This window comes from Xyrauchen texanus, chromosome 22, assembly GCF_025860055.1.
Source record: "Xyrauchen texanus isolate HMW12.3.18 chromosome 22, RBS_HiC_50CHRs, whole genome shotgun sequence".
In the NCBI taxonomy this organism is placed as follows: Eukaryota; Metazoa; Chordata; class Actinopteri; order Cypriniformes; family Catostomidae; genus Xyrauchen; species Xyrauchen texanus.
Genome location: NC_068297.1, coordinates 15,754,499 through 15,824,108, shown reverse-complemented (window position 1 = coordinate 15,824,108; position 69,610 = coordinate 15,754,499). Strand labels below are relative to the sequence as shown.

The following is a 69,610-nucleotide window of genomic DNA, read 5'->3' as shown; positions in this document are numbered from 1 at the left end:
ATCGGTTGCTGAGTGCAACTCCTGCATCAATCCCGGGTCAGGACTACCCTCGTGCATTTCTTTGAATGCCTTGGCATGCAGGGCGGAGGCGGCCTGCCCAGCAGCACCGTAGTGTCAGTGACGACGTAAGCCTATAGGCCCTTGATAGGAGCCTCGGGTGGCTCCGTCAGTTGGCGGTGCTCTGCGGGTACAAGCGCACCGCAACTGCCTGATCCACCTGGTGAATCGCAGAGTATCCCCTGGCCACCCCACATTTGAGGGTATTGAGAGCGGAGGAGCCCAGGTAGTAAAAGCCACGATCGCTTGAGCTTATCATGCACCTCATCAAGCCGCAAGGGTTCAGGGGGAGCAGAGGATTCCGCTCCAGCCCGATGCTCGCAGCCGCCCAGGCAAGCATGGCTGCCAGCTCCACATCAGTCTGTGACTGGGCTACAGCACCCGAGGGTGGGAGCACAGGCTTGTCAAGGCGGGTTCACAATCTCATTCGGAGCTCACGAAAAGGATGAGAACAGGCACGTCCAGTCTGACATGGAGGACAGCCGAGTCCTCCGTGTCGGACTGGACGTGCCTGTTCTCCAATGCTGCTATCGACAACTCATCCAATTCGCGAGCTCCGAATGAGATTGTGAACCTGCCCTGAGACGAGCCTGTGGTCTCATCCCAGAACTCGACCAGGGCTCACGAACGTGCTGGGGAATGGGAGGTCCGTGGGAAGTTTCCCAGCGGAGAAGCTCCCATTCAGGTCCCCAAATAGCCCCCAGTGTTAACCGGCTCTGTCTCATACCCGTAGGTATAAGGACCGAGGCGGGGAGCCGCTTGGGTGGCTTTCCCTCTGACGAAAGATAGCCGCAACTGCAATGTTCCCATGGTCATGTTCTCGCAATGAGGAAACAAACCATCCACTAAATATGTCTCTGCATGGGAAGCACCCAATCACGTGAGACAGAGATCGTGGCCGTCAGAAGCGGAGATATAGCGCACTGCAACCAGGAATAATACACAAAGGCATCTTGAAAAAGTAAGTGCCACTCTTTTAGTAGGAAAATATACTCTTTGTGAGGAAAGAATATACTCTTTTAGCTGCTGAAGTGCCCAGGGGTGTTCTCTGCACAACGGCGGTGCAAGAGCTTCCAACAAAGAAAACCAACAGCTTCACTGGATATTAGAGGTGAATGGATCGGCAGAGTAATTCAGCTCGCTGAACACAACCACTCGGCTCCAAAGAGAAAATCTGAATGAGTTTTTGCAAGCCAGCTCCTTTTATACCCATATGTCATGGGGAGTGGCATGCACATCACCACCAATTCTCACCAATTCCCATTGGCCTTTTCTCAAAGATCAGAGGTGTTTGAGGCTCCCAAGGGCAAACGCTAGTGTCACTACATCGACACAACTTTGAGTGAGTGACAGATAGGGAACTGCGCAGAGAAGACAGCCAAAGTAATGGGGTCAGAAGGATCATCTACCAAAAGATTTAAATATTTTATGAAGACTTCATCAGTCGAGGGCACTTGGATATAGATATTAAAAGATAAAATCAACAGTTCATTTTGAAGCTGAATGACAGCAGTCCAGTTTTTGTGTTGAAATATTTTTTACATTCAGAATATACGGAACATAGGAGGCCTTTTGACAGTTAAAAAATACTGGGGGTTCAGGGGTGTCCCCTGAGAATTTCTCTGTTTTTTAATGAAAAATGTAAATCTAAATTGAATTTTTTTTATATTTTCCTTCAAGTGAGTTATTGAGTACCCCTGATATACAGTATGGCAGATCTGTTTACAGATATTTGTTTCTAATCATGGAGTAATGGACAAAATTGAGATGCATTTAAGAAATTGCACACACTTTCTTTGCATTTAAAACATTTATTGTTTCATGCTTCCACTAAATCAAAAAACTAAGGAATAAAACAAACAAACCCTCTTTAATAGCTGCTATTTTTGATTGACCTGAAGTTTCACTTACAATACTACAGTATTTTGTTAGTTAGGTTTAATCTCGCCTTTTTCGTGCACATTTTGAACTTGATGCAGGAATATTTAGGACCTCCATGGAAATATTTTGTGATCATCTTCGATTTGATCTTGAAAGCAGTCTTTAAACATTTTTTCCTGAGATACAAATTGATATTGCATAAAGCCTTTATTATCTGAGTGAGGAAGCAAAGAATATGATGGTTTTAATAAAGTGAACTTAAATTGTTGTAACAGATAGATTGAATATGCAGATTTTAATGGCACAGTTATTAAAATACACAAATATTATGCTGTATTTAGCAAAGATCAAAAATAAAAGACAGAATCAGAACTGAATTGAGTAAAAATTTACCTTGTCAAGTCGTGCATTTACCATGGTAAAATATTTGGTTATCATTTTTAAACATACACAACACTTTATGGTGATCCTCTAGGAAGAGAGATTAAAATTAGATAACAATTTCAAAACAGTAATAATGGCAAAATTGTAATATATTATTATTATCTCAGTAGATCTCAGGCTCTGTGTATAAATACAGATACTGTATATCCCAATACATTTTACCTTGGTGTGATTATAGCCACCTGCCAAGCTGTCATGGGACGTGACTGCCTGTTCATTCTCACACATGGGATTGGCCTCATATGGAGAATTATCAGCACCAGCTGCACAAAAATGTTACTTAATAACAATAAGCTTAATATTTTGATGAAATGTTGTCTAAGTTTACACTAAAATTACACTTAAAAAAATTATCTGATCAAAATTCAGAAAAACCCCATTTTACCAAAGCGAATCATCAGGAATCCGAAGAGACAGAGCAGATACATTGTTCTACAATTTCCTTGAGAATATTTCGTTTTTAGTTTGTTTTGTTAAGTGGTTTTGAAGTGACAGTGCCCTAACTCTGCAATCTCTTACTCTATATTTTGCTGATATGGATAAAGACAAAGCTGTTAAACCAAAGTGTGAAGCAAAGTCAGCTTAATCCTCCTCTAACCCTGGACCAGCACTTAATTTGTTCTAACACTAATATGTTCAACTGCTTATCCTTTTTCTGGCCATGATTATTATATAAGCCTGTTTATTATAAAATATTTGAATGGTGTTGATTTGTTATTGGCTGCATTTCTTTTTGTCCTTGATCAATCTTTAGATCACTGTGCTACACTGAGTCCATATATGGTAGATATGCAGATGTTTGTTTCTAGTTTACATTCTTTAGCCCTTCATCTATCTTTATAATCCTGTGAACGATTAGAGAGCTCAGCAACTCAATTAGTTTTGCATGGCTTCACTAATTGTGCTTTAGGTCCCATTACTCTCACCACATAGCATTTCTGAAATTAGTTCCATACATTTGGCTCTTCAGTGTTCAAAATGTGCATTGCATTTCCTTAAACATCCTCTTTTTTTATTTTATTTTTTTACCCCTTAATCATTATTGTCCAGAATTATTGTATAATTAGACCGTTTTACTTGTCAAAACACACTTTAGGAACAAAAATGTATTGTATGACTACTAACAAGAAATAGCAAGAATGAGAAAACTGCATTAGAATCATTTTATTTTTAAAGTGTTGTTCATACAAAACATAACACAATCATAGGCACTCCAAAAATCACAGTATGATTCACAGTACAAAAAAACATGCATTTATTTGAAAACATAATAACATGTAATCTCTTTAACTACATTTTTTGCACTTGATATTTTTGCGGTCACATAACCTCAGCACTCTGCAGGTGTCCATAGGGGTATGGCCTGGATAGAGTTCATGCATTATGGCGTTTATGTATCTGTTTGCCACTGACAAGCACAAACGGCGTAAGGCGATAAAGCTTCTGCATATTTGGTTGATTGCCTGAAAAGCATGCAAACCAGAGACCTTATTGCTGATATTAATCAAACATTCTAATTGTTCATTCATTTTTTCAAGCTTTTTGTCAAATAAAACAGTTTCTTGATAAACAAAATTAAAAAGCAAACAAAAATGACAGTCTATTGGTTACAACCAGAAATTAAATAGACTGTCAATTACAAAAAACAGGTTTAAAATGTATTTATAATTTATTTAAAAATGTATTGAAAATGATTCATTTAAGAGGTAAGTCAATGTAAACTTATCCATTTAACATCCAGTGTCACAATTTAATAATGTTACTAGCATAACTTTATCTTCAAACAAGTGACCCTTGGATTGCCACCAGGGAAGAGTTTTTGCATTAGCAAGTCCCGATATTTAATTGCACGCTGAATGCAGATCTTTCGAAAAGCCTCTATGAATTTGTAACAGACAAGGTTTATCTTCTGCAAAAGGAAAATGAAAATATGATAGCATTTTAAAACATTACGATTAAACAATTGAGAATTTCAAAACACAGTTCTGACTTGTCCAAACTTAACCTACAGTAAAACGTGCTTCTCATTTCATCATTTTCACTTCTTTTATCAATTTCTTTATGTTTATTCTTCTTCTTTTTGAAATCAATAAAATTGCATGCCCTATTGTGACTCTAGTTGTCCAATGAATAAACAACATAGATGTTATGTTGTATGTTACTTATGTTGCTTTGCTAGCTGGCTTTGGTTAATAGTAATGTGCCCTAGCACAAATCCATCTCATACACTATTCACACTGATGAATATTAATGAATATAAAACAAAATTGTCCTGGCTGCCAAATAAATTTGTAATTGTGTAAATGTCATTATGATGCTGCTGACAAATGTTATACCTTTTGGATCTCTTGATAGACTTTATCTTTCGTCCTTCTTACAGCCTCTTGACATACACAACAGGTGATAATGTTCGGCCAGACATCCTATTTGAGGGATGAAAATAGGATGTCTACTTTTGCAGAAATGAGAATTATGGTATTCCATTATATAACAGATCCGTACACCGAGTACCATGCCTGGTGGTTGTCTCACTGAAGTACTGGAGTAATTTGCAAGTATAAGTTAAACAATTTTGTACATACCAGTAAGTCATTTCCATACCAGTCCATCATTAACGTTTCAGAATGTGAAAGCATCTCGGAGTCTCGCCAAACAGAAATGGCATTGCTTTCACACTTTGCTAGGGCTTTAAAAGAACAAAATTATAAAATCAATGTTTTAATGATATACATTTTGATACAGTACTGTGATCCTCATAATATATCAAATTCAAATCTAAGATTTTGGGTTGATAAGCAAATATTGAAATTAACAATATTTAAATGTTGAAATTAACAGAGTTTTTTAACACTTCATTAAATGTTTTCAGGAATGTTGCTATAATCTAGATTTATCTCACCTGAGCAAAAGATCAGAAGAGAAAAATAAACTATTAGTATCATGGTATCAAATTACTCTAAAACTCTTGTTAATTTAATGTGTAGCATTAGGTGCTGATTGCCTGTTTCTCATGCTCTATTTTCTCTTACTTTACTTCATCATCTCTCTCTCTCTCTCTCTCTCACTCACTCACTCTCTTTCACACTCTCTCTCTCTCTGTCACCCACTGAGCAAAACCACTAAAGTGTCAAAGAACTAACTAAAACACCCTTATAAATTGTGAAATTACTGCATATGCAGCAGGCAATGAAAAGTACATGACAAAACATGCATGTGCCAGTTGCTCAACATTAGAAGATATTTCTTGCAGTTTCTTGGTAGCTAATGACTTCATAATATTCAGTATAATGTTTTTTGTTGTTGTTGTTGCTGTTGTTGTTTTGTGCAAGAATCACCCAAAATATGTGTTAGATGGAGAGTAAAAGTGCATGTCCTATTAAGGTGCTTACATGAAGTTTAGTAATACCACAACACAACACTGCTAAACGGGTGGGACAATTCGCTGCTCTGTCAGAGAGGTCTTGTCAGTGCCTTGTTTCTTAACTTTAAGAAAATCTAATATGTAAAGCTCACATTAAAAGCAAATTAACCCAGTATTGATAATGTTAAAGCGGTGTGCAAATTTGCAAAAACGATGTCAGACACTGTAATATGCTCTGGTCCCCTCCCTGCTCGTCGTGGTGATGAGGTTTATAGTAGATTAGTGTCACTGAATGGCTGGATGTCTGAGTGGTGTCTGCAGAATAAAATAGGATTTATAGACAATTGGAAATGTTTTTGGGGTAGACCTGACCTGCTAAAGAGAGATGGACTCCATCCCCCCCAGGTCAGGAAGCAGACAAACTGGTTAATCCGAACGTCTGCTAGCTGCCTTGAGACGTCACACAGGTCAGAGCGATGACATCTCGGATCATTACCTCGTCTCTTGCATGCTGCAATCAGCTAATGTTACTCAATCTACACCACGCTATCGTTCAGGTAGAACTATTCTTTCGACCACTAAAGATAGCTTCACTAATACTCTTCCAGATCTATCTCATATACTCAATAAACCCCAAAGCCCAGAAGAACTTGATGAAATAACAAAACATTTAAATGCAGTCTTCTCTAGCACCCTTGATGTTGTCACCCCACTTCGATTAAAGAAAATTAAAGAAATAAGCCCTGCACCATGGTACAATGATCACACTCATGCTCTCAAGAGAGCAGCTCGGAAAATGGAGCGCATGTGGAAAAATACAAAATTAGAAGTACTTCAGGGTGCATGGAAGGATAGTGTCTGTAGCTACAAACACGCACTCAAAGCTGCCAGGTTAGCATATTTTAGTAAACTCATAGAAAATAACCACAACAATCCTAGATGTTTATTCAGTACTGTGGCTAAATTGGTTAGGAATAAAGCCTCAACCGAACCAGATATTACGTCACAGCTCAAGAGTAATGACTTCATGAATTTCTTTACAGATAAAATTGAAATAATCAGAAATAAAATTGGAATTATGCAATCATCTGTCATAGCACCTCAGTGTCGAATAATTTCCCTCATGTGCATCTTCAATCCTTCGCTATCATAGGTCATGAAGAGCTAACAAAACTTATCGAAACATCAAAAGCCACAACTTGTTTGTTAGATCCTATACCAACTAAGCTCTTAAAAGAGGTATCTCCTGTAATATCAGAACCTCTTCTTAATATCATTAACTCCTCGCTATGCTTAGGACATGTCCCAAGAAACTTTAAAATGGCAATTATCAAACCGCTAATTAAGAAGCCACACCTTAATCCTGGAAAACTTGCTAATTATAGACCGATTTCAAATCTCCCGTTTATGTCAAAAATACTAGAAAAGGTAGTATCCTCCCAAATATGTTCATTTCTACAGAGAAATAGTATATATGAAGAATTTCAATCAGGATTTAGGCCTCATCACAGTACAGAGACTGCACTTATCAGAGTTACAAATGACTTGCTCTTATCATCTGATCGCGGCTGCATTTCTCTTCTAGTGCTTTTAGATCTTAGTGCTGCATTCGACATGATAGATCACGACATTCTCTTGAATAGGCTAGAGAATTATGTTGGAATTTGTGGAGTGGCATTAGCATGGTTTAGGTCATATATAGCAGACCGCTACCACTTTGTCTATGTAAATGAGGAATTGTCAAACCAAACAAAAGTAAAATATGGAGTGCCACAGGGATCAGTTTTAGGGCCTCTGCTTTTCTCCATGTATATGCTTCCCTGGGAGATATTATCAGGAATCGTGGAATAAGTTTCCACTGCTATGCTGACGATACACAACTTTATATTTCTTCAAAACCTGATGAGATTTCACAATTCTCAAAATTAGCAGAGTGTATTAATGAAATAAAAGTTTGGATGGCCAGAAATTTCCTTCTACTCAATTCTGACAAAACAGAGGTTCTAATTATTGGACCAAAAACTCTAAAAATAAGCCACTAAAATATAATTTGACTCTAGATGGATGTACTGTTACATCATCTTCAACAGCGAAGAACTTAGGTGTTATATTTGATACCAATCTGTCCTTTGAAAATCAAATTACAAATGTTTGTAGAACAGCATTCTTCCACCTAAGAAATATTGCTCAATTAAGGCATATGCTCTCGGTTGCTGATGCCGAAAAACTAATTCATGCGTTCATGACCTCAAGACTAGATTATTGTAATGCATTACTGGGAGGATGTCCAGCAAGATCAATAAATAAACTTCAATTGGTTCAAAATGCAGCAGCCAGAGTGCTGACGAGAACCAAGAAATATGATCATATTAGAGCCATTTTATCATCGTTACATTGGCTACCTGTTAAATTCCGTATTGATTTTAAAATTCTGTTAACTACGTACAAAGCTTTGAATGGTCTAGCTCCGCAGTACTTAAGTGATCTTCTACCACGCTATATTCCAACACGTTCATTAAGATCGCAAAATTCTGGCTTAGTAATAGTTCCTAGAATATCAAAATCCACTAAAGGAGGAAGATCCTTTTCATATTTGGCTCCTAAACTATGGAATAGTCTCCCAAACACTGTTCGAGATGCAGACACACTCTCTCAGTTTAAGTCTAGACTAAAGACTCATCTATTTAGCCAGGCATACACCTAATTTATCCTCCAACCCACAATTAGGCTGCTTTAGTTGGGTCTGCCGGAACCAGAAACCAGAAACATTGAGCATGATCTCTAACTCTGCAATAAATTAAATGGCATCTACGCTTACATCTTTTTATTTGTTTCCCTGTCTCGACCTCGGGACGCCTATCCTGAGGTCACCAGAACCGGCTGGATCCAGCACCATTCCTGCTTCATGTTGAACTCCACTGCTACATGTCGCAGAATGATGATGACTAAATGCAGCCGGTGCCAGCCAAACATCACTTCAATCTATTATGACGGACTTGAGAGGATGAAATGATGCCAACTCCAACCTGCATCACCTCTGTCTATTTATGGACTACGATCTTGAAATGAAATGCTTAGACTAATTATTGCCAACAAAAGCCTTCATCAGCCAATTAACAAGGACAATTGCATCTATGTGAACTTCTGCAATTAATCAAGATGGACTTCAAAGACTTTGGTGATTAATCTTAAGGTTCAAACACAATCGATGTTTAATCACTGACCCTTAACACTTAGTTTAATAATTTTAAACCATGATTTTACCTATACATAATTAATATTTACATTATATTCATAATGTTAGCCAGAGGGGAACTGGCCCCCACAGTGAGTCTGGTTTCTCCCAAGGTTATTTTTCTCCATTAATCTACATCTTATGGAGTTTTGTGTTCCTTGCCACAGTCGCCTACAGCTTGCTCACTGGGGTTATTAATACAATTATCATTTAATTATTTTTAAACACTATTAAAAATCGTATTTTATCTAAATTACACAATGATGATTAATCGACTTTATAGACATTACAGTTTTATCGTCTGTTAATGCTGATATTCTGTAAAGCTGCTTTGAAATGATGTGTGTTGTGAAAGGCGCTATACAAATAAAATTGACTTGACTTGACTTGACTATTGTTTTAAAACTTCACAAACGTTTGGGAGGAGTTAAAGGACCAGTGTTGCGTGTAATATAATTACACCCATTTACAAATTTACAAAAAAAATACTGTAATCTAATTACTAATGTAGAAATAGAATTATATGAATTAATTAATTATATTACATTAATTACAATTAATAGAATTACTTTTTAGTACAAAAAGTAATGTAGCATGTTACATTTCAGATCACAGTTAGCTTATACTGTCTTTCAAATTTATTTACTTCTAATTACTTGTGTTACACATATTTCTAAAATAATATTATATATGTAGAATCTAAAACATGAATTATGTTAATACGTTGGTACATTATAATCTATTTGCATTTCTGTGATAGCTGAAGGGTGTGCACCCCTTAACGAATCAATGAACAAGGAGGAAATAGACATTATTTTGAATGCGTTTAGTGTAAAAACAAATGCTTTTCTGTAAAAAGTGTTTTAGAAAGTAACCTAAAAGTCTACCTGGTGAGAGGTAGAATTTTCCAGGGGTGAGCAGCTGATTGAGATGGAAATGATCAACTAGTTCATAAACATTTGGACAGTGACACAATGTCTACTGTTTAAGTTTGTTACAGGTCCTTTTGGGGTCATTGTCCAACATGGTTTGAGACTTCAAAAGAGGTGTAACCCTCTTAACAACACTCCATCCCGGGTGTCACTGTATCCACTCCCCTCCGTTTTTGTGTCCATGCGCTCACGCTTTCTTTCAACACCAATGAATAAGGACATATGACATTGCAGGTTTAACCAATCAGTAGAAATGGGCATGTCACATCCATCCACTTGTGCAAATCAAATAATAAGATTGTAGGCCTACACTTACTTTAAGAGCTTGAATGAAAAATTAAAAGAGAAAGAAAAGGGGGGGGGGGGGGGGGAAATGTGTTTGTCAATTTTCTTTTTCTTTCTAGATGAAAAAGGAGTAAACTGCCAGTTTATTAGTTATTGTTTTGAAGACAAAAACAGAAAAACTAATTATCCGAAGGCACACTGACCCTAAATATAAGTGAATTGCTTTCTTTTTTTAGCTGTTTATTTATATCAACCTTCAGGAAGAATGGATTCAATGAAATTATTTGGATTTTCTAGCATTACACATTGAAAGATAGAGGACAGTTTGGTTGAGCACATTTTTGTTCTCCCTCAGCCATTGCTGCAGTGCGACAAATGTAGCGTTTTGTGACGTAACACAGTCCTTGCACAATATAGCTCATTACTGGAAAAGCTACACTGCAGTGAAAATAGCTGAACTTCTATCACGTTACTGAATATTGTAGTAAGTTAGTACCAACAGCTCGACTGCAAGTGATATTGATTTTGCACAAGTTAGCTTAAATATATTGAATAACTTATTTTTCAGACAAAAACTGGGTTGTTAGTTCCTGCATTTCTTCACCAGTCAAGATAGTTCCAAAAGCAGCAAAAACGTCAAGCACTAATTGCTTGAATGCTTTGATGCTTTTTAACTAGTGTTTAATTTAGTAAATTAATCTGTTTTTGAATGAGTATTTTAAGTGAAAGAATCATTCTCGTCCACTTACATTGTTTTGATCGTGAATGACTTCACTGTAGGTTGGACTCACTCATAACATGAAATACAAAATCTAAATGAACAAGGAATCAAAATCCCCACTGCCATTTGGAAAGCTGTTTACACAGATCCATGAACACTGATATTAAGACCGGGACTATATAGTATACATAATCAGAACTCTGAGATGATTTTGAAAAGCACTGGAGACTCCAGGGAACTGTAAATGAACATCAGGACAAAATAGTTGGTAGTGGATTTCCAGCAGACTACAGTAGAAAAGATGGAGAACAAGTTATGGTCTATTAACATGTGTAGTTCCATTAGCCTGTAATGGCCAGTGTGCTTTTTCTAGGAAAGAGTTTCATTGGATGAACAACACCAGCTCAGGCCTTTCCACTCATCTGATCAAACTATTTAAGAAGGCCAACTGATTCACTGGCACCAGAAGCCCACAGGGAAAAAGGAGATGGAAAAACTGTAGTCTGCATTCAAACTGCTCCACACGCATCCATCAAACATGAGAAGAGGGCATGATAGCAGGAGCATTATGCCATCTCATCAGCTTATGCACTCATACTGTGTATATATAGAGAACAATGTGTCTATTAAAATGTACTGTAGACTCACTTAAGAAACAAAAAGCACTGCACAATCAGATGAATAAATAAACTTTAATTCTATACATAAAGTATATACACAATATCATCATATTATCAATCAGCCAACCTCATTTTGCTCAAATTAAAATATTATCAAAAGACTAGACATGATGATGAGTTCAATAACAGAGAAATGGCTCAACAAGTCATCTTACCAAAAGACAGAGATTATGTATCATTTAGAATGGACAATATGTGATGCCTATACTTCCATGACTAGCCCAAAAATAAAAAAATTATTCAAATAAAAATCTTTACTGTAATGACTTTTATTATGTTCTTCATTCATATCTGCCTCATCAGTGCAGCAAATAATTATATCTGCCGCATTTCGTTTTTAACATTCAAAATGGTCTTGTTTTATCCCTCAAATAAATCGTCTCGGTTACTAATGTAACCTCTGTTCCCTCATGGAGGGAACGAGACGTTATGTCGATGAGTTGACACCAGGGGTCGCTCCTGCAGAGCCCAGACATCTCTGATCTTAAGAAAAGTGCCTGGCGTGTGGAATTTGCATGCCACTCCCCCGGACATATGGGTATAAAAGGAACGACGCTGCAAACACACATCAGGTATCACACTGAGGAGCCGAGCCAAAGACCCGGCCATTTCAGTGGTTGGTTCAGTGTTGTGGCAGGAGGGACACAATGTCTCAAACAAACACGGCAACCAAGGATAGAGGGCCCTCTGCCCAAGGATATGGCGGCTACATACACTTTCAAGGTGGAGGGGGACAGCCATCCCTCCAACTTTTCCTGCAGAAAGGAAAGCATGGTGGCCATCACCGCGGGTGGTAGGCCACCTAAGTCTTCCGCGTCCCGTCCAAGGGCCAGACATGGAGATTCCAGAGGTCTGGTCGCGGGTGCCAGATGGTGCCCTGTCCCTGAGAAAGAAGATCCTTACTCAGGGGCTGTCGCGAGGAGCATGAGGTCCGAGAACAAAATCCGGGAGGGCCAATAAGGGGCCACTAAGAGGACCTGCTCCCCATCCTCCCTGACTTTGCACAACGTCTGTGCAAGTAGGCTCACTGGGGAAATGCATACTTGCGCAGCCCCAGGGGCCAGCTGTGTGCCAAGGCATCTGTGCCGAGGGGAGCCTCGGTCAGGGAGTACCATAGTGGGCAATGGGAGGATTCTGGGGAAGCGAACAGGTCTACCTATGCTTGGCCGAATCAACTCCAGATCAGCTGGACTGCCTGAGGGTGGAGCCTCCACTCTCCCCTGGTCGTAACCTGCCGCAACAGTGCGTCCACTGTTCTGTTGAGGTACTTTTATTGGGGTACGATGAAGTAGGGACTGTAAAACCCCTTCTTCACCTCAGCTAGGGGGACAGGCTCTATCAAGCCCTTCCATAGAAGGGGGGGCGATCTCCACACACAAGGCAGGGAAGGCCCTGATCAACCAACACGACGTGTTGGGGAGCGCGAGCCACGTCCAAGCCACGCCAAGCTCTGTGCGAGGGGGACTACAGCGTTGGACGTACCAGCGGGCGGGGCCTCGCGACGGGGCGAGCCCGGGGTGCTGAGTCCAGAGACATCGAAGCACTTACCTGGCTCCATGTCACCGCTCCCGGAACAGCCTGGGACAGGGGAGGAAGACCGTTGGCTCGGGGGCGGGCTTGTGCCACGGCTGGGCATGTGGAAGCGGGAGGTCTGGTTCCAGGGCGCCGTACCTGCCAAAGAGAACCGGTGGCCGGCGGTCGTGATAACGATGGCCGGGGAGACCGGAAATAGAGCCCAGGGGCTGAGGAAACTGCTCTTTTTTTGAAAATGTGGGTACAATTTGTAAAGAAATAATGATTCTCCACCCGACCCTCTGGCAGGGGAGGTAGTGGTCTGCTTACCAGCTCCCATAGTGCAGTTTCCTGAGTCCTGGGGCTGCCCATCTCAGGGGCACTTTGAAGCCTCTTGGGGTTCTTGGCGGCCGGCCGTGAGGCGGGTGGCGTCGCAGTCCTGCGGGTAGCTCCACGTCGGGACGGGCTGTGGCGGGGCTGGTGTCGGTGTTGGCACCGCAGGAGGACACCCTGGGCAACAAGCAGACGGAGTGCGGGGTCTGTGGCTCCGCCTGGGCAGGATGTGCTGTATAGCCTCTGTCTGCTTCCTCACCGTTGAGAACTGCTGGGCAAAGTCTCCAACGGCTGCCCGAGAGCCCGCGCCGTGACCTTCGTTGCCCAGAGGGCGAAATCGGTCGCCGAGCGTAGCTCCTGCATTAGACCCAGGTCAGGACTATCCTCGTGTAGTTCTCTGAGTGCCTTGGCTTGGTGCCATGAGTGCCATGGCATGCAAGGTGGAGACGGCGTGTCCAGCGGCGCTGTAGACCTTAGCCGTCAGGGACGACGTCAGCCTACAGGCCCTGGATGGGTGCCTCGGACGGTTCCGCCAGGTGGAGGCGCTTTGCGGGCATAAGGGCACCGCAACTGCTTGATCCACCTGAGGAATCGCCAAGTAGCCCTTTGCCACCCCGACATCGAGGGTAGTGAGAGCGGAGGAGCTCACGGATCACGTGCGGGCAGTGAAAGGTGCCTGCCATGAGCGCGTGAGCTCATCATGCACCTCCGGGAAGAAAGGAACGGGGAGGAGCGTGGCCGTGAGTGGCGCTCTGGCCCCAGGAACTAATCGTCGAGCCGTGAGTGTCGGGCTGGAGTGAAATCCCCCCCCCACCCCGAACCATTCCGCTCCAGCCCGACACCTGCGGCTGCCCGGGCAAGCATAACCTGCTCTCCGATGCCACGATCGATAGCTTATCATCGTCAAGACTCCCCGTACGAGATCGCAGGTCTGCTATGAAACAAACTGGCAACCTCGCCCCAGCGCTCGGTTGGAGCATACAAGCGTGACGGGGAGTGGGAGGTCCGTGGGGAAATACCCGGCGGAGAGGCTCCCACTGAGGTCCCCATATTGCCCCCAGTGCTAACCGACCCCACCTCATACCCGTAGGTAGAAGTACCAAGTCAGGGAGCCGCTGGGGTGGCTTGCGCTCTTACAAGGGCTAGCCGCGACCCCAACGTAGCCATGGTCATGTCCTCGCAGTGAGGATATGAACCATCCACGAATGCTGACTCGGCGTGGGTGGCACCCAGACACGAATGGCAGCGATCATGGCCATCAGACAGGTAGAGACATCGACCGCAACCTGGAAATAAACACAAACGAAAAGGCATCTTGAAAAAGACGCTTTCTGTTTGCGCCACTCTTTCAGAGAAAATATAACTCTTCTTGTGTGTATATATATATATATTGGAGGACCGCTGGAAAGCGCCGTAGATCCAACAGCGTGTAGAGATGAATGGAGGCGGCAGAGGAATTCAGCTCTGTGACTTGCTCGGCTTCGAAGAAATCTGAAATCAAAGATATCTTATGTGTGTTTGCAGCGTCACTCCTTTTATACCCGTATGTCCGGGGGAGTGGCATGCAAATTCCACACGGCAATTTCCCTTGTCCTTTTCTCAAGATCAGAGTTGTCTGGGCTCCGCAGGAGTGACCCCTAGTATCCACTCATCGACACAACGTCGAGTGAGTGACAGATAGGGAATTGTGACAGATTGTGTTTACTTAATCATAAGAGATATTCAGTACAGATGATATGTAGCACATATATCGTTGGTTTGAGAAATAAGATAGCTGCGCACAATAGTACATTTAAAACACGAAGAGATCTTTCTTACAGATCCGACATGTTCTTTTATTCTCCTTAAATCATCATTGTTATTATACCCAAGGATGAGTTTGTTCAGAATGTTTTTCTCTGACATTTTTTTCATTAGAAAGCTTTTGTTCCCTTTTCATCACAGTCAGCTATACTTTCATAAAGCACAGGTGGATAACAGCGATTTGGAAGTGCAGATTAAACAACACAACTCTCAAATTTTAATAATGTGTGTTACTGACAGCAGCAAAAAATGAATACAAATTATCTTGCCATTGAAAAATAAAATGGCTAAACCAAACATATTATATGAAAAGCATTAGACATCTAATGAATGTTGAGGAAATACTCATAGCATAAAGCATGTTACTTTAAAGGTGAAGTGTGTAATGTTTTCGATGTTTAAATACTTTTTTCTATCCCTGTTTGAAAGGAGAGATAATTATAAATCAGAAAACGAGCAAAAAATATAACAACACATACATTCATCAGTTAATACAGAGACACACATCTGTCTTACTTTTGTCACTGATGAAGACAGGAGTGTTCTGATCCCTCCTGAGACTCCTTTATAGTGACTACTTACAATACACAGATGATCTCTGTACTTTCAGATGGCCTTATAGTTCATTCAAATAGTCACAGTCATATTTGTGTTTATTACCTAACCATCTCATCCACTTTTACAACTCACTTTTCTTCTTTCTGATCTTTTACTTCATATATATTCTCCAGGACATCACAGGGCACAAATCCTCTCTTTTTCCCACTGGCTACTCTGATGAAGCCATTGTGTTCATCCTCACTGCTGACACAAATCTGCAAATGTGTAATGCAACTCAGGATTATCAGATTGTTAAGTTTAATTGTGTGAATCAGAGTTGATACATATTATAACATGTAGTCACTACAGACTTGTATTGTAACTCTAACAACAGAAAAGGGTATCATTTTACTCACCTGGCCCTCTTTCAGGGTCATCTGCCCTTGCTCCTTACAGCCAATAAAAGTTCGATTACATCTGAACACCCTGTCGCCTGTCTTCACCTGATGCGCAAAGGAAGCTGGGAAAAAACCTATTCTATCTTCGATCACACCCTGGATATGTTAATAAGAAACAAAGGAACAAAAAATAACTCACAAAACAGATATTAAATTACACTGATTATATGGAGCAATGGATTTCTCTCTAACCTCTGGATTTCACTTCTGTGCTTTAAAGGAATAAATACATTCACCCAATAATGAACATTCACTCATCATTTACCCACCATCAAGGCTGGACTGGTAATCTGGCATACCGGGCATTTTCCCGGAGGGCCGACGCACTTTAGGGCCGATCAGGGGAGGACTGGCTATAAGGAGAACGGAGCGGCCTGGTGGGTTGGCCGCGAAATGGGCCGAATGTGCCACGATAAGCTAAAATAAGCACAAAACCACAGAGCAATATGCAGAAAAGGACAGTGAAGGACAACTTTTGGGACAGTTGCTATGTAAAATCCCAGGCCAATTTCTCTTCCCAGTCCAGCCCTGCCCACCATTATGCCATTTTAAACTCGTATTACTCTCTTTCTTCTGCAGAACACAAAGATGTTTTAAGAACGTATTATGTGTGTGTGTTTGTCTATACAATGCAAGTCAAGGGGAACCAAAATTGCTTTGCACATGCATTAAGCGCTAAGTGTAAGTGTAATCGAGCTTCTCTCATGATCACACCAAGGAGATTGCAGATGTCAAAATTTATAGAGAAAACAGTTATATGTAGTTTTTTCTCTCACACAAAACTGATAGTGTCACTTCAGAAGACATGGATTAAACCACTCGATTCATATTGATTACATTTATGATAGTTTTATGTCCTTTTTTTGGAGCTTGAAAGTGTTGGTCCCTATTGACTTGCATTGTATGGACAAACACGGAAATCATACATCCTTTTTTTTTTTTAAACCTTTTTTCTCCCCAATTTGGAATGCCCTATTCCCAATGTGCTCTAAGTCCTTGTGGTGGTGTAGTGACTCGCAATCAATCTGGGTGACGTAGGACGAATCTCAGTTACCTCCACGTCTGAAACAGTCAATTCGCACATCTTATCACGTTACCACAGAGACGTAGCAGGCGTGGAGGCTTCACGCTATTCTCTGCAGCATCCAGCACAACTCACCACATGCCACTGAGGGAGAGAGCCACATTATAGCGCGACCATGAGGAGGTTACACCAAGTGACTCTTCCATCCCTAGCAACCGGGCCAATTTCGTTCCTTAGGAGACCTGGCTGGAGTCACTCAACACACCCTGGATTCAAACTTAAATGTGGCACATATAATTTACACTGGAAATTGATTTCTATGTCTATTTAAATTTTAAGGTTTCATCAATTATTCCCATATCAAATTTTGAAATACTCCAAAACAACCAACCAAATATCAGTACAAAATCATGGTGATCTAAATTACAAACAACAAAGCACAATACAAATTCCAAAAAAGTCATGTAGACCTATAATTTATGTATTTGTAATGTGCTATTTGTGAGCAGTGTCAAGTTATGACAATTATGATGCAGAATTAACCATAAATGCAAAGACACCAGTCCAGTCTCTTTGGTTCCTGTTTGGGGTCAATAAATCTGTAATGATTTTACCTTCCACCAATCATCATTGGAATCATCTGCCAGGATTATTCGATCTCCGGGTCTGCAAAAACAAAGGAATACTGTATGTACATGATTAGGACATCACATTTCATTTCAATAGAAGGAAATTCATTCAAGAATTAATTTAGGATTGAATGCTTTGATGATTGGCTGTTCTGGAATACTGTGATAGCTTCATTCCATTACATGAGGCCAGAATAAATCTGCACAGGCAAAGGAATTCAAAGGTAGCAGCTTCACTCAGCTTCCTGGTGAAGTTCAGAGAATCAGAATTGAATGGAAGGAAATTAAGGGGGCTTTCACACTAGCACTTTTGGTGCGCACCCCGGTTCGAATGACGTCAGAGTTCGGTTCGTTTGGATGATGTGAACGGTGTCTTCCGAACTCGGGTGCGCACCCGCGAACCGTACTCGGGTCCGCTTAAAAAGGTGGTCTGGGGTACGGTTCATGTGAACTCCAGTACGGTTCGCTGCTGATATGAACGCAATCGAACCAAACCGCGGAAGTGAACCGCTATTGATGACGTATAATGTGGTCGTCAGTCTCACACGCGTCACTTTCAAAATGAGCGGAAAGAGTTTACTTTCGTGCGTGCGTGCGTGTGTATACACTTACCTTGACGAAAAGCGGGATTGACGCACACGCACTGCAAGCAGAGAGATGATTTCTGCTTGCCTTCGCAAAAATTGTCTTCGGCGGACAGCCCGCTGTCTTTTGAACGATTTCAGTATTTTTGCGGCAGACAGACGCAAGTGTGTTTCTGTATCTTGATGTTGAAAACAAAACCAAAGGTTAAAAAAAGAAGAACAAATGTGAACCGAGCAAGTCTATTCATTGAATTTTGACGCCTTTTCATTTCGCGGTTATCAAGCAACACGATTACGCACCAGCTGCAGCTTGATGACGCAAGCGTACCGCGGTTCGGATACAAATATATAATGTGAACACAGTCCATCGGGGGGAGGGGGGAGCAATCGAACTCGGGTTCGGAACAGGCAATCGAACCAAGTGTGAAAGCCCCCTAAAGCACTACTGTGGGGATCATTTTAAAGAGAAACCTGTGTGCAGTTAATGAGCAGAATAATTTAATCTATTAACAGTGTCTGATCTGGGATAATAACAGAGCGGTCAGAATGAGGATAGAAGTCCATGCTGAACAAACTGGAAAATTTCCTTGTTTATTTGTTCATGTCTGTCCATGTGTTATAGGGCTCAAAGTGTTAAGAGAAGTCCAAACCTAAGCAGACTTAAAGGGTTAGTTCACAAAAATGAAAATTCTATCATCATTTACTCACTCACATATCTTTCCAAACCCGTATGACTCTATTTCTTCTGCTGAACACGATGAGAATGTTGAATGATTTTTCACATGCAATGAAAGTGAATAGGACCCGAGGCATAACATCTCCTTTTGTGTTTCACAGAAGTCACACAGGTTTTTATCAACATGAAGGTATGTAAATTGTGACAGAATTTAAATGTTTGAGTGATCTATTCCTTTAAGTTAATGCTGGGAAGAGTGACATTGGAGGAACAGACAGTCTAAAGTAAGCATCTATTTTAAATTATTTAATTGAAGCAATATAAATAAAGCAGCTCTTAGGCAGTCATGTAGACAAGCATTATTGACAAGCTGAAACTTTTTTTTGGATAGAAATTCATGTTTATTCAAAGGTGTGTTTGTGCACGTCATTGTAGGTAAACACAGTGTGTGTTCCGCACAGTTTTCCAGCACACAGCCAACAGTATCTTAATGACAACTAATTACATTGCATGCTGAGGGTTGTGTAGGTGGGTGGGGACAGGGAGAAAAGTTACAGAATCCCAAATGAATATGTGATATAGGTGTGAACCCATATCAGCTATAACACTGAATAATTCAGCACTATTTTGTGTGTATAGAGATGGGGGGTTAATAATATATATTTATAAACGAATTGATGCCTGTGTTTTTGCCCGTGTCCCATAAGGAACCCAAAAACACCCTCCTGACCCCCCGAAAGTCAGTGTGTAATTCGAACCCTGGCTAACGTTAAAATATTCAATGTTTCAAAAGTATATACACAAGACATAAATAATACGTGTGTAAACATTAATTTGATGTCATCAAATCACTTACTAACCTTTTCTGTGTAAAATTATAGCCAGTTTTACAACATAAATTACAACAATGTAATGTCAACAAACCATTGAAGCTTGTTCTCCCCCTTTATTACAGCCCCTGCGCTTGCACCTCTGTAATCTTTGTGAACTTTCACACAATAGACACATTAATATTCTAGGCATTTTGATAAAAATAATTTCTAGCATTTTCGGGACACAGTTTGTCTTGTGCATACACAAGTGTCTGACTGACTTGCATTTGACTGGTACATTTCTGAAATGTAAACTGAAGATGCTGCAGATCGCCAAGGACGGATTCAGAACTGAGAGGCCCATGGGAAAACATGCCGCGTGGGAGGCTTCAAGCCATCCACCGTGGCATCCATGCATAACTCACCATGTGCCCACCAAGAGCGAACCACATTATAGCAACCATGAAGAGGTTAACCTATTTGACTCTACCCTCCCTAGCAACTGATCCAATTTGGTTGCTTAGGAGATCTGGCAGGAGTCACTCAGCACAACCTGGGATTTGAACTCCATGGTTGGTAGTCAGCGTCTTTACTCGCTGAGCTACCCAGGCACCCGAGTAAGTCAAAATAGATTTTTGTGGTAATCAATATAATATTCCTTTAAGAAAACAGTTTATTCCAGGGTTTTTGCAGAAAGTGGTATTCTGAAATGTCATGTTCACCAGAACGCTGATTTCCTAACACCTTTTAAGGGATTTAAAAAACGGGATGTAACACAGCCAGGTTTTGATAAGCGGCTTATGTGGTCAGGTTTTTGAGGAGCGCACATGTGCTTGAACAGACAGGATAACAAACATCCCATCAACATGTCAATATTGCGGAAGAATTCAACATCTCAGGGAGTACAGTGGGAAAAGCACATGCACTATAAACTATACCTATTTATATACACCAATGTCAAATTACGACTGTCCCTCTTTTGCAGCCCAATTCTGCTGCAGGTTGCAATAGAAAGTTAAGGAAACAAACACAGCAACAACTCTTTAATATCTGGAAATAAAGCTGAGCAACGGCGAATTAAATACTGAAGTCTTCCTCGGATCCCATTTGTTTGTTATTTACACAAGTGTTGAAGGAAAATTACTTGGATTTGGAGAAAGCTGCTTAGTGACCGATCCACATGTATACAGGAGTAAAGAGTACACCGCTTACACAGTGCATGTAAACGGACACGACTCTCTCTCGTAATAAGCCAATTTCTTGCAATAAGCCATTTTCTGGTGTCCATGTAAATGTAGTCATTATCTTTAATGACCATCTGACTGTACATTGTCCCTTACATAATAAATAAAACACATTTCAAAGAGAGAATTAGTGGTAAATCCAGTTAAAATGTCTTTAAATAAACTTTAATAACAGCAACAATAAAGTCTCATCGATGTTTAAATCTTCAGGTATCTGCTATTGGGATCCCAAACAATCACATTTAAAGACTTCATAATTTCAGCGCTAAAGCTCCAGATCTGTTTTTCAGACATCTGAGTATGCATATTATATTTGTAGGTCCAGATGCACTCACCTCATTTCCAGGTCTTGGCTGTCTTGGGGGAAAAATCTGAACAAAGCCACATAAGTTTTGAGAAGCAGGGGATCCTTCTTCAACTCTCTGTTTGACTACAGTGCAAATACACAGGAAAGAAACAGGAATTTACAACTCCACCTCAGTTTCACAAATCACATCTTAGACAAAACAATAACAACCGTTCTGTGATCAGAAATGCCTCATTGATGAGAGAGGTCCACAGAGAATGGCCAGACTGGTTTGAACTTACAAAATCTACAGTAACTTAGATAACCACTTAGTACAATTGTGGTGAGAAGAATGCTATTCTGAGATGCGTGTTGGCGCTGTTTAGGTGGCACGAGGGGGACCTATACAATATTAGGCAGGTGGTTTTAATGTTGTGGCTGATCGGTATACTGTATTTGCTGTATTCACAGTCAAACTGTACAACCTACTGTTCTTCACTCAATGTGCTCAGTTAAAGTAAGATGCTCTGCTTTACAATAATACTACACATTGTGGTAGAAGGCAATGTGACACCTTTGTAGGTATCTGGTAATTCAGGTCATGTTTCTATGTCGCCAAATGCACATGAAGCTGTTTTGAATGTTGAGATGGAAAATCTTCCAACCCACAATCTTCTCCTGATATACATTCACATGCTACGGGATGGCTGGGCCAAGAGGGATGGCCTTGATTTCTTTATATATATACACAGGTGCTGGTCATATAATTAGAATATTGTCAAAAATTTGATTTATTTCAGTAATTCCATTCAAAAAGTGAAACTTGGATAATGTATACATTCCTTCCACACAGACTGATATATTTCAAGTGTTCATTCCTTTTAATTTTGATGATTATAACTGACAACTAATGAAAACCCCCAAAATCAGTATCTCAGAAAATTAGAATATTGTGAAAAGGTTCAATATTGAAGACTCCGGGTGCCACACTCTAATCAGCTAATTAACTCAAAACACCTGCAAAGGCCTTTAAATGGTCTCTCAGTCTAGTTCTGTAGGCTACACAATCATGGGGAAGACTGCTGACTTGACAGCTGTCCAAAAGACGCCCATTGACACCTTGCACAAGGAGGGCAAGACACAAAAGGTCATTGCTAAAGAGGCTGGCTGTTCACAGAGCTCTGTGTCCAAGCACATTAATAGAGAGGCGAAGGGAAGGAAAAGATGTGGTAGAAAAAAAGTGTACAAGCAATAGGGATAACCGCACCCTGGAGAGGATTGTGAAACAAAACCCATTCAAAAATGTGGGGGAGATTCACAAAGAGTGGACTGCAGCTGGAGTCAGTGCTTCAAGAACCACCACGCACAGACGTATGCAAGACATGGGTTTCAGCTGTCAAGCCACTCTTGAACAAGACACAGCGTCAGAACACAAAAAGGACTGGACTGCTGCTGAGTGGTCCAAAGTTAGGTTCTCTGATGAAAGTAAATTTTGCATTTCCTTTGGAAATCAAGTTCCCAGAGTCTGGAGTGAAGAGAGGAGAGGCACAGAATCCATGTTGCTTGAAGTCCAGTGTAAAGTTTCCACAGTCAGTGATGGTTTGGGGTGATATGTCATCTGCTGGTGTTGGTCCACTGTGTTTTCTTAGGTCCAAGGTCAATGCAGCCGTCTACCAGGAAGTTTTAGAGCACTTCATGCTTCCTGCTGCTGGCCAAATTATGGAGATGCAGATTTCATTTACCAACAGGACTTGGCACCTGCACACATGCCAAAGCTACCAGTACCTGGTTTAAGGACCATGGTATCCCTGTTCTTAATTGGCCAGCAAACTCGCCTGACCTTAACCATATAGAAAATCTATGGGGTATTGTGAAGAGGAAGATGCAATACGCCTGACCCAACAATGCAGAAGAGCTGAAGGCATCTGCTTAAATGTTTAAAATTAATTAAGACAAAAATATAATTGCACCAACATATTTAATTACAAAAAAAGGATTACACAATCTCTTGCTTCCATTGAAGCTTCCATATGATGCTCTTCTTTAAAAAAAATAAATAAAGATCAAATCAAGCGCATGCTGTAATTAAAAATAAAGGGGGACATACATTTCTGAAATTAATGTACACTTTCAATTCACCTTTCCATTTAAATTGTTATGCTGATAATAATAATTACAATTATAATTTTGTATTAAATAATATAGGAATGCACAGTCTGGTCTCAGACGTTTGGAACACACTGTATATACTTTTGAAGTACTTACTGAATTTTGCTTTGCTACTGCAGTGTCATAAAAATTAAATATTATAGTCGGGAGGACGTGTTAAAAAAGGATCGATCCCAGAATCCAAACATTTCTGGACTGCAAAGAGAGGCTGAGGTGGGAACGTTCCTAAAATTGTGACTTTTTTCCATCAGCTCCTGGGAAATTGTCTGAGAATCTGAAGAACACAGTAATGTACAGTATACTGGCAAACAAACACAGAACTGGCTTCAAAAAGGTTCTGATAGTATGAATTCCTGACACAGAATCATGAGTGAGAAAGTTTAGCCAACTGCCTCGTTTGAATGTCAAAAAGAACTGACATAACACAATTATAATTGTGCTATGCTTCATTAAAAAAAAACCATCAGTGTAACAAATACTCACAGACAAGTATTTTATTTTTTCCCTAAAAGCAGACAGTGGCCAAATAAACAAAATAAATATTATATATAGTTGTGATGTGTGTAAAAAAGTGGGAAAAGAAATGGAGGGAGAGAGAGAGAGAGAGAGACAGAGAAAGAGAGAGAGAGAGAGAGAGGCATCGTACTTGTGCCCTGTAGCTACACTGCAATCAAAGCAATATTTATTTACAGCCATGAGTTCTAGTCTGTAATATGAGGCAGTGTCAGCTATCCCACATAACTCATCTCTCTCTTTCTCTCTATTCTGTATGAAACATTTCAGAAAGTTAAAGCCTTTTCTTTCCTGAGACATAGAAAATCCAGTCAGCTGTTACCTTTTTAAGGCAGTTAAGCAATAGTTCACCTAAAAATGATAATTCTAACATAATCTACACATCTTCATGTCATTCAATACCTATATGACACAAATGGAGGAATTTTAAATTATGCTCCATTTGCCATTGCAGAAGTCAACATTTTTAATAACTTAAATTTGGGGTTGTTTCTCACCAAAACCTATCGTATGCCTTCAGAAGACATAGAATATGAAGCACAAGTCGCATACACTACTTTTAGCTTACTTTTGGGTTATTTTGCTTCAAAGTGAGGCTCTATCCACTGCCATTGAAATTAAATAATATTAACCCTTTAATTGCATTTCATAAAGTGTAATAACTACATGACCAAAAAACTAGAACATAAAAGAATTAGAGAAACATGCAGATGCTTACCGGCGAGCCTTCTGATTTCCTCTCAGCAAAATGAAAATGTTCTATTCCGTTCTCCAAAGGCATAAAAACTGAAAAAAAAAAAAAAAAAAAACAGAACCAAAATCGGTGAACATTAATGATTGTTATTCATGTCCAGGTCTGATTTTGTATGATAGAGTTGTGGCAGAATAAATCCATCTTGTTTTTCGATCATTACATGAGATTTAATGAACGATTGTGTTGTTTTGGGTCATTGTTCAGAGTGGTGGACTGATTAGCCAAAAAATACCACAGTTTCTCGGCCATGCTGGCACCTATGTGGCACCAGAGAATAAATATCTGTCTCACCCCAGCCCTGTCTCCTCGCACATACATGAGATCACTGGAAATATGGGTCATCCTGTGATGAATTGGATGCAACCCTGATCAAAACAATTCATCTCTCCAAAACCATTATATCACAGTACATTGAAACAACTGTGACCACATTTGAATGCACTTAGAAAATGGTTTATATCAGGGTTTTTACAGAAAGCAGCATTCTGAAATGTCATGTAAACAAGAATACAGATTTCCTTACTGAATAAGAGAAAGCGGATAAACGTACGACATACAGTATATGGCCATGTAAACGCTTAAGCAGCGTTCTCATGGGTGTTTGAATAGTGCGCATATGCGTGAAAAGACTAGATTACAAATGTCATAGGATGGACAGGAAAGTCAACACAACAGAAAGAATTAAACATTTATGGGAGTACAATGGGAAAAGCGCTTACACTATATACCTATTTACACACACCAGTGTAAAATATTGACTGCTCGTATACTAGGAGAATAAAATAACAAAGTCTTACTTGGATGTCATATTTGTTAATTACTCAAGCATCGCACAGAAATGACTTTGCTGTGGGGAAGGCTGCTAACTGAAGGAGCCACAAGTAAATGGGAATAAAGAGTACGCCACTTATAGTCACAATAAGCCACTTTCTGATGTCCTTGAAAACATAGTCTGTGTTTTAAGTTAGCAAAGAACAAATCTTTAATGAAGTCACTGATCAGACGCTAGTCGTTTACATGCAAGAGGAGAATTTTGGGATAGATGATCAGATTCACATTGGCAGCTCTTGTTTGATCAATCAGTTTTATCACAGCTTGGATGATTTTAGGCAAATATTTGACAATAGTGATCATTTCTTTGATAAGAAAATTGAAGAAACCTGTGTAATTTCAGCACCGTTATCGTCATCAAATGTAATTGCAAAAACAAAGCAACTGTTCAAACTGCAATCAGAACCGTGTCAGGGAAAACAAATTGGGCCACACTCAATGTTGCCTGTTCATGTCCTCACCATTGTCACTGGATTTCCTGATGAGTTGAGCTCGACTGCTTTGGGTGGCCTTCACTTCTGGTACCTGAGCTACATCACTGGTCTGAAAAGTCAAGTAAACACACATTAATTCTTATACACAAATGTATACACCAGTGGCAGCTGAGGTAGACTATAGCTTTTTGGTGTCAGCTATGGTGTTCCAAAAAACTGCACAAAGTACTACTCAAACAGTGACATAATAACAAAAGTAATAAACTATGCTCAAAGCTCTTTTTGCAGCAAAATATCTCATTATAAAAGCTAAAATCAATGTGATGTATTAGATTGCAAATAACTGTGCATGTATTTTGAAGCCGCTGAATACCCTGCACTTGACTCTGGTACATTTTCATAACTGTCAAGCACCTGCATCATCGTTTCCATAATTGGCCATTTGTAGCAAAGTCCCACCAATTTGAGAGATTGACAAATCAAAACATAGAAAAGCTGGTTTCACAGGCGGAACAAAAAAAACACTGAGTAACGTCCAATAGTCAAGCATATACAGATCCACTGCAAATAGCGCACCTGAAGCTCCTTTTAGACTATTTTAACACTCTTTTGGCATCAAAAATGATGCATTTAGCGCATCTCGTCCAAAGAACATACATTTTTGGTGCCTTTATTTTAATTGTACCGGTTTGTGCCATTTACTTCTGTTGAAGCGTGGATTCAGTTGGCCTCTACAGGCCGTACATCCACAGACTTCTATGGACATAGAGAAAAAATTATTTATGTAGAAAAAAAGTGGATTGTGTTACTTGAACGAACAGGGCGATAGTGATGTGTGATATTGTACACTTTTTTGCTAAAACATTGAAATGTACAAAGAGTAATTTTTAATTTACATGGACTATTTGTACACATATCAAACTCTTCATTGCCTTATTTCTCATAAAATTGTAGGGGAAGCTATGCTTCCAATGTAGTTTTGAAGCAAATGCTACTGGTACACACTAAATCATAACACTGTGTCCTAAGACTGGTCTTTGTCTGGGATGTATTTGACTGTAGATTGATGTTTATTGGTTGTTATTCAGAGATTCTATTTATCTTTCTTTTGAAAATTATTTGACCTGTTAAGAGATAATTGACTTGTTTAGGAGGATGTCCTCCTGTCAGATTGTGCACTCTGTCTATCCTCTCTCTCCTTTTTTGGTCATATTTGCTTCAGAGAGGCATTATCTAAAGCTGACCACCAATTCCATCCATGGTTTGTGTGTCTGTGTTTGTTTCAAGCAGTAAAACATTACGTCTGTTAAACATTACATGCACACATTGTAAACGGGAAGGGTTGTTCTGTAACAGAATACATGTAACGGCGTTACGTATTCAAGCACCTGTTTTCAGAATACAGTTATTTTATACAATTTAGGTAGAATAATCTAAAAACACTTCTTACATAATGACCAACATCTTATTTATGTATAATACTGTATGTTCCGGACTAAAGATTCTGGCAACCGCATGGCACACTGTTGCGCGCATCCAATCACAATCAGTGCGCTTTTGGCTGTGCACCAAAATCAATCCAGCCGGCAATGATTTTCTCCACAAATATAACCTTGTGTGCATTATACATTGTTTCCCACAATTGTTGCTGTGTAAATACATTTAAAGACGTGGTAAATACGGATGGCTCTCGATAGCATTTGGTAAGTCACGTCCACATCAGAAACTTGCAAAATGAAGAACTATTGAGAAATAGCAGTTATTAACGACAATAATATGAATAAGTAAAATAATGGAGAAAGTGCTGCAAAGAATGAAAGAGGGAAAACTTGAAGTGGATCAGATTTCAAACAAAGACAGAAAAACCTTGTGTAAATAACTACTGTAAAATTTGTGAGGCTAGTTCAGTGTGACACATATTGGTGTGGTGTGGTGTGGTGGTGGTGGTGTAGTGGTCTAAACCACATAACTGGTAAACTGAAGCAGAAGGTCGTTGGTTCAACCCCCACAGCCACCATTGTGTCCTTGAGCAAGGCACTTAACTCCAGGTTGCTCCGGGGGGACTGTCCCTGTAATAAGGGCTCTGTAAGTCACTTTGGATAAAAGCGTCTGCCAAATGCATAAATGTAAATGTAATATTTATATCTCACTTTAAAATTCGACATGATATGATACAATACTACTTTTTTAACCCCGGAGGGAAATTGAGGTGTTACAGCAGCAGAGACAGATATCACAAAACAGAAAAAATAGCAATACAGTAAATGCAACATAATACAATAATAAAAATAAATAATTATAATAAAAAAAAAAAAAAAAATATATATATATATATATGTAACCCTTGTTCTGCGATGTCTGCATCATAGGCCCCCTCTTCTTCACCAATTTAGTCTCTGCATTGTGTTATGCCGAGTTTACATTACACGATTTTGAGCCTGATTTTCACTCGCCGACAAAAGCCTGAAATCGTGGGCAAATCGGAGCTCGCTCCCATGAGCAACGATCGCAATGTATGAACTATCAAAGACGCGATTTGAGAGAATCGCCGACGCGTCACCGTTGTCAGTGAGATATCCAGATTGTTAAATATCTGGACCTGTCTGCGACTCCAAATCCCACAATGTGAAATATGTTTTGACTGAATACAACAGTAGCGTTGACCTACAGCCAATGAGAGAGCAAGAAACGAAGCAAGGGAAGTTTTAATGGGAGGAGTCCTGATGGACCTGCAACAGAACATCAACTAGCATGGCTAATTGATATCAAGAAAGTCTCATTGGACCGAAGAAATGGAGGATACATTTGTGGAACATTGGCAGGAGCACCAGTGCCTATTTGGTGTTTCATCTGAACGGTACCACAACCGGGTGGAGAAAGAGAAGAGTTGGAGAGAAATTGCAAATTCTCTTGGACAGTCAGGTAAACAAATAGGTAGATTTTTCTGTAGGAGCTACTTTTTCATATTGTAACCAAATAAAATATATGATGCCTTGAGGCGATTAAAAACATACACATCATATTCTGAAATGCATAACATATGATCATGCATTTGTTTTCGTATCTCGTATCACTTCTCGCATGTACTCTGTTGTGAAACATAATTTGGAGTCCAGGCAGAGTCGTCGGGGATTCGTCAATAGTAAAATGTCTTGTAATGTGTTCACTCCTGTCGCGGATTTGTTGTGTAATTTGAAAACGCTATGACTTCAGTGACAAGACAATATGAACGTAATATGTACGCTACAGAGGTCCGACGTCTTTGAAAGTCGTGTAGTGTGTAGGAGCCATAAGGAAAGCTCAGTAACCCAATTTGGAACATAAGAAAATACAGCTCCCCCTAGAGGTTGGTAGCCTTATAACATCTTCCCTACATCCACCACTTCTTTAAATTATGGCATCTCAGTCATCAAGTGATATTAGGACAAAAACAAAAATAATTATAAGGATTTTAAGGTTTAATCCCTTTTTAAATGTGTAGGTGTGATGCGCTTGTACATGTGTGTTGCTAAGACGAAGCTTCTCTTTTTTTCCTTGGCCCTCTCCCAAAGATTTCTTCCTCTCTCTATCTTTTACAGGTCACTTTCGCTTGGGGTGACATGTTGCTCAGGGGAAAGTATATTTGGTTGGTGTCTTTTTCATCTTTGTCCCAACAGCTCAGTGTTTTATCAGAGTCTGCACTTCGTGTTTCTCCTTGTCTCTTTCAATGGGCTCAAATTTTTACTCCCTTGTCCCAACTGACATGACTGCACTGTACTGTACTGACACACTGTGTGGACCCCTAGACGGTAGAAGCCTTATAACATCTTCTCTACATCTACATCTATCTATCTATCTATCTATCTATCTATCTATCTATCTATCTATCTATCTATATATATATATATATATATATATATATAAATAATCAAACACCATCATCACACAGCAGTAATAATAATTATAGAATTCAAAAATTTAACTTGCAGAAATGCAAGCATAGCAGACAGTGTTAATTTCTATTAAAAAAAAAATCACAGTGCTTGTAAATCACATTACATTCACAAACACAGGCCCCCACACAAACAATGCCATTCCATAGAGTACAACGTGGAGGTGTAGCCTTCAGATAAGATAATGACATATTACATGTAACCCTTCCAATTGTGCCTAGCCTTTATACATATATATTATGTATATTTATAATATATAATTATACTGTATATTTAATACGTTTTCTGTATCCTGAAAACGTTTTTTTATTTGATGTATTTGGAATACCTAACTGAATATATTTCAGAGAGAGTATTAAGTATTCAGCCCAGAATAATTTCTTAAATTAATTCCCTCAACCACGGTAACGGGTAAACTTCTCCGCATTTCCTGAAATCCCAGAATGTCCTGTTTTTATAAATACAGTTGTTATCAACAGATTGCAGATTTACACAAACAGCATATCTATGCTAAAGGGATAGTTCACCCCCAAAATGAAAAAAATAAAATATATATATATATATATATATATATATATATATATATATATACACACACACACACACACACTCATCAAGCACTTTATTAGGAACACTGTTGATGTGAACATTAACTGAAACTCCTGACCCATGCTGCATAAATTTACACATGAGTAGCTCATTAGACAATCACATGAATAAGTAGGTGTCACTAATAAAGTGCTCGGTGAGTGTGTGTGTGTGTGTGTATGTATATATATATATATATATATATATATATATATATATATATATATATATATATATATATATATATCATGGTATCTCACAAAAGTGAGTACACCCCTCACATTTTTGTAAATATTTGATTATATCTTTTCATGTGACAACACTGAAGAAATGACACTTTGCTACAATGCAAAGTAATGACTGTACAGCTTGTAAGAGTGTAAATATGCTGTCCCCTCAAAATAACTCAACACACAGCCATTAATGTCTAAACCTCTGGCAACAAAAGTGAATAAATATATATATATATACACACTGGTCAGCCACAACAATAAAACCACTGACAGGTGACGTGAATAACATTTATTATCTCGTTACAATGGCACCTGTCAAGGGGCAAGATATATTAGGCAGCAAGTGAACAGTCAGTTCTTAAATTTCATGTGTTGTAAGCAGGAAAAATGGGCAAGTGTAAGGATCAGAGTGACTTTGACAAGGACCATATTGTGATGCTAGATGACTGGGTCAGAGCATCTCCAAAACGTCAGGTCTTGTGGGGTGACCCCGGGATGCAGTGGTTAGTACCTACCAAAAGTGGTCCAAGGAAGAACAACCGGTGAACCGGTGATAGGTTCATGGGTGCCCAAGGCTCACTGATGTGTGTGGGGAGCGAAGGCTAGCCCATCTGGTCCAATCACACAGAAGAGCTACTTGCTGAAAAACTTAATGCTGGCTATGAAAGAAAGGTGTCAGAACACACAGTGCATTGCAGCTTGCTGCATTTGGAGCTGCGTAGCCGCAGACCGGTCAAAGTGCCCATGCTGACCCCTGTCCACCCCAAAGGCACCTACAATGGGCACATGAGTGTCAGAACTGGACCATGGAGCAATGGAAGAAGGTGGCCTAGTCTGATGCAACATGTTTTCTTTTAGATCATGTGGACGGCCGGGTGCATGTGTGTCGTTTACCTGGGGAAATGATGGCAGCAGGGATGCACCATGGGAAGAAGGCAGGCTGTCGGAGGTAGTGTGATGCTCTTGGCAATGTTCTGCTGGGAAACTTTGGGTCCTGGCATTCATGTGGATGTTAATGTGACACGTACCAACTACCTAAATATTATTGCAACCCACATACACCCTTTATGGCAATGGTATTCCCTGATGGCAGTGGGATCTTTCAGCAGGATAATGTGCCCTGCCACACTGCAAAAATGGTTTGAGGAACATGACAAAGATTTCAAGGTGTTGACTTGGCCTCCAAATTCCCCAGATCTCAATCCGAATGAGCATCTATGGGATGTGCTGGACCAACAATTCCGATCCATCACCTCCCAACTTACAGGACTTAAAAAATCTGCTGCTAACGTCTTGGTGCCAAATACAACAGGACACCTCTTCAGATGTCTTGTGAAGTCCATGTCTCGACGGGTCAGAGCTGTTTTGGCTGCATGAGGGGGGCCTACACAATATTTGGCAGGTGGTTTTAATGTTGTGGCTGATCTGTGTATATATTTCCTATGAAAGTGATATGGGTTTGGAACAACAAGTTAATGATAACAGAATTAAATGTTTTGGTGAACTATACCTTTAACACTCTACTGCCTTTACAAGAAGACCAAAACAAGAAAAACAAAGAAGCACTTTTTATGTAGAGAGAAAATATTGAATGTGAATTAATACTTGAGCAGAGAGCAGCTCTGGGAAAGTTAATTTAATTGTCTTGAGTGTTTCATTGAATTAATCATAATGCTCATCACCATTTTTTACCATAAGCAATGCCTCTCAGCTGAAAGGACACGCATTAAAATGAGTTATGAATCCTTTTAAAAGCCTAAACTGGAGCACTTTGCCTGTAGGTAAAAAATGGATGCATGTTTGCTAAGATTAACATTGCCAGAGCTCTCTTCTGCCTACATTACACACACACACACACACACACACACACAGGTGTGGATATCCTTATGAGGACTCGCCACAGATATAGTGATTTTATACTTTACGATCTACAGATTATATCCCCTACCCCTAAACCTAACCTCACAAAATACGTTCTATATTTTTACGTTAAAACATAGTTTAGTAGGTTTTTTAAGCAATTTGAATTATGGCGACACTAGAAAGGTCCTCATAAACCACATTTATAGCATAATACCGTTGTAATTACCAGTTTATAACCTAAAAGAAATCCTTGTAAACCACCCAAACACACACAAATTTAAATAAAGACTCATTGGAATAATGTGTTATATTAAAAAGAATCAAAGTTTAAAGGAGAGTATTTCTTACCGAGTTTCTCAGTGGTGACTCCGATCCACAGGTCCGCTTATTTATTTGTGCCAAAGAGGTTCCAAACCTCAGTGTTTCATATACTGGGTCAACTTTACTGCCACAGGCTAGGACAGCACAAACAAATCAAGTTAAAATATTACAAAATACTGGTAAACAGAATGATAATGTTGATGATACTATGGCATGTTGTAACGTTGAAAGAATTCTAAATATTTCTCACCAATGGGCATAACCTCCCTGATGCAACCAAATTGTTCCTGAATTAGCAGAGGGGAGCTAGAATATCTTCGAAAACCTTTGGGCTGCAAGAACACATACACAGGATCAGTACAGTAAAATTTACACATGCATATGGTCAGTCTGATGGGCATCCATCTCCAATTTGACCAACATTTTTAACTCCAATAGTATATATTATTAAATAATATATATTATTAAATAAAAAATAACATTTTATTAGAATTGGCATTCTGGAGCACACATGAACAGCCCTATGAAACAAACTGGGCTCACTGTGCCCTTATTTGCATCTGTTTGATTGAGTTAATACAGGGATTCTATGAAGCTAAATCGGTTGCAAAACTTGAGAGCTTGTAGATTTGAATTTGAGAACTTGTACAATAAATATTTGTATTTGAAAACTGAAATTCTTACTCACAGCAATTATGAGAATACTTGTTAAACAAAAATCTGATGTTGAATGTTGCAATCTGCACTCAAAGACAATAATATAAAACCTGTGTTTTGAATTTAATGTTGCAGACAAATAGTCACATATGTGTAAAATGTCATTCACATGAATACAACCACAGACACAAACTTGTATTACATATTTACTTTTGCACTTTAATTCACTTTTGCAGTAAAATCACAAATCGTCAGTAACAACCTCTCAAATCTGGCACTGCAACTTCAAACTTTTACCAAAACTCACTTGTAAACGTAAATGTGAGAGAGCAGACTACCGGTTTTGGGGAGGGGTGGGCCAACAAAGTTGTGACCAATCTCAACAGCTGAAACAACTGATGCTGGACCAATCAAAACAGATTATCATTAAATGCGATGACGTCACGCAACTGCGCCAGCATCGTTTTTGTACCAAAACAAGTCCAATAGCTGGTTGATGCAGTGGCAGGATAAGTTAAGTAACTTGAGATAATCATGTAACAAATAAAATGAGATGATTTTATCAAGTTGATCACTGCAGAATTTGGCACCAACAGACCACACACGTTTTGTCTAAGGATGGCAATGAGGAATTCTCTGAAGAAATGTTTCTGCAGGATGTTTGTATTCGGCAAAACTACATGGGATGCGTCAATCCAGCCAGCTATCATATGCCACGAGTTCCATATTTCCATTAAAATATTAAACAGAGTTTAGTACCAATAGGTATACGAGTGAAGAATCTCAATTATCACCAGACAACTTCTTTTCCAGATAAAATTAGATGAATTATTGATGACAACAGAGACAGCTGACAAATCCTTAAATTTATTTATCTTCTGTATTATTAAATTTTTTATTAAAATGTTTAAACAGCACAAAGTCTGGTATCGTGTTGTTGCTTAAGTGCTTGGACAGATTTTTTTGTTTTTAATCGTTTTGAAGTGTAAAACACTCAACAACTTGAGTGTTATTCTTTCCAAAACATTCTCCTCATTTTCACATGAATGGATAACTACAGTATATTAATCATGCTGACTATATATAGAAGATTATAAATCATACCTTTATTATTTCATTATTATTATTTCAGTTAGTCATTTCCCTTATACATATTTCTACTTCAATGCTGTAATACTGCATTGTTGCAAATTAGAAAGCAATGGTTAAATCTAAATAAGCCATACTGTAATTGCTTAGATGAATTGTAATAGTACTGTAATTATTGTAAGAAATCCACTTGTGAAATAAAGATAATATTGCGCACAGTGTGCATTCTTGTTTAAAATGAGACTCTGTTCTTATATTTATCCATTCAGAATAAAACTAAGGTAATTTTTCAATGTCTTTTGCAGAACATTCATTAATTTCTTAGTTCTAGTTAAAAGTCTGTTTAAACTGTTTTATCAGCTTGTCCATGCTTATCAATCCTTAAAATCAAGCTGTAGGAAAGTACACCTTGATGCCTTAAGAATAAGATATACAATTTTGAACTTATTAAGATACATAATAGCCTGACCGCGATGAGTTGCTTTAATCATGATTATTTGAGATTACCGTGGTCATGTACACTTTTAATTTAAATCACATATTGACATCTAAATAAGGGAAATAAGCAAATACTAAAAACACCATCAAATTAAAATGTCTATATCTGCAGTTCAGATGCAGCTGGAGAATAGATTAAGCCATCAAGTAAGTACTATGATCCATTTTGATTGGTCCGGCATCAGTTGTTCCAGCTCTTGTGATTGGTCACAACTTTGTTGGCCCTGCCCCCGCCCAAAACCTTTAGCAAAACTCACTTGTGCACTTGTAAACCCAAATGCGAGAGAGCAGACCAAAACCGGAAATCTGCTCTCTCGCATTTGGGTTTAAAAGTGCACAAGTGAGTTTTGCTAGAGGTGGATGCTAATCCATGCATTTAGCAAAAGTGCACAATGTCATGGAGAGACCTGAAACACTGAAGTGACTCAACTGAAAAAGTTTGATCTGATTAATTTGTTTAATCAACTCAAAGAATAATAATAGCTTCACTGTGCAATGTTCACTTGCACATAATGGGGCTTTTAATGGTTGACTAATAATCAGGACTCAGCTCATGTAAAGCTGGTAGTAAAAGCACTATTTTGAAAAGCACTCAAAGCTCAAAGGCTCTCACTGATCAGACAGGCCAAGAGAAATAAACAGTGTTTAAAAATAGCAATCTGTTCACTAAAGAGCAAAAGTGGAATTAGAGCCGAAGCCTGTTGGGAGTTCTCTTTGACCCCCACCCAAAGCTATATTTTCCATTTGTGAGAGCCCACTACATCATCTGGAGTTTCCTCACCCCAGCCACCAAAAAAATCTGAAGACACGGGACAGGCACAATATATTTTTCCACCTCATTTGCTGATGATCTCATCCTAGAGCACGAGAATCAAAAGCGCTGGTTTATTTTTTTCTTTCAATAGCATTGTTTTTTGTGGTGTATTAAGGTGAAATTGGATTCATTGGAATTACTGGATTAAAGGAATATTCTGGGTTCAATACAAGTTAAGCTTAATCGACAGCATTTGTGGCATAATGTTGTCTACCACAATAATAATTTCAATTTTTTCCTGTGGCAGGCCCTCTGCCTTTCTATGGAAGGAGGAAGAAGGGACCAGGTGAACACTTCAACAAACTTTAATTGTAGCACATTTCAGTGTACATCAACATAAACATAAAGTGCTCTACAGCACATCAACTAAAACACATTTCACATACAACGGCCATGCTTTTCAGCAGACACCTTGATACAGATACAGACACACACACACACACACACACAGATCCGTGTGTGTGTCTCTCTCTCCTATCAGCTGCTGTCTCCTCTCCTTAAGTACTTCCACTGCTCCTCACTGGAATGCGAGACCGGTGTGGCGCACAGATGGAACTCGTTCACTACTTATCTCCCCGGCCTCGCTCTGCCCAGATGCCGCTCAGCCACACCCTGCTCGCCACGGTCCCATCTTTTCTTTAAAAAGTAAAAATCTGGAGGGCGAGTAGCTCAGTGAGCATTGATGCTGACTACCACCCCTGGAGTCACAAATTTGAATCCAGGGTGTGCTGAGTGACTCCAGCCAGGTCTCCTAAGCAACCAAATTGGCCAGGTTGCTAGGGAGGGTAGAGTCACATGGGGTAACCTCATCACGGTTGCAATTAAGTGGTTCTCACTCTCAATGGGGCATGTGGTAAGCTGTGCATTGATCACAGAGAATAGCATGGGCCTCCACATGCTGAGTATTCACGGTGTCATGCACAATGAGCCATACTATAAGATGCGCAAATTGATGGTCTTAGAAGCAGAGCCAACTGAGACTTTAACTCCACCACCCGGATTGAGGTGAGTAACCACGCCACCATAAGGACCTAGTAAGTAGTGGGAATTGGGCATTCCAAAATTGGAATAATAAAAATCTCATCGCGTACAATGGAAGTGAATGGAGCTTTTTTGGAGAGTTTAAAGGCAGAAATGTGAAGCTTGTAATTTTATGAAAGCATTTACATTATCTCTTCTGCTAAAACTAATATTATTTGAGCTGTAAAGTTCTTTAAATCTTCGTTTTAACTTTTTAAGGTAATTTTAGGGTTTGTCGGCATTATGTTGTCATGGTAACGGAGTTCTAAACTGGATTTTACTTTCACATAAAAGGTTAGTAAGCGATCTTATCACACTAAAATCGTGATAATGCACATATATTACGTCTTATAATTATAGACCATTTAGACGAATTAGAATGCTACTGGCCTGGGAGCACTTCCAGTATCATTAGCAGATCCTTTAAATAAGGCTCCGAGTTAACATATCAGTGAAGCCGTTCAATGAAGCTGATTGCGAGACCTGCAAGAACTCTCTTTTGTGTTCCTAATTTGTAAGTAATTTTGGATAAAAGTGTCTACTAAATAACAATGTAATAATAAATTACTTTCGCAGCTTTATTCAGCAATCTATAGTCACTTTAAGAGATAAAACTTACAATTAGTTGGCACAAATTTTGTTCACCTACCAGAGAAAAGATGTGTGCTACAGTTGTTAGTACTGCATGTATCCAGCACTCTACGTCACTGCAGTGGTTCATGTGTCCATTTGTGGTTACTTTTTCAGAGATCTAAACACTTTAATTTCCATTATTTCCAGGTATCTAGGGAACACCCAGCCACCAAACAACATGGTACACATTTGATTAATTATATTCTATGTCAATCATGTTAACGATAGTAACGTTAATTGTGTTCAAATCACTATGAATGAAGCGCCTCCCACTGTTGTTTTGAATGAGTATGACAACGAGTAGGACATTTTCAAGGTACAATGAAGTCACTTCCTTAAACCGATGAATAGTCCTTGAAATGGTCTATAATTCTGAAACAGTGAGTATTTAAACATTTACAGATTTTCCAAGTTAGTGTAACCTCTATTTTTGCTTTTTATTTTAAAGAAAAGGATGGATAAGTTGAAATTAATCAACATTATGCCACAAATGCTGTTGATTCAGTTTAACTTGTTTTGAACCTGGAATATTTCTTTAAAGTCAGCCACTCATTCTCAGAGAAACCTGGCTTTCTGCATTATCAAACAAGCCATGTGAAAACCAATGTACGTGTGAATATTCCAGAAGAGTTGTGACTTGTAGGTCCCCTGAGTAAAGCTCTGAGGTCTTTACATGATAAATTAATCTTAATATTCCTTATCAACTAACCTTTCCTTCCTCACTCTCTTTGCCTTGTGCTCAACCTAGAATAATTTGAATTCATACTCACGCTCCAGTTCACAGAATGGAAAGACAGACTGATGAATCACACCATCAAATCAACAAAAATAACACACTGAAGAGTGAGGATGAGCAAAACTTCACCTGAACCCAATCAGACATGTTGTTTAGAGGATATTAACAACAAACAGGTTCTAGTGTTCAAAGACATCTGGACATAGCGCAATGATATAGAACAGAATGCAGGTGTCTTGAGACGTGTTTTTAAAAGTTTAATTACTTTAAACATTTAACATGGTGCCCAAAGACATTAAAACAACAGTGCGAGTCGACCAAACACCTTCTACATGTGTATGACTTTAGCAGTAGTGCTTTAAATGGGATTAATTTAAAGATGCAACCTCTCAGATAGGGTTTTATCATGCAGACAACATAATTAATGGGGCTACTGTAAATATGACTACATAACTAAATGTGAAACATGACTTAAGGCATCAATGCATCACTCAACCCTATCGTCAAGCACTGTACAAGTTGTACAAGTTTTAACATTATAAACGTGTCCGGGGGTAACGCTGATGCTTGACTCCAAAGGGTTCAATGTATTGGGCAATGCTGACATGATTCATGTTGAAGCACCTTAACAAGAGTACCAAGCTGTCAGCATGGTACATAATATACAGCAAATAAATTATTAAATAAGAACATATCTAAAACTAGTCAACCTCACTAAATGACTAGTCGGTTGGTGGACTAGTCAACGATCATGACCCATACCTAGAATCTGGTAGATCTGTAAGTGTAGAAGAGGCTTCAGCATTAGTGAAGGTGCAAAAATGATTAGTGATTATCAAAAATATCACTGAAAACAAACAGATTAAATAAAAAAATTAAAAAAACAGAATACACAGGAAGTGTAAAAAATATCTCACCAGTTTCCCCACGCATCTCTGCTGTCCAACTCCATCCAGGCACTTGTGATGGATGCCCATCTTGCAGGCTTTGCACCGGAGGCCCAGCTTAGCATTGGTGCCTGCCAGTTTAGGTAATACACAGTTAAAATCAAGTTTAAAGGTGTTTTGAAAGCAGACTTACAGAACGTAAAGGGTATTTGCACACAACAACATTATACTACTGCTAAAAGACAGAGATTTCCATAAATACAGGTCAGAGAAAGAAATTCCAACAAGTACAGTTTTGTTGGGAAAATCAGAAGTTTGTTAGTATCTCTATCATTTAGTAATTAGAAATAAGCAGTGTAATCTTTCCCATATGCGTAACGCAGAAAACTCAATGTGTAATTCCAAATAACCCTGCTGGAAATTCATATTGAAGTTTTAATGAGGGTTTAAATATTACGCCAGGGCAATTCTGCAAGTGTTCAGGTTGCTGGTCATGTAATTTCAGAAGTTGAGAAAAATTTGGGCCTACATATCCAAAGAGATAAATATTTTCTTTGGCCTTCAAAAAACATCCTTTATTATTCCTTCACAGTCCCAGAAACACCTGCAGAATCCAACCTTATTAGTAGTAATAGTACTACTGGAAATGTGGTAATGTAGATGTTGAGGCAATAGTTCACCCAAAAATGAAAATCCTGTCATTATTTTACTCACCCTCATGTCATCCCAAATGTGTATGACTTTTTCATCAGAAGAACACAAATTATTTCTTATATGGAATAAAAATGATGTTAGGCAGAATTCACTTTCTTTGCATCTTTTTTCCACACAATAAAGGGGAATGGTGACTGAGCCTAAAATTCAGCCTAATACCTTGTTTTGAACACCAAGGGGGCGAATAAATAATTTACATTTTGGGTGAACTATCTTTTTATGCTAAGCTGAATAGAAACAGCAGAAGACAAACAAGAGCAAAGCATAAAGATAAAAGAATGAATATAGATAATCTAATAGAAATTCTTAATCCTGCTCTATTTGCTCAGTTTCATCACTGGACCAAGATGTATTTATTGATGGACCAAGATGTATTTATTGATTCAGCTGCACTATGGAATGGCTTGGAAGAAGAACGAACTAAACTGGTTGGAAACATGTTAAAAGATGACACACCAACTTAAGATTTCAGATAACTGGTTATAGAGATTCTTATTCTGAAACACAGAACAATTGAATCTAAAATTTACCCAACACACATATTATGACACATCTCACCTAAACAGAGAACTAGCTCTCTATTTTTGGATTAAATATATTAATCAAAAAGCTAGTTTCAGACAAAATTCTTATTATTTATTTAATGCTCTACAGTAATTATTAAATAAGTGCAAGCAAGTCTATACAGTAGATGTTCAACCTTATGATATCCACAGATTTTTTTTACATTTGACACAAGATTAGTGTTAATTTAAATGCAGCCAATATTGATATTCTCCTCAAGAGTGATGAAGTGTAGGTACTAAACTTTGATAAAAGATTCTTTAATCAAAAAGCATATAAAATGTGAATAAAGCAATCAGTGAATAGAACAAGCAGAGGAAGTTAAAGGGATAGTTTACCCCAAAATTCTCTCATTATTTACTTACCCTCATGCCATCTCAGATGTGTATGACTTTCTTTCTTCCGCAGAACACAAACAAAGATTTTTAGAAGTACATCTCAGCTCTGTAGGTCCATACAATGCAAGTGAATGGTGACCAGAACTTTAAAGGTCCAAAGAGTAAGTAAAAGTAATCCATACGACACCATGTGGTTAAATTAATGTCTTCTAAAGCGATGTGATCGATTTGGGTGAAAAATAGATCAATATTCAAGTCTGATCAATATTCGGTCGCTCTCTAATGCGCATCCATGACAGGATTCAGTTCACGCATCCTCTCACATGATGTAAGCACGTGTAAAGTGTTTAAGGGAAAGGAGGAGGCGAGAACTGGCGATATAAATAATAGTTTCATGAAGAATTAAACAAAAAGAGAAACACAAAGAGGTGCCGGACAGCTGCCCGTAAATCTCTCTCTCTCTCCCGCACTGCTGCTTCCAGTCAGCCTTTATCCCTCTCTGAGGCTTGATTAGCCTGATTAGGTGATGGATGTGTAGCATCACGACCCGGCAACCGCCCTCAGCCCTGTCACAGCGTGCTAGCATGTCCTCGTGAGAACTGCAGGATACAACCAGAAGTGCAGCTTGATTTATTTACAACAGAACGTTGTCCACAAGTTTGCTCAATTAGAGAAAATATACTTTTTTGCATGAATATATACTCTCTTAGGCTGTCGAAGCACCCAGGGGCATAATCTGCAGCGACTGCTGCAGAAGGACAAAAAGTTGCTGAAATGCACCTTATATCCAACAGCAATTCGCTTCTTAGAGGTGAATGGTCCGGCAGAGGACTTCAGCTCTCTGAACACAACCGCTCGGCTCCGAAGAAAAAATTTCAATGAATGGTTGCGATGAGTAGTCATGCACATCTGGTATGAAATGAGGGTGAGTAAATGATGAGAGAATTTTCATTTTTGGGTGAACTACCCCTTTAAGTTACAACATCCACTCTTTAACTCATTATGAACAATATTTTTGGCATAAAATCATATCAAAACACTCTTTAATCCTTAACCCTTGTGCATCCTTGTGGACATTTTTGGCTTTTTCAGTTTTGTTTTTTTGATAACTTTGTCTGTGTTAATGCTAACTGCATAACATTTTCCACAGGTGTGAATTGTTATTGGAATTTTAATATTTCACCCTATTTTCTTTAAAAAAATATTTTTTGCACTAGTTACACAAAATAATCCCTCTTAGCGTCGTTTTGGACAAAAATGGCACATTGAAACCCATTAAAACTGCGATTTTTAATCCCAGTGCCATTTAACTATAAAATTATGCAATCTTGTTTAACATGCTTTCATTATGTTGGCAAGGCTTCAAAATTTACATTTTAAATATTTTTTACCAGATCGTGCCATTTTTTCAGGTTTGGCATATCATCGCTTTTGTTGTTGTTTTCTGCTGTTTTTGGCTTATGCATATTATAGAGCCAATTAGATACATTATGAATATATAATTGTGCGAGTGTGTTGGTATGGATTTCAGAGTGTGGTTTGTATGTGTCTGAGGCTCTAATAATAAAAATAAAAACAAATCTGTTTAGCATTTATTAAATTGAAAATAATGATAATTATTATATTTTTTATAAAAAACAACAGTGGCATTATGTAAACAAACCGGCGTTTAAAGTGTTAAAATTCTGAAAATAAATGAATGTTTGGCAATTATGATTAGAACTGATGCTGGTTAAACTATAAGTCAGTGAAAGTAGAAAAAAATATTATTCTATAATATTTTTATGACACTTTTTTGACATGGCCATTTTTGTCCATTATGGACCTGAGTGGTAGCTTTTTTTAAAATCTGATACTGCATAAGCATCAAAATGAATGTTGTTGTTAAAGTGTTAAAATTCTGAAAATAAATGAATGTTTGGTAATTATGATTAGAACTGATGCTGGTTAAAATATAAGTCAGTGAAAGTAGAAAAAAATATTATTCTATAATATTTTTATGACACTTTTTTGCCATTTTTGTCCATTATGGACCTGAGTGGTAGCTTTTTTTTAAATCTGATACTGCATAAAAAATATGAAAGCATCAAAATGAATGTTGTTGTTAATCATTGACATATCCGAGGCTCTAATAATCAAAGAAAAAAAATTCTGCTTAGCATCTATTAAATTGAAAATAATTACTATTTTTCATTTTTTCCTAAAAAAACAACAGTGGCATTATGTAAACAAACCAGCATTTAAAGGGTTAACATTCTAAAAATGAATGAATGTTTGGTCTTTATGATTAGAGCTGATGCTGGTTAAGAAAATTATGTCAGTGAAAGTGGAAAAAAATATAAATCTATAATATTTTTATGACAGTTTTTGGACATGGACATTTTTGTCCATAATGAACCTATGTGTAACTTTTTTTAATTGATGCACAAGGGTTAACTGCCTTTGATCTCTCCTACTCTGTCTCTGACTTCTCCCATGTCTCTATGAAGCACAAATAAAAACACAAGAGAGGGTGAATATTTAAACAGAAAACACATTTGCAGGTTTCCAAGTCCACACAGGTAGTTGTGTGAATGTTTCATTAATCATAATTGTTTAGACAAAATAAACAGCCCTTGCCTGCCACAATTTATTTAACACTAAGTGATGCATGAATCTTTGGGTGATCTTTAGGTAAATGAGAATGAATTGGGCTTAATTGCTTTCAGAAAATAAATGACTGCTTCTGTGAGCCATAAACATATTTTGTTGTGGTGACAGAATAAATACTAATTACAGTAATTACAGTAATTGCAGTCATATTTTCAACTGCTTCGAAAGAGGAAGCAACAGAATTGAAGACAATTTATTAGAGACTAAAATTACTTATAGGTAAAAACTAACTGTTGGTAAAAACAACCATCCTTTCACAATATAGTTTTATCCAGTGTTAATCCTGCTGTATATCAGCACATAAAACAGAAATTTAAATTACATTAAAAGTAACTCATAGCCAACTTACACTAATAAGAAATGTAACTATCCCCTCTATAATAATGGCATGCATAGCAAAGCTCTAAACAACAAGATCAGACACAGAATAGTTTAATCTATATTCTTATGACAGTAACAGGCAAGAACACTCTTAGAAAAAAATGCTCCTCATGGAATAAGGGCATATAAATATCGACCGTTCTAGGGAAAAATTCAAGAATTGATCTCCAAAGCATATGAGGAGCTACTTCATAATAATTTTTCTGAGAGTGTTGGACAAGTCATAATGAGCGCAGCAGCCGGGGTGGAGAGGGGTGTGTGGGGTTTTCTATTTGGGTTCTGTTTCTAGTGGATTCAAATCATTATACAGAACAGACTTACCAAACACCTTGCCCGCTCCCCCTTGGCAAGCTAAAAATTACAGAAAAAAATCCCCCTAGCATTACAATTATTGCATGTACTATTAATGCATGCATCAAAATAAAATGGCTATAATACTGATGGAAACACCTACATTATTTACATTATCATTCACAATGATTTATTTTTTATAATGTAAATTTTTTAATACAGCACCCAAAAACAAACTGTAAAGTAGCATCAAGTATTATTCTTGGCTGAGCTACTGAACACAACAAAAACGCAAGAATTTTTGCGATTTTACCCTTATAGTTCTTCTTGATTAAAAATAAGCATGTATCTCTGAGCAGTGCAGAGTTGTAATAGTGCTGTAATACAGTCTAATAATCTTCTACTACTAGCGAATATAATTAAGGAATGTAGAATAAACATGTTTTAGATTTTGAAAAATGGCAGATTTAAAACAATAAATAAAAATATAGTTTTTTGTTTTTATATTTGATGACTAATGGGATGAAAGGATTTCATCCTTGAAAATTCCAGAAAATTATGTCAAGCCTTTAGGCAATTAGCCAATTAGCTTCTGACTAATTGAAGTCAATTGGAGGTGTACCTGTGGATGTATTTAAGGCTTACATTCAAACTCAATGTCTCTTTTCTTGACATCATGGGAAAATCTAAAGAAATCAGCCAAGACCTCAGAAACAAAAATTGTGGACCTCCACACATTGTGGAACTACAAACAATAGTATGCAAGTATAAACACCATAGGACCACGCAGCCATCATACCACTCAGGAAGGAGAAGCATTCTGCCACCTATATAAGAATGTAGTTTGGTGTGAAAAGTGCAAATCAATCCCAGAACAATAGCAAAGGACTTTGTGAAGATGCTGAAGGAAACAGGTACACAAGTATATATATCCACAGTAAAATGAGTCCTATATCGACATAACCTGAAAAGCTTCTCAGCAAGGAAGAAGCCACTGCTCCAAAACCACCATAAATAGCCAGAATACAGTTTGCAAGTGCACATGGGGACAATGATCTTACTTTTTGGAGAAATGTCCTGATGAAACAACAATTGAACTTTTCAGCCATAATGACCATCCATTATGTTTGGAGGAAAAAGGGTGAGGCATGCAAGCCAAAGAACACCATCCCAACCGTGAAGCATGGGGGTCATCATGTTGTGGGGGTTCTTTGCTGCAGGAGGGACTGGTGCACTTCACAAAATAGATGGCATCATGAGGAAGGAAAAATATGTGGATAAATTGAAGCAACATCTCAAGACATCAGCCATTAAGTTAAAGCTCAGTCACAAATGGGTCTTCCAAATGGACAATGACCCCAAGCATACCTCCAAAGTTGTGACAAAATGGCTATAGGCCAACAAAGTCAAGGTATTGGAGTCTTGTATTCTCTCTACTATTATTCTGACATTTCACATTCTTAAAATAAAGTAGTGATTTAATCTATGATTAAATGTCATGACTTGTGAAAAACTGAGTTTAAATGTATTTGGCTAAGGTGTATCTAAACTTCTGACTTCTACTGTATATACAAATTGAATTCATACATCAATTTAATCACTTTTACATAATCTGTTGAATTGATATTCTTATTTTAACTTCACTGTAATATTTTGTTTTTTACTATTTTCCAATTTTGAATTACAAAAACCTAAATGTATAGCTGTATCCCACAATTTGTGTGCACTACTGTACCAAAACAAATCCCATTACAAAAGGAATTTCTTTAGACAAATTACCAATTAACATTTAGACTCTTTCTATAACAGCATAGTAGGGAGATAAGTAAATAATCCCATTTCATTTTATTTAAAATTTTTTCACAAATGGTAATGAGGATTGGATTTGTCAAGATCAACGTGATAAATTAATATTATTATTTTGTTTTGTTTTTTAGGGGAAATAGACCGATCAGTTTCAAAGCAACATTTAGTCCCAAACTAGCAGGTACCTACTGAGTGATTATATAATTTGTACCAAATTTGACACTGTTATTTGTAATCCTGTCACTCTGGTATAGTTTTATTTTATTTAGATTTTGTCAGACAGTTTACATTGCCTTTTGTCTTTTTAATGTTTATGTCAACTTAATGTTTATAGAAAAAAAAATCTAAATCAAATAAACAAAATCAAACAAATCAGGTTTTGGCAAAAGTGTTGCACAAATTGTGAAATGAAAAATAAAACAACTCATATAATATTTAGTATGACCTCCTGAGGTTGACGATCAACTCACTGACCATTTGTGAAAAAGAAAAATAAACAATTCCAGGCCAGATTTTGTAACTTATTCATGGAATGTGTCTTTTATTTTAATTTTACTGTGACTGACAAGTGATACTAGGCAGCAAACCTATGCAAACCTATTTCAATTTCATTGAAACCTATATCAATGAAAATGACTTCATTTGAAAACAAATTCAGGGGTGGGTAGAATCACATTGGAGTAACCTCCTCATGGCAGCTTTAATGTGGTTCTTGATCTCGGTGGGGCGCGTGCTAAGTTGTGTGTGGATGCTGTGGAGAATGGCGTGAGCCTCCACATGCGAAAGTTCTCCACGGTAACGCACTCAACAAGCCAGGATAGAGGCGCTGATTAACTGTCCCAGACACGGAGCCAACTGAGATTCATCCTCCGCCACCCGGATTGAGGTGAGTCACTAAGCCACCACGAGGACATTGGACTTAAGAGCACATTGGGAATTGGGTATTTGAAATTGGGGAGAAAAGGGGAGAAACTAATTTACAAAAAATAATAATATACCCAACAGGAACCCAGCAAAATTATTCCATCATTCTACTTCATTTCTAAGGGTCCATGAGATGTTGTGTGGATTTAATTTAAATGTTGTTAATGCCATCAGTTGCCCAATGCATGGGATGTGCATCCTCCCACACAGGCAGCCAACCATATTTCCAAAATGCTAAGATTCCTTTTATACTTTAAAATACAGCATGGTTTCTGTGTCTTTAGAAATAGGTGCCTCAGCCTGAGCAAAAACATGAGAACATTAAAATGTGTTGCTCTCGCATCCAGATTCTGCTTTGTAAATTGCTGACTGACACTTTGCAATGGGCTCAGTATAAAAAATTACTAATACAGTATGCACTCTCCAATTTTAAACGAAAGCAACAAACAGTTCATAGCCAATAAACATCTTCACTCCAGACAGTATCATGGCTGACAGTGGTCACCGGGGTCTGCCCATTAAAACATTTCTTATCATTTATACCTTCCTATCTGATTAAGCCAATCTTATTAGTCCAAAAATAAACTGAGTACATTTTAATCATGGTCTGTCATTCTGTAGATACAACAGACTACCACAGGATAAATCAAAGAGATATACTGTATACTCTATGATCTTCATGAAGATATAGTGTGCAATTTTTTCAATGTTAAAATACTTTATCCTATCCCAGGCTAATTTGCAGAGACAACTAAAAGTAAGGAGCCATTCACATTGCATGCATTTTTGTGTCAGTCTGCATTTTTTCATCATTGTTTTTCTATATAACATGTGCTAGATGGACGTCTTTGACAATTCAAAGTACAGAAAAAACAGGAAAGTCGAGCTTCCATTTAACAGAGAAACAAAAAGAGACACAAGGGTCAAAAGTACAAAATAAACTGGGAGAGCCGAGCTTCGCCAAAACTGAGAAACAAAAGAGACACAAAAAGGTACTACAAGGATGTGACTAAACTAGAGATCTGGAAACAGGAGGAACACGGAACAAAGGCTCAAGACTGAACACAAAGGGGAGAAACAAACAGACTTATATAGGGCAAAACACAGGTGAAGGGAATGAGGGTTGATGAGCAGAAGGTTGAAGCAGGTTAGGGGTGTTGGTGCCATCTGCAGGAGTGGAGAGGAGCATTGCACGGGAGGACCAGGGCAAATGCCCTCTGCTGGTCTGGAGGAGAACAGAAACCAAAGAGGAGATCCTTACAGGAGTCCTTGCCCTAGGAACGGCTCCTGACGTTCTTCAATCAGTTCCCTCGGGACCGGTGAAACTCCACGATGAGAGACGGATTGAGGATATCTCGAGCGGGGACCCAGGTCCGCTCCTCCGGGCCATAACCCTCCCAGTCCACCAGATATTGTGTCTTCCCCTGGACCTGACGAGAATCCAGCAGTCTATGGACGGTGTACGCTGGTTGGCCCTCAATGATACGAGGTGCTGGGCGGGTTTCCTAATTGGAGACAGAGTGGAGCAAACAACAGGTTTTAACCTTGAAACATGAAAAGTGGGGTGAACCTTCATGGACCTGGGCAGATGGAAACGATAGGAGACTGGTTTGATTTTCTTGAGGATCTTAAATGGACCAACGTAACGTGGAGCTAGCTTTCGGGACTCCACCCACAGAGGAAGATCTCGGGTTGATAGCCATACACTTTGCCCTGGGCGAAGCATGGGTCCCACCCTCCGGCGTCTGTTAGCCTGCCTCTGTTGTTGCCGGGAGGCTCTCAGTAATGCTGCACGTGCTCTCTGCCAGGAACGTCAGCACCGGCGGACCAGTTGTGTGGCAGCAGGAACTTCAACCTCTGGCTCCTGTCCGGGAAACGAGGGGGGGGGGCAAACAGACATTCAAAGGGGGACATGCCAATAGAAGAATGGAAGAGGGTGTTATGAGCGAACTCAGCCCAGATTAAACGAGGACTCCAAGTGGAATGGTTGTTGGAGACCAGGCATTTTAGAGTCCTTTCAATGTCCTGGTTGACTCTTTCTGTCTGGCCATTGGACTGGGGGTGGAAGCCAGAAGACAGGCTGATGGAAGACCCGATGAGCCGACCAAATGCCTTCCAGAACTGCGACATTAACTGTGGGCCTCGGTCGGAACCATATCCTGTGGGAACCCATGGATCCTGAACACATGCCTCAATAGCAGTTCTGCTGTTTGGTTTGCTATTGGGAGCTTGGGCAAAGGTAAGAGGCAACAACTCTTTGAGAATCTATCCACCACCACCAGAATTACCGTATTACCTTGGGACTGAGGTAAGCCTGTGATGAAGTCCAAAGAAATGTGGGACCAAGGGTGTCTCGGGATGGGGAGTGGGTGCAGCAGGCCTTGAGGGTGGGTCCTGGGTTCCTTGTTCTGGGCACAGATGGGGCAAGCAGCAACGAAGGCCCAGACATCTCTCTGCAGTTTGGTCCACCAGAACTTCCTCTGGACAAGCTTGCAGGTCCTGGTAGTTCCCGGGTGTCCAGAAGGAAGGGCAGTATGAGCCCACTGCAAAACCTCAGAACGGAGACGGTTAGGGACAAAGAGGCGCCCAGGAGGGCCATTACCTGGTCCTGGTTGCTGTAATGGAGCTCTCTTGACAGCTGTCTCGGTATCCCACTGGATGGGAGCCACCACCCTGGAGGTGGGAAGAATGGGTTCTGGACAAGACTCTCCCTCAGGTGGCTCAAACTGTCTCGAGAGAGCATCAGGCTTGACATTCTTGGAACCTGGGTGATAGAAGAGAGTGAAATTGAACCGGTTAAAAAAAAAGAGTGACCAAAGGGCTTGTCGGGAGTTCAATCTCTTAGTCTCCTGGATGTAGATGAGGTTCCTGTGGTCCATCCATATGAGGAAAGGGTTCTTGGCCCCCTCCAGCCAATTCCTCCACTCCTCCAATGCCATCTTAATGGCCAGCAGCTCCCTGTTCCCAATATCGTAGATCCTCTGCGTTGGGGTAAGCCGATGTGAGAAGAATACACATGGGTGAAGATTGTTATCCCTCTTACCCTTCTGAGACAAGACGGCTCCTACTCCCACGTCTGAGGCATCCACCTCCAAAACAAAGGGTAACTCTGGGTCAGGGAGGGTAAGGATGTGGCAGATGTGAAAAGTTGCTTTAACCTGTTGAAGGCTTGGTCTGCTCTGCTGGTCCATGCAAACTGTCCGGTAGATCACTTGGTGAGAGATGAAAGAGGCTCTGCAATAGAACTGAAGTCTCTGATGAATCTTCTATAAGAGTTGGAGAAGCCAAGAAAGCGCTGTACCTGCTTGACAGAAGTTGGACGGGGCCAATCCAGAACTGCCTGAATCTTGCCAGGATCCATCTGGAGGCAGCCCTTGGACACGCAGAAGCCGAGGAATGAGATTGCTGGGATGTGAAACTCACTCTTCTCCAACTTCACAAAGAGTCTATGCTTACGTAACTGCTCAAGAACCTGTTATGAGAAAAGATGAGGATGTTGTCCAGATAGACAAACACGACTCTGCAAAGCATCTCTCTGAGGGCGTCATTGATAAAGGCATGGAAGAAGGCTGGGGCATTCACCAGGCCGAAAGGCATCACCTGGTGTTGATAGTGGCCAAATCGGGGTGTTGAAAGCTGTCTTCCACTCATCTCCCTCACAGATTCTAACCAGGTGGTAAGCATTCCGGAGGTCCAGTTTAGTAAAGATGGTGGCCCCCTGCAGGATCTCGAAAGCCGTGGACATGAGGGGTAGGGGGTACCGGTTCTTTATGGTGATCCGGTTAAGGCCTCGGTAGTCAATGCAGGGTCGAAGGCTTCCATCCTTCTTTGCAACAAAGAAAAACCCGGCTCCAGCAGGTGAGGTGGAAGGGCGGATGAATCCACTGTCCAAAGACTCCTTGAGGTACTTGTCCATTGCTAATCTCTCAGGACCTGAGAGGGAATAGAGTCCTCCATGAGGTGGACAGGTACTGGGAAGCAGCTCGATAGCGCAATCATAAGGTCTGTGAGGGGGCAGTGAGGCAGTTCTGTCCTTACTGAAGATCTCGTGGAGATCTGCATATGCAGGGGGTACTCCGGATAACTCGGGGAGGTGGGTTAAAGACTTGAGTTTCTCCGGCTCCATCTTAAGAGGAGGCAAGACTTCAGCGGACAGGGTCTCGGGAGCAGAGGTACAACTCCGCCTGGAGAAATCTGGTGAAGGTTCTGGGACACAGCAGAAGGCAGAATCAGAGACACAGCAGTTGGTTCCCCATGTTCTAACAACCCCTCGGGACCAGTCAATGTGAGGGTTGTGGGTAGTCAGCCATGGGAAGCTGAGAATTAAAGGAAGCTTAGGAGAGTGGATCAAGAGGAATTGTATCTGTTCTTGATGTTGCCCCACCCTTAGATGGAGAGGCGGGGTGCACTGTCTAACCTGCCCGGAACCCAGAGGACTGCCATCCACTGCCGTGATATTGAGAGGTCTGGGTAGGGTAACAGACTGAATAGAGAGGCTCCTGGCCAACTCGAAATCCATAAAGCTCCCAGCGGCCCCAGAGTCTACAAAGGCACCAACCTGATGATGCTGATTGCCGTGGATAAGGGTGGCGTGAAAAGTCAATCCAGCGGTCGCCGAGCAGGGGATGGTTCTTATTCTCGTCCAATCAGGAGATGGTAGTCTGGGTTCTGATGGTAAAGAAGGCATACAAAAGAGACACAAGGGTCAAATAGGTACTACAAGGATGAGACTAAACTAGAGATCTGGAAATAGGAGGAACACGGAACAAAGGTTCAAGCCTGAACACAAAGGGGAGAAACAAACAGACTTATATAGGGCAAAACACAGGTGAAGGGAATGAGGGTTGATGAGCAGATGGTTGAAGCAGATTAGGGGTGTTGGTGCCATCTGCAGGAGTGGAGAGGAGCATTGCACGGGAGGACCAGGGTGAATGCCCTCTGCTGATCTGGAGGAGAACAGCAACCCAAAGAGGAGATCCTTACAGTAGCACCTAATATATAAATTTGGATGGTCCCAAGTAGATATTTAACTGACTATAAGTGACTTTTCAACTGCCTTGCTATAGCTAGTAAACAGTGTTTAAACAAACATTCAGTAGACTATCAATAGCCTGCATAAAAGCAGCAAAATAACAACTTATCAGAATCAGAATCAGTTTTATTGCCAAGTATGCTTACACATACAAGGAATTTGTCTTGGTGACAGGAGCTTCCAGTCTACAACAATACAAACAATACCAAAAACAGCAGCAAGACATAGGTAATTAAAAACAAAAAAGAACACAAAATAAATAATTATACATATACGTACATACACTCACCTTCATACATACCCACATACACACACGTTGTGCAAATCTAATACAATCTGTATATAAAGAACAAAAAACAGTATATTATGTACAGAGCAATGTAAGTAATGGCAGAAGAGGATATGTTGGATAATTAAACTGTGTATTGCACATCATTATTGCTCAATGGGGCAATTTAATGCCTGCATATAGCTCCTTTATTAATTAATCTTTTATTATCGACTGACTTGCTATAGCTAGTAAACAGTGTTTCAACAAACATTTAGTAGACTTTCAGTAGCCTGTATATAGATCTCTATTAATGACCTACTTTATTGTTGAGAACATCAGTTCATTAATAAATGATCTATATGCAGGCAACTGAAAGTCTACTGAATGTTTGTTGAAACACTGTTTACTAGCTATAGCAAGTCAGTCGATAAGCTGTTTTTTTGCTGCCGTTATACAGGTTATACTGTTAACGCGGTCCTAATTTCCACATTTGTGGACTTCATCTTTATCAGCGTGCTGATGTGCAAAACATGAATGGATTTTTTAAAGCGGCATATCAAATGAAACTTAAGACGCTACTCTTTACAACCAAACAGGGTTACATTTTGTGCCCATAGTAGCACTTCCTGGAAATCAACGTCATGCTGTTATGTCACGTGACACGAAACGGCAGAATTTTAACCCTTAAATGACAGTGTAGATTCTTGTGAACAGTATTCAGTTGGTTTTAATTCACTTATGCGTTGCGCATAGCGAAGACAAAATACAATGTCCACATGTGGACGCGGGGTCACACAAGGTTAAATAAAAAATTTTTTTTTAATAAAACCAGTTAATTTAGATGTTACAAAACAAGGACTCAGTTAATTTAGATGTTACAAAACAAGGACTCTAAAGATATTTGAGGACTCTTAAGACATTACAGCACAATTTTCTGAAAAGCCATATACAAATAAAAATGATTTCACAACACATTTTTTCAAGTGCAATGGTCAATAAAACAGATAGTTCCACTCCAGATTGGTTAAGTCAATGTTGTTTTTTCGGGTTTGTCGGGATTCTTAAACAAACAGAGCAATATTTTGTCAGTGCTACAATATTTACACGTTTACACAAATTAACCTTCACTGTCAAAAATGGTATCTGCAATCATTACCATTAAGAGGTAAAGTTCTATCTAATCTAACCCTTAAAATTTGTTTTTGTTGGTGTAATCTAATGTATTCAGGTTGATTCAGTGATAATGATTAATATTTCTGACTTGAATAAAACCAGTTTATTTCAATGTTATCAAGTTTTTTAGGTTAATTGTAGATGTTCACGTAAAATTCTACAAAAACATTAAATATTTTTACAATTCTGTTCAGTGACACTCGTGACACTGAAATTACACACTTCAGGTTTAACTCTGAATTGGAAACTAACCATAAAGCAGAAGGTCAGATCTCCCACTCTGTCTCACATAACACATTCAACTTGGTCAATATGTATGCAAACATGGAAAACAAATGTACGTTATCTTGAAAGTCAAGTTGATATCTGATATCTGAACCAAATGTAGAGATTTGGGTCAAATGCACGTGTGCCATATTTAATCAACCTGTAGAGATTTGGTCAGACCCAAGTGTCCTGATATCCAATCCACATCCAAGGATTTCACAGTTTGTTATTTAGCAATGACTCATTAGTCACAGCAGTCAACTGAAACCACAAACATACACAGAAGGACTACACCCTCCTTGCATTTATTTCTGACAGCTGGTGAAATTTCATACAATTCACCTTCCTGCATAGCAGAAATTAAAATGCTGTTGGATAATGACCCAATAGATCATTCCTAATCTATCTGCTGCTCCAGCTCAGGTTTCTTACTCTGTTTTCTCTACATTTATTACAAAGCCATGAAATGCATAATTTGGCCTCTTGATGTCCTTTGCATTAGGATATGCCAGGGCCGGATCTGGCGCCCTACCCTCATTAGAGTCCTTTTCTGAGCGAATGGGTTAGTGTGGTAAAGAGGTGATGAGGCCTGACAGATCCATATGCCAGCCACAGACTGAGAAGACACATGGTCTCTGTCTGCTCTCTCTCTCTCTCTCTCTCTCTCTCTCTCTCTCTCTCTCTCTCTCTCTCTCTCTCTCTCTCTCTCTCTACACACACACACACACACACACACACACACACACACACACACACACACACACACACACACACACACACACAAACTCATGTTGTGTTTCCATGTTTTATGGGGACTTTCCATAGACATTCTATCCCCTAAATCTAACCCTACCCCTAAACCTAACCCTCACAGAAAACTTTCTGCATTTTTACATTTTCAAAAAACATAATTTAGTATGATTTATAAGCTGTTTTCCTCATGGGGACCGACAAAATGTCCCCACAAGGTCAAAAATTTCGGGTTTTACTATCCTTATGGGGACATTTGGTCCCCACAAAGTGATAAATACACGCTCACACACACACACACACACACACACACACACACACACACACACACACACACACACACACACACACACACAAACAAACACCATTACAACATAATCGTTTTAAAATCAATGTCTTTTCTAAGTGATTTTTGCTATTTGCTATTCCGTTTGGTGATGCTTGTGGCCCAGAAATAACATTAAAATCTATCCACTAGCTGGCAACCTCACAAATCATCTCTAGTGGACTGGTATGGACAGATGCCCCTTCATGGGGGCATGAATACAGGGCATAAATCTTGAAACTGTCTACAAAACTCCCTCAGCATGATATCTGATTTGATTCTGCCCGACTGACCATTCCAACACTAAATAATACACTTTGAAGTGAATTAGAAAATAGCTGGGAGATCTAACTCATTATGTGGCATCACTTTATCATTGTTCACTTCACTCTAAATGGTCAATTCATTGCGTGTTATGTTCCACAGTAGTAAAACACCAGTGTATGGTGACTAAAGAACAGATGGAGAATATAATATTCCAGACTGTGCTTTCAGGCATCTCATCTATAACCATTATGCTAGGGATCAAAATACTTTCCGCTGTCTAAACCAACACAGCTTTGCGCATTTTAAGTTCCAGAGTAATGATAGTGTTGAGGTGTTGTGAGTTCCTGGATAAAATATGTCCTCTTACCAACAATCATGTGGTTGCAGACATCGCAGAATTGGGGCTTCTTGAAGATGTGCTCTAGGAAGGTGTGTGCGTTGGGGTCTGTCTGGCGGGGCGCACGGGATGGAGAACAGATTGTGATGGGCAGGTTGCCCGGGATCACAGGGGGCAGTGGAGGGGGAGGAGGAGGAGGAAGGGACATCACTGGAGGGGTGGAGATGGACACATCAAATGTGGTCAGGTGACCAGTGCTGCTGCTGACATCAGAGAGCAGGTCGCTTTGAAACTTCACATCCTCGATAGGCCGCAGGAAAAAATGATCAGCACTTTTGCTGCGAAGACTTTTGGTCTTGAAGGACATGGAACGCTTTAACCTCTGCAACTGAAATAAACAAACAAAACAATGGAGTAGAAATACAAAAACAGGTTTAAGTATCTATGAGCATCTGATTCAGACATATGCTTAGCCTTCTATGCATTGTAAAAAAATATATTTTTCATTTCAATCTCGTCCAACCTGATCTCATAGAACTATGTTACTAAAACTACATTGAAGAAAAATGACTTTTGTTTAGATCATTGTACGTATTGCAGATGTTTACTGGTGAAATGAACATGCGCTACAACAACAATGTTTATTCCCTTTCACTCAAATTACAAGTAAAACAGCAGATTAACAGTTCATAAACATTTACTTTTCACCCTGTTCCTCACACTATAGTGTCTATATTATGCAAGTGAATGGTGATCAGACCTTTGTAGTTCCAAAAATCACATAAAGGAAACTCCAGAGGTTAAATTAATATCTTCTGAAGCAATATAATGTGTGGGTGAGAAACAGATCAAAATGTAAGTCCTTTATATATTCTAGAACTCCACTTTCACATCTGAAAAGTTAGAGTTGGTGAAAGGTAAAGTGGAGATTTAGAGTAAAAAAAGGACATATATTATTCAGTTTCTAACTCACACCAATTATGTTGCTTCTGGAGATATGGATTTAAACACTGGAGTCATGGATTACTTCTATGTTTCCTTTATGATATTTTTGGAGCTACAACATAGACTGTAAAAAAAAGATGGATGATGCCCCTTCACTCTTTTCCATTGGTGAGAACTGAAGCCGCCAGTGTCCCGATATGGCGCAGACATCTTGGGACTTGAGTCTGCGCAGTTGCGATTTCGGGACCAGACCTGCGCAGTAGTGAGCAGGAAGTAAAGCCCGGAAATCAAGGCCCCGCCCTCACTCTCGCTGAATCAATCGCAAAAAATTATTGAAATAATTAATTATAGAAATTTTTATTTTCAATTTAAAGCTCCAATCTCCTCAGTCCTCCGAAGATCCCGAAAAAAAGTCTGTTGGTGCTTCAGTGACTACTTCGCTCAGAGAACCTGTCAATCACAGCTGTCAATCATGATGTTACAGCACCGTTTTTATAGCATCAAATAACTAACTAAAAACAAACTTATTTTGAAAACAAACACTTGAAATTACATTAACGTGATAGAAACTACAGTAAATGACAGAAACTATCTTTGGAAAAAAGATATGTGAAGTGTAATTTAATTTTAAATTAAAGAAGTTAAAGAAGTTTAGTTGGTCTCACGTCCAGTTGAATAACATGGGGAGGCGGGGTTTATGACCTATACAAGGACCAGTCACCGGGGGGCGATCAAGACGTTTTGGCTTCACTTTTGAGGGCTTGAGCGGCACGCCTGAGCTACAAATGTCTGATCACCATTCACTTGCATTGTATGGACCTACAGAGCCAAGATATTTTTCTACAAATCTTCATTTGTGTTCTGCTGAAGAAATAAAGTCCTACACATCTGGGATAAAATAAGGGTGAGTAAATGATGAGAATTTTCATTTTTTGGGTGAACTATCCCTTTAACCTTCAAAACCTCATCTTTTTGGAAGAAAATGTGCTGTCGAGTCTCTTGGTACGTAACCTCTTTGCACACTGCACATTATCCATTATATCAGTCATACACTGACAGCCCTCTAAATTAGCTGACAACACCCACCAGGACCATCTTTGCCTGCTAATTATGTCCTCTGTGTCACACCAACCTGCACTAATTCAACCAGTTCTGTGTATGGGAACACAATTCAAATTTAGTACAATTGAAAGGTGCCCAGAACTAACAGGTTAGACAGGGTTTACTTTTTAATAACACCTCAAATATACACAAAAAAGAACAAGTCTTCGGTCAAGCATTAGTAAACGCAGCAATATATGTGTGACAAATGACCGAATGTTTGCACGTGTGTGTGATGTATGAGCAGTACCATGTCACACTGTGTTTCCACCAATGAAATTAGAGAATCAGTGGACTGAGTTTAGTGAGTTGCAGTTCGACTGCGTGTCTGTGTATGATGATGACCTATTGATCTCTAATGCCCAACAGAGCGTGATTGATCGATTAGTTCCTCCCTTTCTGTTTCTTTCCATCAGTGCTCATAGTTCACTGTCAACTTATGAAGTCACTTCCAAGCAGTTTACCCTGTGAATTACATCAAATAAGTCACAAAAGTGCCAAATGTAATGTTGGTTAAAAATAGGCAAATTTTCATTTCAGGTACTTCCTAGCATTTACAAGGCACTTGCTCAGTGGCAGAATCTCCGGTAAACAACAGGCAATCAAGAAATCCATTCAATCAAGTTACGATTTGCCTGGCAGTTCCAATAAAATTAATGGAACAGGAACAAAAAAGGCTGATGCCTGAGACTATACTGCTAAAAAAATTGTACATGGACTTTGAGAGAAGCTAGATTTAAGTTTCTTGCACACTGGAAACGAATGAACAAGTGATATAACTGTTGACTGAATAAAAAAGCAACATGTGACTGATGACTGAATAAACACAAAAATATTTCTGGAATATGTTGCCTAGGGTTTGAATTAAAAATGCATTGAAAGTAGTTTCAAAAACAATGACCAGTTCTGCTAGAAAATCACAATCTTCTATATCCATTAGGAATCAATTCTGTTGCTGTCTGCACTAAATGTGTGCCCTGCTATACCCTGAAGGACAACTCTGAGAGATGGAGCTGATTAAGGTGGGAGTCATGTTTTTTGGCACAGGATTGTTTGCTTTGTTGAGAAAGTGAAGGACACATTTTATTGGGCCTGCTTTACTTGGGACACTATCTAATCAGACACAAATGAACACAAGACACAAGGGAAACCAACAGAGATTATTATTTACTTGGAGTTTTAGTCACAAAACCCCTGGACCATTTCTGTTTGTCAAGTGTAAATGAATATGTTTACTGGGACAGAAAGAACCGGATTCTAAATCAGTAGTTGAACTCTGAATGCTTGATAAGATTTGCAAATAAAATCCCTGATTCTGATGAAATCATATTTATTGCTCATCACTGTTGAAATGAGTTCAACTGGGAGGCAAACTGGTTGGTCTTATTTCTCACTATATGCCTTTTACTTCTTGGAAATCTTTGAAATGCAATCAGCATTGGAGATCATTTTTTGTGTATCCATTTTTCATTTGCATTAGAGTCTCCAATTAGCAACTAATGAGTCATATTCTGTTTTAGCTCACTATTACATCTTTATTTGGTGGTGTATTCCCTTTCTAATGAATTACTGGGCTACATAGATCTCTTCTCCTACAGATAGTTTTTCTTCTCCTAAGTTAAAAAGGGCCTGATATGAAAACTAGCCTTTGGTAAAAAAAAAATCACAATTCTGTAATATGTCAAATATAATATGGTTCTTATCATCCACTGTGATTCTTTTTCGAATAAGATAAAAAATATATTTTTACTGGTGACATGATTAAAAAATGTCCACATGACCACAGTAAATAACACTGAATAGTAAGTGATGGCAATGCTCTAAGTAGCAGCTCACAGTTAAACACCAATCCGTCAGATAATGATATTCTGACGTGTGAAGACAACATTTAACTTTATATTGCCATGGATAATGTTCAATATGTGATGTGCTTAATCTCAGCTCTTACACTCAGCCACATGAACAGCATTTATAGAGAGGATGGGAATGATATGAACTAAATGTCAAAGATTAATTCATTTCTGAATAACTACCTAAAAAAACAATGTTGTCTTACAGAACTGAATCTTTAATAAATAAACCCTGATTCACAGATAGGGATGTCACGATGTGAATTTTTGATGGTACGATTATTTTCTGATAACAAATCATGATTTCTCCGATTTTTACGATTGTCTGCAAATTTACATATTATGTGAAATAAATCAAAAGTTTTATTGCAGCATTCGTTAGGACATGCAGTTAACATATATATATTCCTACTTCTAAATTGAAAACAAGTAGGCAAAGTACTTGTATGTAGGTGCAATTTTCTCTATCTGCCCTCTGACACCAAAACATACTGTACCTTTTCAACAAAAAAGTATCTATACCATTTCAATAAATATAAATTACAAATAAATAACCAAAAACAACTATAACTTAAACCATATGTTTAAAATAAAACGGTGTCAGGTTAGGCGAACCTTCTTTTAAAATTCAGTAATCTAATTATAAACCGGATTATCACAGCACAAGTAGGAAAAACTATTTGGAGTCGTCACATTCACAATATAAAGCTGAACCCCTCCTCATTTAAACTTAAAATAAACAACTCTTCGTATTTACAGTTTCAATTCAGTGTTTGACTTTACCAAAAGGTAAGTAGTATACTACATATAATATATCCTGTGTTTGTAAAAGTATTACCTTCATCTGGGCATGAATCTCTGGACGGTGATCCCTCAGATGTTGAAACATATAAGATGTGTTCACCGCTTTTGCTGATACTTTTCGTCTGCACGTTTTGCATACTGGATACCCGTCTTCAACAACTCCTGTGTCAATTTTTAGAAAGTCAAAATGCTCCCAAAAAGATAATTGTATTCGCTTCTCCGGCGGACACAACTCTGGGAGATCGCGATGTTCCGCCATGTTTTCATTTTGAGAGTTTCACGTGCGCTGAAAGTTCACGTTGTGCACGAGCCAGCTTTACCTAGACAATCATCTCGTGAACTCCGTTACCATAGTAACAGCCTCACAGACCAGCCAAGCAGAGGGCAGAACACGCGCGCGGCGCAAGTAGTTAGACCCACACTGAAAGACTCATTTTCAGTAAAAAAATTAAATAAAATGGACAACATGGTTGTTTTTTCCAGTTTTTAACCGTAGCTTCCAAATTCTTACGGTTTAATAACCGTGACCATTTTAATCGCGGATAATTGTGAAAATGGGTAATCGCGACATTCCTATTCACAGACAATAAATCCCCAACTGGCATTGCAGCTCTAATAGCATAGTGACCCGTTTAACATTTCCGGGCCCTGAGTTGTAGAACTCAGAGCCAGCCACAGATGACCCAGAAAAACAGATGAGCTCAAACTCAGCACCAATGATAGTGACGAACACCACCTACTACAACCTCACGCATCAGATCTTAAATGAAACACATCAAATCAGACATCAGGGTACTGTAAGTAGTAGCCTACAGCAGCTTCACAAACCCTCTTCTACTAAGTTAACTTTGCACACATTCAACGTAAGTCTTCTCATATGAACCCTTTGCATACAAATAAACATTTACGGTAACGCACCACAATAAGTTTGTAGTTAACATGAACAATTATTACTTTCTATAATATTTAACGATTTTTTAAATAAAAGCTGCATATGTTAACAATAGTCAATTCACTATGAACTGACAATGAACAATTCTATTTGTATTAATTAACCAAGATTAATAAATGCTCTAATAATAGGTAAATTGTCCATTTTACCTATATTCCATATAGATGGAATATATTGTCCATAATACCTAATGCATAAACCGATGTTATCCTATAAAACTTTATTGTACCGTTTTGGCACTTTTACTATTATTTTTGATAAATTATGCATTAGAAATAACATGAATAAACTCATGAATTATATTCATATTGCCATATTATTTTCAGGATCAGGATTACCCGTGCTTTTGGAAAGCAAAGCAACAGATGCGCGCGCTCAATCAAACCTTTTTATCAAATCTATATTCAATATAATATTCTCGAACATGTTGTAAGCACAGATGGAAAACTCACTTGAAACGTGCACAGTACGGTATACAGTAAAAGTGTGAAAAGACTGTAATTTACGCAATACACATACATCTCAGTCGGTAGCCTATGCTGTTTCTGTGCGTTTACTCTTATATGAGGTGTGTGTCAAACCTTTGACTCCTGCTGGCTGATGGATGTGGGTGACTGAGGCTCACGCTGCTCCCTTTCGTTCTCCTTGCTCGTAGTGTCTTCCTGAATCATGTTCGCTGGGGGAATCATGTTGGTAACAGTTTAAACACCACCAGATGAACTGTCGGGTACGACTGGGTACCAGCCGCACTTACATGTTGAGTTAAGTTGGAAGTTAAACTACCGAATCTGCCCAGAATTCATGGTCTAAATGTACAATGTCGCACTAGAAATAAGAGATCACGCCTCGTCTATCGACTTTCCATCAGTTTGTAGCCTACGGTGAAAACTGGAGATGCCGTCCGCTCGAGATGCACTCACTTCATTAGGGTCGGCTCAGTCCAGTTGGGTAACTGGATCTGACTGTAAGACTGAGAAGCAGCCAATCAGCACCCGCTAGGGGAGGAGTTCACAACTGATTTATTCCCATCCTTATTTTAAATAGGTCCAATTCTGTATTTATTGAGCAGACTGGCTGTTCGCAACTCCATTCTTAAAGGGATAGTTTACCCAAAAATGAAAATGTTCTCATCACTTACCCTCAGATCCCAGATGTGTATGACTTTCTTTCTTCAGCAGAAAACAAACAAAGATTTTTAGGAGAATATCTCAGCTCTCTAGGTCCATCCAATCCAATAACCAGTGGACCAAAACCTTGAAGCCCCAAAAAGCACATAAAGGCAGCATCAAAGTAATCCATAAAACTCCAGTGGTTTCATCTGTATCTTCTGAAGCGATCCAATAGATTTTGGTTGAGAACAGACCAAAATGTAACTCTTTTATCACTATAAATCTTGATCCTTAGTCTCCTTGGCAATCATGATGTCAAGATCAATAACACTTTCTAGTGCCAACCAGCACTCTGCGCATGTGTCAAGCACTAGGAAGTGTAATTGAGCTTGAAATCATGATTGTCAAGGAGACTTGGGATGTCAAGATGCACAGTAAAACATGTGTTATTGTTTGATCTGTTCTCACAGAAAATTGATTGGATCGCTTCTGAAGATTTGGATGAAACCACTGAAGTCTCATGAATTACTTTGATGCTGGCTTTATGTGCTTTTTGGAGCTTTACATTTTTGATCACCATTGACTTACATTGTATGGACCTACAGAGCTGAAATATTCTTCTAAAAATCTTTATTTGTGTTCTGCAGAAGAAAGTCATACACATCTGTGAGTTTTGGGTGAACTATTCCTTTAACTTTAGATTCATCCAGAAATTAGTGTAAATGAGGCTAAAAAATAAGGTTAAAGATTAGTGTTACTGTTCCTCTAGTCCATTATTGAATTGGATCTGTTAAACAAAAAGACTGGATAAACATTTAATATTTTAAGTTAAAAATATTGTACACTGTAAAAATAAAATAAATAAATATATAAAATACTAGAGGGTTCCTCAGATGCCACACCAGTGAAACCATCTGGAGATTCTCCAGACACCCTTTAAAGCAGCCTCAAATATTCTATTTATGTACTCAAGGAACTTCAAGATTTCAAGTGCCTTGAAGCCTTAATCTTATGTTGGCTTCACTAAAGTCCTTACAGTTCTTCAGAGTTCTTAAACTACGAGTACGTTTCTCAGAAATCTGAAAAGGTTTCCACCAGTGTGGAAACTAATTGGTGTCTCAAGCAGTACCGCCGCTCCCTATAAGCAGACTATGTAGTCGGCGTAGGGCACCAACTCCCTAGGGGGGCACCATCTTACACTTGGAGGGCACCAGAAAGTCCACCGGCTGCCCTTACTCTCACGTTATACGTTATTCAAGGACCCGAAAGCAGTTTTGGAACACAAATGATCACTTTGCGCTCATATCATGGCATCTCATTTATATGAGAGAAACAATACAGGAGCAGTGAGTAGAGAAGTGGAGGAGAGCAGAGGGAGGACAGGCTGTAACTTTCACCCCCAGCTGCAGAAGACTGAAGACCACTGGTTAAGAGAGCAGGGTCTTAATTAAAGAGGGCATATGAGTTTAACTCCTCTACCTAGTTCAAGATCTAGAACAGTGACACCAGTGTATAATCAGCCTCACCATCTCCTATTGATTTCAACCTTAAACTAGTTTTAATTTGACCACTGTTTAATCGTAAATATATTAATAGATATATTAATAGGCTATGTGTGCAATGTGCTATACATACCTGATACATTCTAATTTTCAGATTTGTAACTCTCTACCAAGTTGAAGAACTTAAAAGGGAATTCGCTTTTAGAGTTAACACAAAAATGAAAATTCAGTCATCATATACTCACCCAAATTACTTTCTCATTTGGAACACAAAAGGGGTTATCTAGAAGAATATGCATGCTGCTATCTCCATGGTCACAATTCTCATTTAAAGCATGGAAATGAATGGCAATGCAAGTGAACAGTGACCAGGAATAGAGCAGTAGAAAATACATTTTTTTTATGTTTCTTGGAAGAAAGACTGATCGCATTCTGAATTTGGTGACAGAAGGTCGAAAGTTCTTCAGCTGAAATCTGTTTGTGTGTACTGAAATACAATCTACTGCCCCAGTGGTCGAATATGGAAGTGTTGTTGAAATTTTAGGCTTGTGTGAGCTCCAGTTTCTGGGTGAAATGTCCACAGAGTGGCACCAAAAGCAAGGTTTTTTGTTGTTGTTGTAAATTATGTAATATAGCAGTGTTTCACAACTGGTGGGTCGCAGGTCTATTCGGAATGGGTCACGGACAGCAGGTAAAGAACAATGTCATGGTTCTCCCATTGAAGATATTTCGGCGGCCACACAAGTGATAGACTATTTAGGAATGCCGAGGCAGATTTAATGATAATCTCGCAATCAGCTATGCTTCTCATCTGCACTTTCGCAAGAGTGTAACGGAACCTGCTCGTGATCATTATCTGCTCTCTGATGCACACGTGCAACAACCGGGCTTCCCTCGATATTGCGGAGTATATCCCGTATCTGTATCAGTAGCACCAAAGTAACAGGTAAACACTTTTACATTTATGCAAAAAAACAACTGGGTGGAGTAGGGTCACCAAGTGTCCCGTATTAGTCAGGACGTAGCCATATTTTTGCAGACATCATAATGTCTATTGTCTGTTATCCCGTATATTAGCTGCAAAATGTTCAAGGGGGAGTATCAGATGGACGCGAATTGTCTGGTATTGAAGGCTTTGTTTCCCTATGAAGCAGAAAATGCATCAATAGACTGATCCTGGAATTCCTCCCTGGTCTAAAATAAGTGCTTCATCTGTTGGTTACCAGATGATGTATGAAATCATTGCTCAAACCTTTTCCCTGCTGCTCAGTCAATGCTAATGAAGTGATCAGAGGCCCATTTGGCATTGTAAATGAGCTGACTTATATTCACTTAGATATGATTTTTGATCCATGCACTTCCCTCTGATTGAGCAATTACCTCAAAATAGTATTTAGAATAGTAATGCTGTTTATCTAAACCTAAATATAGTTAACATTTTGTATGGATACTACAATATATGATCTCTGCTAAGTTTAGCATTTGTGAATAATGGACTGAGGTAATTGCGTTGGCTTCTTGTTTGTCAGATGACTTAACATAAATAGAGATAGAGGCACACAGGGAGAGAGAGACAGAGAAATAGAGAGATCCAGTAGCACACTGAATATTTAATGGAATCCCACGTAAGGTGTGATGGGGGCATCATAAATTAGGATATGATTAGTACAGCATCTCCACAGTCTGATCATCAGTACAGTATCTTCATGTTCCAATCCATTTCTTATCTGACAATGACTATGATCTGATCACTCTTTTGAATATCATCCTCGCTGTGTCTCAATCCCAAATTAATTTAATGTGACACACAAAATTATGGTCACTTTGATTACACCCTCCATCCACTGTTGAAATAAAACCAAAGGGAAATCTTAAAATCTCTCAATGTGAGAATATGAGGAAACTGCTTTCAGGATTTTCCATCTGTTCCGTTCAAAGCTCCTCATTAATCATAAATTCACAATACATTAAAGCTGCTCAAGATTTGTTCAAGCATGGTGCACACACACACACACACACCCACACATTTCTGCTAGTAATGACATTTTACTCTAATAGTTTTCACCGGGGCTGAAAGATGAAACAGGTTGCAATGCTTCTGTGCTGAACACTTTAGGATAAAACTAGATTAAACCGGAGAGCAGAGAACAAGATCATAGAATTTAAAAGTCATAAGGTCACAGTCACACACACACATATCCAGACACCAACACAGCACAAAGACAAAAATTATGTTTGTTCAGCTCTTCCTGAAATCTATCAAAACAAGGTAACACCAAAACAGTATCAATCAGATAACATGTGAAAACAGATCTAAAAACTGTCAGCTCTCCAAGAGTGAAAAAAAGTCTGAAAGTAAAAACAGAAAAATGCTAAATTATAAAAACAGCAACTGCTCACTGTGCTCAGTCTCAAACAGCTCTACTAAAAGCATCCGATACACAATAGCCTGAATGCAATGTAATTTCACCAAACAACAAAAACCTAAACACACAATGAAACAACCTCAACAACACACAGTTAAAGAAGCCGAGCACACAAAACAATATCCCCAACACACCATATCCCCTATAGCAGTTAAAGATGTATGTAAGGTGTAGATATGAGATCAAATGAGAGAAAGACAGTTTTAGCCGCAGTGCTCTGTAGCACCGTCCAGAATGCAACAGTTCAAAAAGGTAGTGGGCTGGGTGAGTGGGGTCCAGAGTAATTTTACCAACCCTTTTCCTCACTCTGGAAGTGTACAGTGTAGGGGAAAAAAAGTGTTGTCACTTTAATGGGACCTGAGTTCCTTTGCATTCATTTAATAATTGTCTAAAATACCTGACCAAAAATTGCAGTTTTTAAGACAGTTTATCGAAATAAGTACTTTGCTTGTGTTGAGAGCATATTGTTTGGCAAAGAGCATGTAGTTAAATAGCTCAGCTGAACTCAGCATGAACCCAAAACAACACACCTACATAGTGTAAAGAAACCTCTCCCACCACTGCAGACAGAACAGCAGGAAAACTGTGGAATCTGCTAAATGGATTTCCTGAGAAGTTCTCCAGAGCATTAGTACTAATTAAACCGCCCCCTAATGAGGGATATAAGCCTGCATCCCAGCAGGAAAGAGAGCAAAAGAAGAAGAGTTTTCAACTCATTTTCCTGTTCCAGACTTTTTGGGGCTGGTTAATATCATTTGTAGATGGCAGTCTAGGGGTTGTTCTAATCTAGGCCACAAAGTTGGTAAAACATCATTGCTAATCAGAGAAAAACATGAATGTACAAGATGATTGTCTCAAATCACAGTTTAGATCTATGAACTACATTCGAATCACAATTCAAGTATGCTGGACATGTGCAGTTGTTGCAAATTTTAGTCTTTAAGCTCAAATAAGTCATAGTTGGTTTTTTAATACTTAATCTCTTTTACTCACTAATATTACTGCAAACCCATATGATTTTCAATTTCTGTGGAATGTAAATGGTGAATTTTTAAAAGACTTCATAGGGTTTATTTGGCAGAAAATGCAAGTGATTCCAGTCTGTCAAGTTTGAAAAAACACCCTTAAACCACAATAGAAATGAGCTGATTTGAATCTATATTCCAAGTCTTCTGAAGACATATTTTTCACTTTGTGTGAAATTTAAAGCCCAAAGTAAACTTTGGTCAGACATGAATGCTAGGTGTTTGTGTACATGGAGCATGAGGCAAATTTTGTCATCAGCAGAGTGCTCAAGCACTACACACATGCGGCTTGATTTTTTTCTAACCGCATGTACTCTGAATGCGCAGTATGCGCCTGGAATTATTTGCACTTATTAGTGGGTCCACAGGGTAGCAACACTCATTTGAGCCGTTGCAGTCACGAAGAAGCACTAGAAGAAGATGTAATTGCCGGTAAACAACAGGAGATGAAGGTGGAAACAACTGCAATATTGGATGTGCATGTCAAGAATGCATGTGTGAGGAGGTTAGGAGATACCTGGATTTGAATAACTCGAGTCTGAAGGAATCTAAAGACATCTTTATTGGTCTAAACTCCAAATGAGAAATAGTCAAGTATCTCATAGCAGTCGTAGCACACATGCCCCAACAACCTGTGTATGAGCCTAAAGTAAAATAAAGTATATTTTGAAAGGCTGAGCGTTCGACTGTACACAGATGCTAAGCGTTTCCACCAAAACCAAAGTATATTTGGGCTTAAGCCGTTATTCTGTCTCAAATAATACCAAATCAAATCATTAATAAACTCTGTCAAATCAAATATGGTGGCTATACACTAGTTGCAGATAAATTGCAAAAATGAATTCATGATCTGGTGAATCCAGAATCTCAGATTCAGTTCTTCAGGTTGCAACACAGTTTGCTTGTTTATTCGTCTCTGCACAAACACACCCTAAGACAATTTTTAATTCGTATCAAAAGCACGTTTGATGAAACACTTCATTTCCTGCTTGGTGCTTTGACTCAGGGAGAGAAGAATTACATGTTCTCCTAATTGGGAATGTGAGCAGTGCTCTGATGCAAAATGAACCCCTAAGACTGCACCGCTTGTATAGGCAATCTATAATGAGATTGCAGCTAAAAACAGAACACTGTGTGTCCACCAGAGGAACATCCTTTCTGTCAAACATACTCATGTTCTTGTCAGAGGCTTATTGAAAACTTGCATCCATGTACACATGCAACAGTGTAAAACCACTTGTCCAGTTTGGGTTGCACAAGCTGTTGGTTTTTACCCACACTTCACGCTGAACTTTAGGAGAAAACTGCACTCAGATATTTAAAGGAATAGCTCACCCAAAAATGACAATTCTGGCATTTTTTATCAGCCTTATGTCAACCAAAGAAGTTTGATTTTATTAACATGTCACCATATTTGATTTTGGCTATTTATATGACCATGCTTTTTGAAGGAATTGTTTACCTAAATTCACCCCGTATCAACTGCCATGGTACTGTAATACAGAACATCTGCAATTGGAACATCCTTTAAAATATCTCCTTCATATGGAAAGTCATTTGGGTTTTGAACGACATGAGAGTGAGTAAATAATGACAGAATTTGAATTACTTCTGTGATCCTTTAAGATCCTTAGAGAGCAATTTTGTGTTTTATTTGGATGATTTATTTATTATAACATTTGTTTATAAGGTATGGTTTATACATCTAAATTGAACAGGCCCCTAAAGAAACTGAAAGAAGTTTTTTCATTTTGTTAATGCAGATAAGAAAGGGCCCCCAGTTGACTCATCAACAGAACAGTGCGGCTGTAAAAATTTGGCATTCAGAATTAGACTGTAACTCTTGGTTATTGAATTTTGCTCTCTGTGCACTATTGCAGAGCTCTCAGTGTTTACACATAAATAAACTGTTGTTTAAATGTCTGCTACTGAGGCTGGATAATGGTGATCAGGTTCCAATGTGATCACACAGTAAATTAGCCAGTTATTTCCAAAGGTTTTACATTCAAACTCGACCCCATTGTGCCGAAATATGCTTTCAGAGGCCCAGCCACTTAGCGGGGCCCAAGAGAGATAGATCAACACCTCTGATAGTGCTACGATGTCTGGAGACCATTGCCCGCGACAAATACCAGCGCTCCAACATATAACAGCATGTGCATCTCTCTCTCATGCAAAAGTTTTACATTTTAAAATGTATACTTTTATATTTGATTGTCATTCTTTGAATTTGTATAAATAATTTGTTGTGTGGATGAAACACACATAGTGACAGTTTGTATGACAATTAACTGTCATGTTCGTGAAAGAACTGAAATTAATCATCGTAATCACA

At 39.0% G+C, this 69,610-nt stretch overlaps 1 protein-coding gene across 1 annotated transcript; it reads right to left on the bottom strand.

Annotated features, from left to right (window-relative positions):
• Window positions 1-11,654: 11,654 nt before the first annotated feature.
• Window positions 11,655-62,106, bottom strand: LOC127662112 (SH3 and cysteine-rich domain-containing protein-like). The gene is made up of 12 exons (XM_052153093.1): window positions 61,795-62,106; window positions 55,592-55,949; window positions 44,440-44,469; window positions 39,500-39,600; window positions 33,386-33,467; window positions 33,163-33,269; window positions 26,226-26,307; window positions 24,898-24,965; window positions 21,547-21,641; window positions 17,881-17,932; window positions 16,201-16,338; window positions 11,655-16,059 (listed from the first exon to the last, which is right to left on the bottom strand). The coding sequence occupies exons 1-12, from the start codon at window positions 61,900-61,902 to the stop codon at window positions 15,931-15,933; spliced, it is 1,350 nt and encodes a 449-aa protein (XP_052009053.1). The 5' UTR covers window positions 61,903-62,106; the 3' UTR covers window positions 11,655-15,930.
• Window positions 62,107-69,610: the final 7,504 nt, after the last annotated feature.

What these genes read in the sequence shown, in the direction of transcription:
- LOC127662112 (XM_052153093.1), bottom strand. Translation starts at nt 61,902, where the DNA reads ATGATTCCCCCAGCGAACATGATTCAGGAAGACACTACGAGCAAGGAG. An exon ending in GGGAGCGGGCAAGGTGTTTG is followed by an intron (nt 39,601 to 44,439) that starts GTAAGTCTGTTC and finishes CTAAACTGGCAG; the next exon opens with GCACCAATGCTAAGCTGGGC. An exon ending in AGAGATGCGTGGGGAAACTG is followed by an intron (nt 33,468 to 39,499) that starts GTGAGATATTTT and finishes GTGTTCTTGCAG; the next exon opens with CCCAAAGGTTTTCGAAGATA.